A 72,089-nucleotide genomic window follows, 5' to 3' on the forward strand; every position below is an offset into this window, starting at 1 on the left:
GAGCAACTGGGCCCGTGAGCCATGGCCGCTGAGCCTGCATGTCCGGAGCCTGTGCTCCGCAACGGGAGAGACCACAACAGTGAGAGGCCCACATACCACCAAAAAAAAAAAAAAAAAAAAAAAAAAAATGCAGTCACGAAGTACAAGAAGTGCTTATACTTACTTGGTCATTTCTCCACAAAGCTCTAAGTGAATACAAATAAAATATAAATGTGGAATAAAACTTGTGCCATAATTGATTTTGTTAAGAAAATAGAAGCTTGAAAAAGAGATGGAAGAGGCATTTAGAATTAATCCCACTGGGAATATTCTGATTTTCCCTGTATTTCTAGTTCCCGGGCATCTGACACACTTCTTTCATTACAATAAACATATTTACTTTAAAACTAATCATCCTTCAACTCCAGTGGCCTCTTGTGTTTTCCCTTTCATGATTTATTTCCTTTCTCTGTGGGCAAGTAAATTATTATGGTCATAGGCGCTATTATGAAATAAGAAGTAACTTGAAGTCAAAACTCACACATAATGTGAAACGATGGATGTGCTCTTATTGACTTAAATCTAACAGATTCAATATTATACATTTTTAAATCATAAAAGACATTAGAAAATGATTGAATATAGTTATTTGGATGTGGAATTCTTCATCGTCATCAATATTCTTTTCTTAAAAGAGCAGAAGTTGTAATTATTAGTCACAATTATTTGTGATAACTCTAAGCCAACAATTTTGTGACAACAGAAGAAATCTCAATAATGCAATACAGAACACACCATAACCTGGAACTCTCTTGGACCTTATTAATTATCATAAATAGCAGGCAGGACTTATTATATCGTGGTTTCACTCACATCAGAATCCTTCTAGCATGGACCTCGAGAATGGAATTATAGTAAAGAGAGTAAACCACTGAAGTAGTCTTTGTTTCTAATTTCTAAAGTATTTTGCCAACATTATTATCTGTTACACTGGACAAACAGCTGGTGGATATTTCTAATCTTTTAACGGTTGCTTCATAATTTTCTCCTCCATTCTATTTCTTCCTCTCTATAGCAAACTAGTGCCTGCTCTAGGAAGACCTTTCCAGCAGCTGGAAAGAGAAGCATGACTTAAAATTGCAGAGCCAAACTGCCCTGTCCCTGATGGATAAAGCTTACTTTATATGCATGGTGACCTGGATTCAGAAAAACTGGATGACACCTCCCCACTGCCTACCTAAAGAAGGGGCACAGGATTGACATTGACCAGAGGCGGCTGTGACAGTGACAAGTTTGGTGACTTGAAGAGTGTATGAGATTTTCTGGGATCATTCCTGAAAACAGTACATCATTTCTCCCTTCCTAACTGATTACATCCCTTCTGAGTGATCCCAAAGGACTGAACCTTAGTAGTTGTACCTTTCAACTGCTAAGCAAATGTAGAGATGGTGCCCTTGCTGACAGGCTGTGAGCAGACAATGTGACATTTACTCCTCTTTATTCTCTCAAGACACATTCAAAGTCTGGAACGTGCTCCCTCCTCACCCCCCCATCTCTTCCATATCCTCTACCTCCCACCATGACACTTCCCTACTTTTCTGAATGAACTTCTCAATCTCTTCCATCTGACTTCACCTCTCACATTGCTGCCCTGTTTTTCTGGCCTGACTGATGCAAGCCTGAGGCGGATCTCTTCCTTTACTTCAGAGTCTGGGAATGACTCCTTCCTGTCTTTCCCTGGCTATACAACTCAGGCAGAGTTCCATGTCAGAGTTCTATGACTCCAATTCTCATGGAGCTCCTATACCATGGGATAGAATTTGGGCCCTTAGCCTTTGCCTCCCTGAGGTCTAGGGAGAGGGGTGACCATGGTGATATGGTGCCCAGGCTAGGTTCAGGTGAAAGAGGGGGTGTCTGGCCTTTGTGTGGCACCATAATGAAGGGCCAAAAAGTCATCACTTCCAAGAGATCTCTAGTAAATTCGCCTAAGCAAGGGACTCTTTCTTCACAGTTCAATGTAGGCCCATATCATTTCTCAGTTATGGGTCTTTTTTTTAAAATTTATTTGGCTGTGCTGGTCTTAGTTGTGGCATGCAGGATCTTCATTGCCGTGTGTGGGATCTTCGTTGAGGCATGTGGAATCTAGTTCCCTGACCAGGGAACCAACCTGGGCCCCTTGCATTCAGGTGCGGAGTCTTAACCACTGGACCACCAGGGAAGTCCCTCAGATATGGGTCTTTTTCAATTCTTGTTTCTACTCCCCTCCTACACACACACACACACACACACACACACGCACACGCACACGCACACACACACACACCCCTTAGCTGTCACCTCCCATCCTACTTCCAGACAGATACCTTTTTTGTTTTTTGGTAGGTTTTCATTCAATGTTAACTATGAATCTCTGCTCCACCGTTTCCCTTTTTAGAGTAAATGCAGGTCCACTATCCCTTATATGAAACCTCTGGGGCCAGCTGTATTGAGGAACTTTTTCAGATTGTTGAATGATGCTATGGTTCATATGTTGTAAATTAGACAACACCCAACAGGGTTTGTGGCTCCATATTTATTCACACTAAGTGGGATAAACCAAAACCATACATAGCCTCACATCAGTTTGTAATTGTTTTTTGTTTTTTTATTTGTTTGTTTTTACCAAATGAGTTTGCTACAAACTTATGAAAAGGAAAAAAAAAAAAACCCTTCTGTCTTGAGAGCTTTTTGTATTTTTAAAATGAGGATTAAGGATTGGTGATCTGTATTATGCTGTGCAAATTCTAGACATATTAAAAGAGGAATGGAGTATTTTAGGAGAATTTGGCTTTTTTGTTGTTAAAAATGCCTTATTTTTCTAATTTTTGAGACAGTACAGAGACAATTTTATAGGTGGTACAATGAAGGATGGAGTTGTTCAAGTAAGCAGTTTAGTACAAGCCGGAAAAACGAAGCAAGGGGAGGGTGGGGCCGGAGGAGGAAGGAAGCCCAAACTAGATGGAACGAAGATAAAGAAAATACTGGCAGACTGGGACTGGAACTTATTAAAGGGCAAGTGATAGAACTTGGAGAACAAAAAGATAACTTTGAGGGCATAGTCAAGAAATATTCTTAAAAATTATTTTCAAATGTACCTTATAAATCCACGAACATATATCCAGGTAAAAGAAAGATATTCCAAGCCTGGTCCTCCCTATTAATCGTCCTGGTTTATAACTTTGCAGTGTTCCATTAGGAACTGTTTTCAAGGATAAGCATGTAAGCTTCTTTCTCCTTGGAAGGTTGGGAGGCCAAGAATCCTGCTGGAAGTTAGAGGTTCCGGAGCTCAGAGTGCTCTAGCATTCTTTGTTAACTGCGGTAAATATCACGATGGAGAGGTAGGGGAACAAATGTAAGAAAACAATGGGTTTTTATTTCACATTGAGTTGGTTCTTATTCTCGTCATTTGACACTAACTCAACTGTTTCTTGCATTCAAAATGTTGCTTCGGTCAAAATGTAGTCAGCCCTATGGAAAGGTGATTAGAAGAAAAGAAACTGTTATCCGCAAAAAGTATGAACTCCCGCAGCGTTGAGGATGGTGTTTCATTAAAAGAGAGAAGGCATTTCTTCCATTCTTCAGATCTTAACCACTATTTTTGGGTTTCTTCCCAACTTTTTCAGACAGTGAAAGATCTGGGAACACCCCTACCCCCATGAACTATCAATAAGTTGTTTCTTTTATAGGAAAAAGGGCAAGTAGTCAGAGATACAGGAGACAGATAACCTACCAATCACAAGCTGAACTATAGTCAGTTACAAATTGCAAATTCAGTTTCAATGGGAGTTTATTCCTCATGTACAGGGGGAAAAAAATAGAGCGTCTCCTTAAAAACAGAGACAAGGTCGAACTGGGCTGAATCCTTAGCCCCAAGCACACAGTAAATATGCGTAGATTCATTACTTAAAGATATGCCACTTTTCCTATGCCAGGCCCTGGGCTAGGTCTTCGGGGCACAGGAAAAGGTTAATGCAATGGAGGGATTCAGATCCCACTTGGCATAATGTAAAGCCGAATGAATAAAGGTTTTAAATAACGTACAAAGAACACAGCAGCGGGGAAGCAAGTACGGTTTACATCACATTTGGTGGGAGCTCTCATTCCCATTTTAGCTCCTGCGTTCTTTCGTTTCACGCCGCCCTTCCTAGGGGGCGCGAAAGGAGGCGAGCCCAGAGAGTAGAAGCCGCAGTAGGCCGGCGGGGAAAGTTAGGAAATAGGGAAAACTGGCGGGAGGGGGCGGGGGGGGGGGGAAGAGATCGCGTCCAAGACTGCGTCCATCCTGAGTTTGAAAAGAGAACAAAATGCCTTTTGTCACTTTTCTCCACCTTCTTCCAAATCCCCCCGGGATGAGAAATTGGCGGGGCGGGAGGGGGTGTGTTACATCGCTGAGAGAGAACCTCTCTTTGCTCCAATGGCCACAGCCCAAGAAACCTAGGAATCTACAGCTGACGCCTTCTAGAAAAGGACCCACCCCAGCTCGCTAAGAAAAGGAAATCCACGTGACGGGAGGGGGTGGGGGCGGGAAGCCAGGCGACCCCGGAGCGAGCGCGGCCAGGGGCGGGGCCGGGGGCCGGGCAGCTTCGAGGAATTGCCCCGCGCAGCGGTTCTGGGGCGGAGGGCTCGCATGGGGCTATGTGGGCGCAGCACACTAGGGTAGAGGACTCAATGCGCGCGCACAGCGCACGGTGGGCAGAGAGAGAGCGGACCCATTCCGCGCGCACCGGGCAGGGGTGGGGCGGCCGCAAGCCTCTCGCGCCGGGAGCCTGGAGCCAGGAGCCGGAGCCTGACGTCGGCCCGGGTGCTGACCGCTGCCCCTCCCCGCTCGGCACCGCCTCCCGCAGCCGGGGAGGGGCCGGGGCGGAGCGAGCGAGCGGGGCAGCGCCGGGGCGGAGCGGGCGCGGGCAGAGCGCTGCGCGGGGCCGGCGGCGAAGGTCCACGGCGGGAACGGCGTCGCTGCGGCTACCTACGACCCGGTCCCCGGCTGGCCGCCCCTCAGATCCACCTTCGTGGCGCGGCGGAAAGCGCGCGGATCCCCGAGGGAGCGAGTCCACGCGCGCGGCGGCTCGGCTGCTTCCCTCCGTGGGAGGTCGGGCTCCCGGCTCTCCGGACCCGCCTGGCATCCTAGTCTCCGGCGGGGCGGGCCGGCTGCGGCGCCCGGGACATGGCTTCGGCGGGCAGCGGCATGGAGGAGGTGCGCGTGTCGGTGCTGACCCCGCTGAAGCTGGTCGGGCTGGTGTGCATCTTCCTGGCACTGTGTCTGGACCTGGGGGCCGTGCTGAGCCCGGCCTGGGTCACGGCCGACCACCAGTACTACCTGTCCCTGTGGGAGTCCTGCCGGAAACCCGCCAGCTTGGACATCTGGCACTGCGAGTCCACACTCAGCAGCGGTGAGGGCCCGGCGCGCCGCGACCCCTGCCTCCCGCCCCGGACCTCCCCGCGCCCCGCTGCCTGGACAGCTACCGCCTCTACCCGCCTCTCCTTGTGTGTCCCCCACCCTAGTCCGCCCCCTCCATCCTGGCCCTTCGCGGATCCTCGGGCTCCAGCCAACTCCCTGATCTCCACCCCTCACCTCTCCCCAATCCCGGTCGCCAAACCCAGTACAATGTCCCACGCCCTCTCCTCCCGTGGCCATTCCTCGGGCTCTGGAGTAACACGTATGCTATTTTGGGTAATTGTTATCATTTAAGGCGAGAACCATGTGGCTGTGTTGAAAATGCAACGCCTTCCACACCCGCGTTAAAAAAGACACAAGCAAAAGCGCCCCAACTCCCATCAGGATGCTGTGGGTTCTGTCTGCCTTCCCCACTTCTCTCTCAAGGAGGAATGTGCCTGAGTTTACCTCTGAGTGCCCCCGTTTCTGTCTGTTCTACTCCACTTTACCTGGGTTTTCCCGTGAGTTTCGGTTTGGATTTTAGTTCCTTAAATTTTTGAGCGATGTGAAGAGTTGGGAGAGGGACAGGCTTTAATTTCCTTGCCTTTTTTGGTGACGCCGTCCTTGGTTGAGAGTTGCTCTTCTTTCTTTCCCACTCCAGATGCCTCTTCAGTCCTCCAGATCTTTCTTGCTCTTCTGCATGAGGTACTCACAGATGCCTGGAAAGTTGTGGCTTATTCAGCCAGCCCTGGAAACAGCAAAGGGATGGGGTGGACGACGGAGAATTAGGTAGTCACGGAGGGCCTTTACAAACACTTTACTCTCTCCTTGAGCCCCGGTTGCCTTCCCCTGCCCTCCCAATGTTACGCCCTTAGCAGAAATCTGACAACTTCCGATTTCTTGCTGCAAACCCCTATTCCTCGCTAATCTTGATTCTTGAGCTGCTGGTGTCAGTGCAGAGAAAGGGGAATAAAAGGCAGAAGACCAGGCTGTGATTTTATACACTTACACGCGCACCCCTGAGAAACTCATTAAATTCCTTCGTGACAGTTCCCTGTCTTCTCTGGGACTATTTATAAAGCCTTACTGGAAACGTGTCAAGTTCCAGGCAAGTTGAAATAGGACAAAAAGCCACAAAAATCAGATTTGCTTTTGTCTTTGGTTTCTTGTTATAAAAGAAATTAGTGCACTTGGTTTAGTTTCTTCCATAAATTTGTCTGTTTACAAAAGGCTTTTTCTTTGATATTACCTCAAAATTTCTATTGAAGGATTTCGTCTTTGTTGCTTAATTTACTGTGGAGGGGACTGGTTGGCAGCGGGAGGTCAACATTTAGGTCTTTTAATTCTTTCAGGGTTGGTTGTTTACAACTAAAGATAAAATAAATTGGTAAAATGCCTTTCTTCAGTAACCAGGGGATCCAAATAAACTTTGGAGAAAATATGCTTTCTTTCCCCTCTCCAATAGAAATGGAAATTTATGTAGGAATGCCAGCTCCAGCACGTCTCCTTAGCAACGTGAATCTTTTGCCCCTTTCTCTCTGTCTCCTGAAATAATAGCCCCCTGATTGCATAAAGACTTTTCAGATAGGTAGGAGAAACAAGCTTCAACTCCCATTTTCTTTTCAGGCCCGTATCCTTTTCTCTCGGCCAGGAATGTGGGGAATGGGGAGAAGCCAGCTCGAGTTTGTGGCGCGTCTGCAGTGTTTGCTAATCTTTCCTTCATTGCCTCCATACCCATTTATCTTTGCTTTTTTCCTCTCTAAGCACAAGCTTAATGCAAATATAGTTGTAATAGGACTCTGCAAGGTAAAAATCGGAGGCTGGTACAGCTTCTGATTTTTTCTTCTAAATCCGTTATTCTACCCTCTTGCTGAAACTCATACTGCAGCATTTATTTCTTGTTGCGTTCCTGAAAATAAAATAGTTTTCCTCCTAGAAAAAGTACACTTCAGAAGCAAATTGGGCTGGTGGAAATGGTTTTGTTGGAGGCTATCTGGAACAAGTTATTGACTTTCTTTATGTAGTAGCAGTTCATTTTTCCTCCCCAAGGTGGTGGTGGACGGGGAGGATGCAGGAGGAAAGGAAACAAAATCTGGAAAATCGCTCATCTCCCCACTTTACAAAGTCTATTTTCTTACAGTGTTCGGTGCACTTGAAGCTTCTGTGCACCAGTATTCTGAAACAAGGGGGAAGCTTGAAGTGAAACGAACAATGTTTTCCTTGCCCGTTCCAAAGGGCAGGCAGCTTTTCTCAGTCTGTTTGCTGTGTTGAATAGCAGAAAGCAGGGAGGGAAATGTCTTCTCTGAAGATTTTAAGAGATCCACTTCTTTGTCTCGAAATGAATTACCTCAGGAGGAACCACCAAGGACAGTTTTACTGAAGGCCCTTTACCAGCATCTTCAGGGCTTAATTAAAAACCTTTGTCTTAATTAGAATTGAAACTGCCGTGAAGAGGCAAGCTTGTAAATACAGAAGGGAAATTTCAGGAATGTTTCTACCGATGACAATATGTCCTACTTAGGCCCAGTTCCTAGGGAAACTTTCCCCTCAGCCATTATTTTTAAAGCCGCATTTTAATTTTGGTACCAAATGTGCATCGTTTGCCGCTTATAACCTGTTTTATGGTTTTAAGCAAAAGCAGCAGAACCATTCCTTTTGTGTCCTGGTGTATTGTAGGTTGCGTCAGCACTTCTAGTACGAACCAGTAATCCGGGTGTCAGTCAACTGTAATGCTTTTCTCCGGTGTCCCAATTCAGTGTATGGGGGACTATCCAGGCATTCATCCTTAAGCTGTAAATTTCCCAAAAAGACAAATGAGAAAATGGCTAATAGACTGTCATTCGCGGTGGAAACAGGAAAAAAATAAATTAATTAAGTATGCTTGTTAGGAAGTTTAGAATAGGAAGTACTCACATGGCTGCTGGCCACAGAATTTCTAAGGATGATTTTGGCAGCCTTTTAATACATCTTAAATATTATTTTTAAATGATAGTAATGTTTTAGACTTTTGCTTAGTCGCATTTAGTTTTGATAACTTTTTTCCTAGAATATAATTACAGGGTTTCACAGCCATAGCAATTATAAGAGAATCCTTAGTACAAATAGGATTACTCAAGTGTATATAGAAAGCTGACACCCTAAACTTGACTTCAAATGTACTGTATAACCTCTAGGGTAATTTTATACTTCTTCTTTAAAATTTATAAATACGTAGCTATTTCATATAAATCAGATTGCTTTTTTGACGTCTGTGTTATTTACTGACTAAGCAAAATGTAAGGGTGTGCAGATGGCCAAATGAACACAATTTACTGAGAGTAATTTTGGGATATAACAAGTGGCATTTATCCAGCTTTCCATCCACAAAATACTTGATTAAATAGTTGGTTCCTTTTTCAAGGAATATTAACATTAGCGCACTGTCCTAAAAATAGCTGCATTTGTAACGAGTCACTGGCAGTTTTGAAATGGCAGTGTGCTGTAGGCTAATAACAGGTGAATATTATTATTTTCAGTTGACAAGGGGTTCTTTTAAGAGTGCTTTGTATGTAGCTCATTTTTTAAAAACTGTGATATAAAAATCCACTTTAAAAGGCATTATAAGAAAACCTGTCTTGGGTGGTAGTTTAAGATAAACGGAACTGCCTAAACACCTGCAAATCTTAGAAAATCTGAGATACAGTGATTCTGAGTTCAGATGTGTATCATCTGTGCATATTTTGAATCCATATCTTAATTGGGAAACGTAATTTCATTGGAAAACTTTGCAATGTGATTTACTCCACGGAAAATTCAGCTTGTTGCTTGAAATGAGTTGATATTGATGCATGTTTACAAATAACTCAGCAAGCCTGGAGGTCACAACAGTTATACTCTATTCTGGTTTCCTAAGAAAGAACAGAAGTAGAACAAATGGAATTTTTTTTAACCTATACAGCGTAGACTGGTGGAAAATTATTCAAAGAGCAGCACTTAGCACCAAAACTTTCTTGATTAATAATCCAGAGAAAACCCAGTATAACATTTAAAGATCTTGATGATGATTTCCTTTTAAGGTCTCCTAAGACTCTGAAGTTCCCCAGATTGATTTTTACAAAGGACATTTTAATCTGTGGGCAGATATAATTCCTCTTTTGTTCACATTTGTAGAATGATTGTAATCTCCAGGGAGCCATTTAGATCAATCTTTGTCAGCTAAGGGATTTGATGAATATGTGAGAAGCCTGGCCTTTCATAAAACCTTTCAAAACAAAACCAAAACAAACAAAAGCATATCTCAAGCAATAGATTTTGCCCGCTGTCAGGAATAAATTTGAAGAATCACTTTCAGGTTTCTGTTTAATACTAAGCCCACTTAGTGAGACCGCAAAGTACTACTGGATATATTAGTGAAAAGGATTTTAGGTGCTCCAAAATAAGTCCCTGGATTATATTACCTAAATATCACAGTAAACTTCTTTATGAACTCTGATAAATTATAACATAATCCTCTAGGAGGGCAGAGTAGTGTTGTGAAGAATATATGAGGCTTTGGATTCAAACTGCCCTGAACTTGACCACTTACCAATCATATGACCTCATACAGCTTACTGTCATCAGATGATTTGTCATGAAGATTAAATATGCAAACATACCTGCTCATTAGGGTTGCATTTCTTCCTTATATATTCAGAGAAGCAAACCCAAAGTGATAATTTTTTTCAATAATTGAGGACTTTTTCCTCCTTAAGTGGTAAACTTTTTTTGCATTGAATGATGAAGTGTGTTGTTAGTCTCAAATTTAAATTTTGATATGTACTTCCCAGCATTTAACAGTGCTCTTGGTAAATCATGATCACAAATTTATTGTCTAATAGCTACCTTTTATTCAGTACTACTCCAGGCCAGACATCTCTATTATTCCCAGTGTTGAATAAACTTGCAGTTTAGCTAATGTTATCTCCATATATTATTGAGGAGACCAGGTATTTTTGTAAGTTTACCAAGTTCTCAATCCGTGGTAGGGACAGGTTTTCTCCAAGAGTGTTCCAGTTATTAATGCTGGAAAACAAACCAGCCCCAAAGTTAGTGGTGTCAAATGACAGTTATTTTTTTATGCTCATGACTTTTGTGGGTCAGGAATTCAGATAGGGCATAATGAGGATGGCTTTTCTCTGCTCCAGGATGTGTGGAGCTGGAGCTGAGGGTGATTTGAATGGCTGGAAACTAGAACATCTGGAACTGCAGGATCTTCTTCCAAATGGTTTCATGGGGTTTGACTTATTGTTGGGAATGGCTGGGAGGCTGGACTCAGCTGGGACTGGCCTTTCTAGCATGATGGTCTCAGCATAGTTGGACTTCTTTTCTTACAGGATGAGTAGTTTTGCTGAGAGCAAGGGTTCAAAGAGAACCAGTCTCTGTCTAAAGCAGCCTGGGAAATCACAGAGGAGCCATATGTATAGTCCAGATTCCAGGGGAGGAGAATTGGGCTCTACTTCTTGATGGAGCAGTGGCAAGGTCACATTGTAGAAGAGCATGTAGGATAGGAAATGCTCTTGGGCCACATGTGCAAGTATAGTCTGACACTGGAGTCTAGCCGGAAATCTGCATTCTTTCTTTATTGCCTCTGAAGAACCAAGACAACTACATAGCTTCTTTCTTTAAGAACTTTGAATCAATTGTATAAATAACATTTGGCTGGGGCAAAAACTGCCCTCAACCAACACATGGCTTTAATGATTAGTCGCTTGTATGGGATTACTCTAGATTTGGAATCAAATGACCTCAAAAACTTAACCTGTCTACAAAATAGAGAACGTTTTTCTCTCTATATATTCAACCTTAGGTCATTTTTGGATTATAGTCTCAAATGATCAAGGATCAAACTGATTAAGAATCTGAACTCTTAATTTGCTACTTCATGATAAAATTTTAGCCTTTCTTAGAAGGTTTTGTATGAGTCTGACAAGATGGTTTGTACATGAACACTAAAATGTAACAATTCCATACAGGAGCCAAGTTTTGTAGTGCTAGAAAGGTATGAGAATTGCAGGGATGTTTTTTGTTTGCTTGTTTTTTCATTACTTTAATAACATGATTCTTCTCTTGATAATTGCCCATATGTTGAGTCACAGAATCACAGCACATTTGGAGTAGAAAAGATTTTAAAAAATAATCCTGCCCGATTAAATTTATTGCATGGACAAGAAAAATAAGGCAAGACAGAATATTAAAGACTCAATAGAGAGATTGTACTTAGCCATAGTATTTTTGCAGGGTGGGTTTTCAGAATTTCCAGTAATATTGCAGATAACTATCTCTTGGTATTTGAAGGATTGTTGAATACTATCATGTATGGAATTTTCGATGAAGAAGTTAAGGACTGCATGTGAAACAGCTGTCTACTTTTTAGAAGATTATTTATCATCCAAGATTTGATTTCCCATAGATTTGATTTCCCATAGATTTGATTTCCCATAGATTTTATTTCCCATAGATTTTTGATTTCCCATAGAATTTAAAGAGTCTTCAAATAGACTCACTGTTGACAAGTCCATTAAGTTTTAGATGTTTTTTATCATCAAATTTTACATTGTTACCGTGGCTAGTCCTTAAAAATCAATGAAAACTTCTTTTTCTTTAAGTTTCTCTATGATAGGGTTCTTTAAAACAACTGCTTGATTTTAAGTTGAAAAACACTTCCAAAAGTCTGTGGAAGCCAGCCATGTAAGTTTCTTAACTTGATTATATGCATATAAATTTCACTGGATCAACTTATTACTGCATTCTGACTTTATTTTTTTTTTAAAGATACATTTATTTATCAAGAGACTGATTTTTCCTATCAACTTATTACTGCATTCTGGGGGACTTCCCTGGTGACACAGTGGTTAAGAATCAGCCTGCCTATGCAGGGGACACAGGTTCGCTCCCTGGTCCGGGAAGATCCCACATGCTGCGGAGCAACTAAGCCCATGCGCCACAATTACTGAGCCTGTGCACCACAACTACTGAAGCCCATGCGCCCTAGAGCCCACATGCCACAACTACTGAGCCCGTGTGCTGCAACTACTGAAGCCTGCGCGCCTAGAGCCCATGCTTCACAACAAGAGAAGCCACCACAATGAGAAGCCCGCGCACTGCAATGAAGAGTAGCCCCCGCTCGCTGCAACTAGAGAAAGCCCACACGCAGCAGTGGATTCCCAACACAGCCAAAAAATAAATAAAGATTAAAACAAAAACAAAAAACAATTATTATTGCGTTCTGGCTTTATATATTTTTTTTAAGATACACTTATTTATGAGACAGATTTTTCCTTAAGCAGAATTTCATCCTCACATGTCAAAGGCATGGACAGTTAAATCTTACCAGTCTTTTTAAAGTATTGGATCATCTCCCTTGAAAATTAGACAAGGACACCTTCCTTACCCTTTTTTGCTCCTATATTTGTTTGGGATTTTGAGACATAAGTAGACCATCAATTTTCTGTTCTATTGTAGTCTTGCCTTTGGCACCAAAGACTCCTATTAATAAAACAAAACAAAACTAAACAAACAATAACCCCTACAAAAATGAAGCATCCATGGTTTCCAGAAAACCAGGAAAAGAATATCTAGATCATTTTTATCTCTACCAGCTTATTAACTGTTGTGAGATTTAAAATGATAGTTTTAATGAGCCATGTTTCAAGATAAGGTCACAAATATTGATCGTCTTTTCAAAATATATGCGTATTAGGCAAAAAGATGTTAAAAAAATAGAAGTTGGGACTCCGAGTCACATATTCTCTATGCATGAAAAGGCACATCCACAAAAGGACTCAAATTTCCATCAGAAGGAGTTTTATTTCTGTCATGTTTTATGGTCCTGAAACCAAATGTTCATCATAATGCATAGTGCTTTGTGAAGGCAACCTGGAGTCTTTTCCTAGCACTAGTAGGTGACTTAAAGAGAGATAGAAATGTCCCAGGAGGCCTTTTTCTATCTTCTCGTATGTATCCAAGTAGTTAACTTCATTGAAACATATTCATTGATTTCCTAGCAGGGAGTAAGCATTGTCCTGGTACAAAATCAGCTAGTCGTTCTGGTGGTGAGAGCAAGGTGATGAATGAAAGTTTCTTTTAAACAAATTAATGAAATAATACAAATGTACGAAGTACTATAAAGGAGGAAATAAATATAAATTCACCTTCTGCAGGGGGGTAGAAGAAGGGTTCTCATCTAAAGAAGCTTGCTAACAGGGAACTGGTGGGGGCACTAGCTTGCCAAATTTATCCCTCCATATTTACTGGGGGGTGTTTTAATACTGATCGTGGGTGACTGGCTGGCTGCCTTCCATCTGCTCTTTATTATTAGCTACACTAAACCCATCACAAAAGCTTTTTAGTTGCTTAGAGGCAGGTCACCCACTCCTAGTCTTGGCATGGGTTTTCTTCTCGTTTTTCCAAATAACCAAGTTTTCCAAATTGTAACCTTCTTAGGTTTTTTCCAAAGAGTAGAGAAGAACAATGTTTGATGTAACAAACACATCACAAGTTTATATATGTACTATGATTAGGAATTACTATTGAGAAATACCAGTACCCATTAGATAATACTAGTTACCATCAAATGCTAACGAAATCTTTAATATAATACTTGGTAAGAAACAGCAGCCATTAGCAGTGATGGTGTCTTTCTTTTTTGTCTAAATACTGAAACATACTTTAATAGCAGGGCTTTGGCTAAGCAGTGTATACAATGGTTTTATTTGGGGAAAAAAACACTATGTTATGGTGTTTAGATGATAAATTACATTTCCCCAAATTTTCTGTGATAGAATTCTGTGAAGCAGCTAAAGTGCCCCTTTATTTGTAAAGAAAAAAGTATGTGTGTTCTTCAAACATCAACACAAAACAACTCAGAAGTCTTGAATGAAATTGTCATGGACTGAAAATTAATAACCTGTTTGGCACTCTTGGACCCCCAGAATTTTCCAAAATTTTGGTAAAATTGACCTGCACTTTGGTCATTAAAATTGTTGCATTATGTATTTGGATGGTTACCTGGGGTAATTTATGTGCTTAAAATCAGGTTGGCGCTGTATTTCTGACACATTTTTTTATCCATAAATGGGCCTAAAGAGTGAGACTTAAATCATATTGTTGCCAACTTAACATGGGTTTTATAGTAGGTGCTTCTCTGACAGTCCACTGGACTGTGTGCAGCTCGGTGTACACAGTGTCTATACTGTTTGTCATTTTATGAAAGACGTAGTTGTTTGCCATAAATATTTGTTTGCATGTGAATGTTAGTTTTGATATTAGTTGTTTGAAAAAGGAGATGGTCATTTTAATTATTGAAATTAGAATCCGGATTCTTCTTTTGGCTGCCTTTGCTTGTGTCTGTATCCCATGGAACAGTGGAAAATTAACGCAATGCTGACGGATTTAGGTCAGGATGCAACTTAGCTAAGAAAACTAAGTTTAAACTCACTCACAAATGGTTCCGATTTTCCACTTCATCTGCCACATGCAGAGTAACTTTAAGGAGAACTTGTGGATGGCTTGTGAGATAGCGTCAAGATGACAGAAAAGATTACTCTTCTAGGTTGAGTAGTGAATGATTTTGATTGCAGTTATGGATATCATTTTGGTGAATATTCTTTTGGAGAATCCAAAGGTAAAAATATAAGTGCCTTTCTGGCACATTTCAGTGTGATTATAAAAGTTATGAAAATCAATATTTTACTTTCTGATGAGAATTATAGGAATAGTGAGAATTGTGCATTAAAATATTAGAATACACTCGGGGAAGTACCACCCACTCCTGCTGTGGGACTTGAATTTATAAGGTTAAAAATGTATTTCTTCATTGCTTTTTAATTATATCTAATTTCCTAGAAGAAGTGACAATTGTGTGCTCAAGGATTTACATACAGTAGAACTAATCTCAGCGTATAAACAATACCTGCAGAGGTAAATAAATTAGCCAGTGTCTGATGAGTTAAAGGTTTTGAAATGAGACGGGTGGAGGAAAGCTTTAGGCACTGGTGTGGTACACTGACCTTGGCTCAAAAGTGTGGAAAATGTATCATCATTTAGATTTTGCTTTTCCTGAAAATCGGAAGTAAATTTTGACCGTGAATTCCCCAAGGGAATGTGAATTCTCCAATTTGGCAGTTATAATGTGGCCCATAGAATTTTCATAATGCAGTAGCAATTTCAGGCCAGTCTCATGTATTAGATTGTAAAGTAAGTCAGCACAATTCTTCAGAATACTAAAGCATTTATAGACATTGGAAACTGTGGCACCCGCTAATAAAAATACTTAGAAAGAGGATTTGAATTTAGTTCCTGAGTTGCACATTAATGTTGGACTTGATGTTTTGACATATGGACTGCCCAGTTTTTGTTCTGTAGCTGCGGGGGAAAGTATAACATTGTGTGTTTGTCTTTTATCTATATATATTTATTTATTTTAATTATTTTTTTCCTTTTTTCTTTTATCTTTTTTCTGTTAGAGAAAGCTGTCATAGGGAAGCACATACTTATCTTTAGCCTTGGCTTTTGTAGGTACAGTTCCAATGCATCCGGTGTGTCACTGTGTCAGTTTTGCCAAAATACTCTTAAGTGGAACCTGACAGATACTATGCCAGCCTCATTTCAGGTTTCATTTCCGGATCCAAAACATCCCTCCCAGCCCACTTGAGACCTAACCAGTTTATGGACCAAGGTTGTACATTATTTCCTCCAAACCTATTATCGCTTGTTCTCTCAGGTCTTAGAAACCAAACTCAGATTTCAAATCAGGTGGCCCAACTTTGAACAATGAGCAGTTTTACTTGTGCAGAGCACTGCAGTGTGTAAAACAGAACCATGGCCACTGATGTTCTGCAGAGCTGGTTTACGTTCACTGCTCCACTACAGTATCAGTATATCATTTATAGAAATGTATAAAACTAATGCCGAGTAATAAATCTCTAAGGACTCTTAACACTTCATCTGATTAAATACTGTGAGGGCTATAAAATTGGGGGACTAAGATTGATATAGAAATTAACAAATTATGAGAACTTAAAATGATGTTTTTTTTGAAGAAATGGAGCTGAAAATTGAGAATTTTATGACATTTTGTTTTGCAAACACTGAATATGGGATAGCAAGTATTTGTGGCATGCAAACCTTCTAATGGAAAAAACGATTCATGTATAGTTTTCCAGTCATTTATTATAGTATTAATGTAAAATTGCCCGAGTCCTGTAGTATATAGCAAAATATTTTATATGTATATATTCTTGTTAAATCTACATTTGGTAGATAAGTAAATACATGTCTTTGTAAACATGAATCCCAGCCTATTATTTTAATGGCCATTAGTAGGTATCTATAAAAGTATTTTTGACTTGTTTTATTCCCCATCTCCTAGTCTTGTTCAGTAAGAAAGAGGAAAATGGTATCAGACCTATCTGCATAGTCCCTGGCTTTAACTCATCTGTGAGGCAGGTCCTAATATTTGGACAGTGGATTCTGTTGCTGTTTACTGAAAGAGACACAATGCCACGTGCACTGTTCTCAGCTCCAATGTGCCTAGTGCTGAACCTTGAAAACTACCCTGAGCCTCCTTGACTATGGTAGCCATTTCAAACTGCTTTTTCAGCTTACTGATTGATGTTCAACTGGTCAGCGAGTTAAAGCTTTGGTCCTGGGCAACCTGCCCAAGTGAATCATTCCAAATGGGTATAATGACAGCAATCCCGAAACTTGGCACCGTCCACCAGAGATATAGCCTCAATACTTCAGTCTAAGCCCCAGCTTCTGGCCAGGACAGTGGCAGACATATGTGGCCCAATTCTAGTCTCTGGGAAAATAAAATGGCTTTTCTGTTTGAGCAGGCATAGCTATGGTTGTGGACCAAAGGGAAGGGTAGCAATATCATAACTGTGGAGATGCTGGTGACTGGTGCTCCTTTTTGACTTTATGTCTAAAGTGACTTTCTCATTAGCCACAGCCTCAATACTTAAAATTAAATACAGGACATATAGAAGAAAATCAGAACTGGTTGTATTCATCTACTTTTTAGAACTATTTCCTTTGCTACAAGAGGTTCCCCTCCTAATTAGGTTCTAGTCCCTTTTAATACTTGTTATTCTTCTGTAGCTTCTATTGCATTTTATTGGCTTTCGGTATGAAATAAAGTATTACTATTTTAAGGAAATTCAACATGTGAAATTAGGATTTTTTTTTTGCAGTTTTCTATTGTTATGCTGGATATGCATCACTTTCCACTCCTGTATTACTCATTAATCAAATTGACTTCATTATGAAATTATTATTGTCTGAGAGGCCTTTACCTAAAAGAAAATTCAACATTTTAAAATGGTACATGAGGACTTCCTTGCGGGGCGCAGTAGTTAAGAATCCCCCTGCCAGTGCAGGGGACACGGGTTTGATCCCTGGTCTGGGAAGATCCCACATGCCGAGGAGCAACTAAGCCTGTGTGCCACAACTACTGAGCCTGTGCTCTAGAGCCCACGAGCCACAACTACTGAGCCCATGTGCCACAACTACTGAAGCCCGTGTGCCTAGAGCCCATGCTCTGCAAGAGAAGCCACTGCAATGAGAAGCCTGCGCACTGCAATGAAGAGTAGCCCCCCTGCTCACAGCAACGAAGACCCAATGCAGCCAAAAATAAATAAATAAATTAAAAAAAAACACATTCTATCAATCAATCAATAGATAGATGATAGACAGATAGATAGATAGATATAGATATAGATATAGATGAGGTATAGACCAGGGGTCAGCAAACTATTGCCTGACAGACCACCACTTGTTTTTGTAGATAAAGTTTTATTGGGACACAACCATGCTCCTTTTATTTACATACTGCCTAGGGCTGTTTTCACACAACACGGCAGACTTGAGTAGTTGCAACAGAGACCATGACTCACAAAGCCGAAAATATTTAATATCTGGCCCTTTAGAGGGAAAGTTTGCCAATTTTTTTCTTAGTCTTGTTCTTTACAAAATGCAAATAAATACATATATTTTAGCTATTCTTTGAGGATATTTAAAGTAGAGAAAATTGATCAAAATTCCTGTTTTATTTTGGATTGAAAAGTAGAAATAGTCAAATGTATGGCATTTTATGCCTTTTGGACTATGTGAAAGAGCTGATTGGAAAAAAGCAATCTTGTGCTTTTATATTTAAGATATTTTTAAAGTGAGTGAATAAGTTGTATCTTGATTTAAACAAAATTGATACTTTCAAAATTCTTATTCATTTAAAATAAATTGGAGTAAGTTGCTAAAAGCAATACTCATTTTATGAAAGTAATACTCCAACAAGAAAATGTTCAGCATTGGCTCTTAAAGCCTCCAGGAATTTGATTGATGTCTGGATGGATTGATTTTATTATTATTTTTTTTGTACCTCAAACATTTAGATATAATGAAAATTTGATTTATTATTCAGAAATTTCAACTTATAACTTTTCAGAAGGATTTTTATTATGTTAAAGTGCAATAAAATTGTGCTATGCATAAACTTTTTCAAAAAAATTTAGAGACTTCCAAATGTAAGGATTGTTCTTTTGTTTTTTTAATTCAAAGCTACATGCTTTTATGGAACAACAACAAAAAAACCCCACAGTATGGCTATCCTTTTAAACTCTAGTCGAAAGCCAGATATACTTTTGTTTGAAGTTATATTGCTTTGTTACAAATAGATGGCATAAAAAAATGCTCTCCACTTTCTTGTGATTCATCTTTATATTTTAAGGAGTATGGACTTGTTCTGTTTTCTCCCTTGTTTGTTTGTTTATTGAATGCTGTGCGAGTTCTAGTTCAGTGCCAGCTGTATTTCCAGAATTTATTAGGAGGAGAGGATGTGGAAGAGGATGCTTGAGGCAGGGTTATACAAGTGTGAATAAAAGAAGGAAATCTTAGGGCGTTGTAGGTTCCTCTACTTGTCCCTTATCCTGCAGTGGCAAAGAGTGCACTTTGGGGGCTGTCTGGAGGGATAATTTCAGAGTGCAGCATCAAAATATCATGAGTTCTTGACTTTGGATAGACTGCATTGCAATTTAACCATGGGTTAAAGTCTATTTTTATTTCTTGCACATACATTAAAGTGAGGACCAGAAGAGGCAGCCTGGGACTTTGAAACAAAACCCACGAAAGAATGTTCTCCACAGTGTCATTTTCTGTGATGCTTCCTAAGCTGGATAGTGCTTTTATATATTCACTTTACTTCTTAGAGAACATTCTACTCTTATAAAATGGAAAATGGGCCAGTTTTGTGTCATACTCTTTCTAAATCTTTATTTTATAAGAAATAACAAATACATTTCAGTGAGGTTTCGGTTTCATTCAGGGCATGGGAGACTCAAAGTATCTGTACAGAAGCCTGCACATAGTAAGTGGTTAGTATATGCTTACTGTTAACGCGTGTGAATGAAGAAAGGAGCCAAGGAGCCACTTAGAGTCCATTCTGGCACCCTGGGAATACTTACTTTCAGAAACCATCCCTATGGTGGTAAATACAACAGTAAGATTAGAATGAAAGGAAAGAGAAGAGGAAAAAACAAACAACAAATCTTCCTGATGCTGATTTGCTGGGGGAGTTGTTTTAGTTGGGGGCGGGGGAGGGAGAGAAAGGCAATTAAAAAGTTGGGTTTTTCGTGTGTGTGTGCAAAGGAAGGCTTTCTAAGAAAGCACAGCAATAAAAAAAAGAGTATGTACTACAGCCACATGCATCAACGTGGTTGAATATCAGAGACATAAAAGCCAGACAGAAAATAAATACAGACTTAAAAGCCAGACATCAAAGAATTGATACCATTTATATAAAGTTTAAGAAAAGGCAAATCTAATACGTAAATAATGTTGGTTCGTAGCCTGGGTAGAAGGGTGATAATTGACTCGGGAGGGGCATGAGGGAACTTTCTGGGTGATAGAAATGTTCTCTATCTTAATCTGGGTGGTGGTTACGTGGGTGTGTAAATATACATGAAATTCATCAAGTCCTCTACTTTCTATACTTATGATTTGTGAACTTTACAGTTCAATAGAAAATTAAATAATAATAATAATGACAATAGGTTGTGCAGGGGGCACCAATTTAGCATGAATGCTTAATAGAGTCCTTGGAAGAAAAGCATGGCAAACCTGTGGTCTAAAAACTGTGCTTAGTGAAGATTTCAAGGTGGATCTGGAAGGATAAGTGAGATTTGGGTACATGGATAAAAAAGATTTTAAAAAAAACCCAACTGTGTTTAGCTTAGTGTAGGAGACTTTTCTGAATAAGGACATTTGTAGTAATTTTTGTTGCAAAACATCTCAAATCCCAAAGGATGCTTGGTATGCAGTAAAATCACGTCTATTTAGCTGCAGCAAGGTGACTGCGGCTGAGCATAGTGTACTGCTTGAAAAAAGCAATGCCTTTCTTTTTTCTTTCCAGATTGGCAGATTGCTACTCTGGCTTTACTCTTGGGCGGTGCTGCCATCATTCTCATTGCATTCCTGGTGGGTTTGATTTCCATCTGCGTGGGATCTCGAAGGCGCTTCTACAGACCTGTTGCTGTCATGCTTTTTGCAGCAGGTAAATATATTCATTACTTTCAAACATTAAAGTTTCATGAACCTTTCTACCATCCTCCCTTCTCATGCAGAAACAGTAATGTGGCTGCTGTATTACCTACAGATCAAGAGGCATTTGTTATATTTTAAGGTAAATTGGCTACAGGTTTATCATAGTATCAGTTTTCAATGTGTTAAGCATTTCACAGAGCACAGTGGCAATTTCTAAACTTCGAACTAAAACACGAATAAATAATGGCTCTTGACAAGGGCTGTTGCCTTAGGAATTGCAGCAGATGTGTTTACCAACAGTCTTTCTTCACATCCAGTATTTTTTTCCTCCTTTTACTGCCCCCTTGGTGATCTTAAGGCAAAATTGTTTTTTTCTGACATAAAACTGAAAAAAAATTCCAATATGTGTACTCTTAAAGGTATAAATCTGTTTTGAAATAAACATGGTTATACTGAAAAATCATAATGTTTAACGTGACCCGTCAGACAACTCAATCGTTTGAGTTCAATGGCATATTCATTAATTTAGCAACCCATCTTTCTATGAAGCACAGCTTGGATTAAAGTATCAACCCAGGTAAAATGGAACTTTTACTAAAAGTCAGGGAGCTATTTAGAAAAGGGGCTTATAAGACTAAAAGCCCAGTACATTATTTGATATGAGTTTAAGTTTCATTTATAAGGATCTCCTTAAATATTCTTATAAATGACTGAAACTGAAATATTCTTGTTGGTGCCTTCAATTTATCCTGTCAGTCATATCTGATTTGAAGACTGCAAAATAAGCCCCTGTGACTGTCAACAATGAAGACACTGAGAGAACCATCTAGCCTGTTAGATGGATTTTTTAAAGCTGTTTAAAGATGGGAATAGATGAAATTTCTCAGGATTTGAAGGGTCATTTGGTCTAAAATTATAAAATCAGAAGTGTTCTGCTGCCCCCTGCTGTTTGTGTTCATCTTCTTATACCCATGAAGACTGGTCAGAATGCAAGGGTCATAAAAACAACGGTCCACAGGGCTGAAAGAATGTAGAAATAGATCTAATTAAAATCTCTTAAGTGATGTGCTCAAGATCACATAGTAGTTACTGGTGGACCTGGGGCTAGGAGCCTACTGAATCCTAAACGGGTGGTTCATTCACTACTGGATCCCTCATTCATTCATTCACTCTTTATTGGGTACCTATTATGGACTGGACATTATATTGAGACACCTATAAAACTGGCTAAATAGCATGACAGATACTTTCTAATAGAGTAGAAAACACTATTACAAAAAATATTTTGAAGTCTTAGGCGGTGGCCACAATATCATTATATTGTTGATCTCATGTAATAAAGGTCTCTATTGTGAATAATTTAGTATAACATGAAGATTCTCCTAAAGATTCCATCATTCTGCAGTTTATTTCTCAGTTCATGGATTTGCCACGGCTCTTTTCCTATTTTTACAATGAAATAACTTAGATATTTTAATTATAGTATAAGTTTATCTTTGCAGCTAGGATTTATTAACATAGTGATTAGAGTCAATTATAATAGAATTTCTTGATAAATTGTTCTGAAATGATATACAGTTCTTTAAAACTGGAATTATGTTTTGAATAATTTTTAGAATACTCATATTTCTGATTTATGAAGATATAGAGACAGTCTAGACATTCTCTTATAAATATCCAGTATTATTGTGCTACCTAGTTACTATCCCATTTAGCCTTTAACTTACTCTATAATGGCATATGCAGAATCTATAAAGAAATCTGTTGTTTAAAGCACCTATTATAAACATTCTTACAGAAATAACTGGAAGTTCCAGTTTTTTCTTAAAAAGTTCTATAGTTTTTCCCAAGTATAGCAAAATTTGTGAAAATGTGAAAATAAGCACTGGTTGTAACAGAAACATATTGTAAATGAGTATAAGTTAAAGGTAATGGATTTGGTCAAAAAAAGATTTTGATTTAACTCTCGCTGCCACAAATATTAGTAAATTATAAAATAACGAGACGAATCCCTAAAGCAACATTCATACAGTATTATTCTACCTGCCGAGACCGAAAATGAGCATTATACTGCTACATTTTAAAACTGTACATGTGCTGAGATTTAATTTTACTCATTCTCTTTTGAGACTGCTTATGGAAGCTTTTCTTGAAATAACCATTAGTTTAGCGTTCACTTTGCATATAAGCAAGGTAAAACTTACTGGTTATTTGAAACATGTCATGAAAAAATTTCTCTCTCCCATCTGCAAAAGCCATTAAAGAGTTGCCTGTAGCTGACTTCTGGAAAAGATATTTATTAAACATAATAATCCATTTATGATTTGGATGTAAGATTAACAAAGTTGGAAAATCTGCCTACTTGAAACAATGCTAGCTAAAAATCATGGTTGTTTATCTTGCTTGCTTCTTAGGAAACATACTTATTCGAGTGGTTGGCTTGTCTCACCAGTTTAGTGATTCTTTGTAAATGTGTATTTGGGACTATTTTCCCTTTTTACTCATCCTGGTCTGCTTGAAAATGGTCTGTATTTCTCCACTTTTCTCACAATATTTTCTTCTCCAAATAATATTAGGCTTTATCTTGGTATTCACACACATAGGGAATGATACTTATCTCAGCTAAGAAATATTCTTTTTTTTTTTGCTTCTGCTGAAACTTGCAGTACATAAAATCAAAACAGACATAGCACTACCACTTGGAAACATTTCTACGCAGAACTACATCATTAATTCAGTACCATATGCAGTGCCTGGTACTCTGGGGCACTCAGTAAATAGCTGAGTGAATGACGGAAAGAAGACTGAGGAATGTGGTTTATAATCTGATAGGGAAAAACAGGCATGAAAACAGCTAGCTAACTGTAATTTGTTTTTTCTTAAACCATTTCTCTGTTGGCAATTTATGAAGCAGCAAATTTCCTGTGACCACAAATCTAAGACCAAAACAGCTCAAAAAAGTAACAGTTGTAAAGATTATTTTTCATATATCCATATTTTCATTCATTTATTTAACAAATGTATGTTGGGTGCCTATAGTATGCAACTTCACTATCTTGGTGTTAGATAATATACTCTTAAAGGGTTTTTACTAAAAGCTGATGATTAAGTCTTATAAACACAGCCAGACAAATTTTAGAGGTTTTCTTGTCTTCTCTTTTTCTCTGAGTTCCTTGATTTAGGGTGGGTTTGCTACCTGCTTGAATAATTGCTAGAAGATCTAAGAGGCAGCCATCGCTGCAACCCATCTAAAACATTGTCCTATGTTCCACAACTCTTCTACCTTCGGTCCTACAAATTTAGACTTCAGAATAAGATGTTATCTATAATGATACTGTTGATGATAATAATAATTAACTGAGCACCTACCATGTGTCATACTGCTAGACCTGTAGCACACTGCTATCTCTGCTATAACAGTCTTAAGATTAGGTATTTATTTTCCTCATATTATCAGTGAAGAAGCAGCCTCAGAAAGGTTAAGTAATTGTCTGGTGTTGTCCAGCTAGTAAGTTGCAGAGCCAGGGTTTCAATTCAGGGCAGCTCTCTAATTTGAGAGCCCAAGTGAGGTTTCAGGAGTTATCTGTACTTGGGTACATATAACATATAGAAAAATAAAAGCTGAATCAGCCTTGAATTTTTTTTTTTTTTTTTTTTTTTTGCGGTACGCGGGCCTCTCACTGTTGTGGACTCTCCCGTTGCAGAGCATAGGCTCCGGGCGCTCAGGCCCAGCGGCCATGGCTCACGGGCTCAGCCGCTCCGCGGCATGTGGGATCTTCCTGGACTGGGGCACCAACCCGTGTCCCCTGCATCAGCAGGCGGACTCCCAAACACTGCGCCACCAGGGAAGCCCCAGCCTTGAATTTTTAATTCAGCTGCCAACTGTGTACTGCAGTTGGAGTCCATCCTGTAACTCCAGTTACTCCATCTCTTGGGAGCAACACCTGAAGGATGGCAGCAACTCAAGGTGTCACAAAGACCACAAACTGATCAGTACAGCATGACTGAAACATAGTACATCATGAAAACTGTGCACATGTCCAGTACAGTTGACTATAGCATGTTTTTTATTGTGTAACTGACAATGACAGATAATGCATGAGGAGATTCTGATACCTGACATCTAGTTCTCACTAAAGACTTGGTGAAATTAGAGGGGTTGCCTTTTTCTGGGTCCTTTTCTCTTATTGTATGGTTTTGCAGATCTTTTTATGCCCCACTGGGACTTAGGATGATTGTTTCCTTTTTCTCCCCCATGGCCTTTAAGACAAGTTGCAGAAAAATCTGAGTCTTTCATAATTCAGATTTTAAATGACAGAATCCCCACTAATTGTATTATTGAGGATGTTCCTTTCTGTTATATCTGCAGAAAGCCTCCTCTAAATGATTATTTATGCAGAATGGGGATATTTTGGGAGGGGGTCCTGCACCTGCTTTCCATCTCTGATTAGAGGCTTGTGTATTGCAGCCCTCCTCTCCATCCTGTCAGGCACAAGGAGATGGCTGGAGGTATTTCAAGTCTAGATTTTGACAGAAAAATCAGTGTCCAGCTTATATTTCAAACTAAAAAGGAGTTCTATTTACAGATCTTTATCCATATCAAACTACCCTTTGGTTAGAACAGTTTACAGTATCACCATCAAAATTCATTTCATATGTACTGCTTAATTTTAAGTAGTTATAGATTAAATTAAAAAGGAGAGAAATTGATAGCTTCATGTTAACCTTTCATGGGCAAATGTTTTTTATTCTACAAATATTGTTTCCTTTATGTAAATTTGATATTTAGGGGACTTGGCTGGATAGTCCTATCAATTCTGTCTTTAAATTATCTTCTAAGTCTGTAGTTTCTTTTTATACACCACCATTACTGAGTTAGTTGAGGATATAACTCTTCCTCAAGTGCAACATCTCAGTTCCCAAATTTGAACTTCCCCCTAATTTATTTTTCTGTGGTAACGTCTGAGTTAAACTGTCTATGTGACTCCTTCCTTTCCCTTTCCTGGAATCCAGTTACTCAGTTTTTCTTTTATAGTCTTTACTTTCCCTGACCTTTCCCACTGATGTTACCTTAGTCATCACTGTGCACAGGAATCCATGCACTGACTAACCTCCTAGGGGCCTGTCCTCCTCCAGTCTCCTCCCTTTTAGGCTGTCTTGCATACAAACACATGAGATGTAGTTCTGAAATACAAATCTGGTCTTGTCACTTGTTCCTTTGGTTTCCCCAGAGGCAGAATCTGAAGCAAGGAATCAAGTGCAAGTACTTAATCTGGGAGGTAAAAGAAGGGATATGGAAAGAAAGTGAGACAGGGAAGAGAAGGCAGCCAATAAAGAGTACATTATCAAACCAGTGGTCACTGTAAGCACCTGGAGCTTAATCTTCCTGGAAAAATTTTGGAAACCAGTGCAAAACACACCCCTCAGAGTTACCTCACTGGAAGGACTAGGGAATTGGAGTATTTATAAAGCAAATGCTGACAGTCATTGGTAAGGGCTGTTGGTGATGATGGGGAAACAGCAATGGTAATTTCCCAGAACACTGTACCTGCCTCGGAGTCAGGCAAAGTAGCTTTTGTGGCCAGAGGAAAAGTCAGGCAAAGAAGTGCAGGTGCTGACAATCGAAAGTCAGGCTGACATATACTGAAATTATGAGGATGAGAGTATATGGAAAGGGTACCAACAGCATCTACAATTCAAATAACCTCTGAAATGTCTCCCTATAGAAACCAGTCTGTATTTTTATGACATGCTAATAAGTCTTTTATAGTCTAAACCAAACATCTCCATGTGACTGTGCCCTTCATTCTACCCATGTGAGTTTTCTATGGGCACAGCCTTTTATATCTCCAAGCTTTATGGAAACTGCTTCTTCTTCCTAGAGGTATTTTCATGTTTCTCTTCTGACCAAGTACTGTCCATCCTTCAAGAACCAGTTCAAATAGTGCTTCGTCTCTGAAGCCCTCCCTTCTTTCTGCAGGCAGAAGTGGTACTTGGAATATCATTAGAGCTCAATAAACATGATGAACGGATTATAAGTGAACATGCCTCTACTACTACTGTTGAACACATTTGTTTGTATCTGTGTGTCTGTCTCCACGATAGAGTATGAAATATCAGAGGACAAGGGCCGTGTCCTATCTGTCTTACCTCTTTCACCTAGAATGCAGTGGGCATCCAATAAATGTTTGTTGAAATATTGAAATATCCCCATGTTAGAAAATATTGACTATTTGAATATTGAATATTTTGAATATTTCAATATTGAAAACATTGAAAAATATCCCCTTAAAGAAAACTAGAAATAACACAAGAACCTCTAAGTTCTTGTCATGTTTCTGTCTGCACAATTTCATGGCTGGTAGTTTTGTTGCCTCTTTTCCAAAAAGTAGGGAGGGGGAATAAAATGAACCTCAAATTCCCTTCAAATTCTAAAACGCTATACAACTTTACTTATGCCTCTGAGATAGAGCATAGAAAATACCACAGCCAATGCCTGTTATGTTTCATCGATTGGTGGTAAAGTAGAAACATAGTATGGTGTTATTTTCTTGAGTTCTGGACTCTAGGTGTGTTTGTTAGTTTCCTTTGCAGCATCTGTGAAAGGCAAGGAAACATTTTAACCTGCATCTATATATTATATTAAATGAAGAAAATTATTTACAAATGCAAGATTATATTTTTTTCTCAATTTTGCTATTACATGCATTTTTCTCAGTGATTCCAAAGGGATTAAAATAATTCAGAAGCATAAAGCATTTTAGGGTTATTTTCATCTGGCAAACAACACAATAAAGTTCCATCTCTAAGAAAGCTGCTCAAGAGAGAGAAGGAAGCCAATGGAGCCTAATGGAGTCGTGTTTCTACTTTTCCCACTAGAGGGAAACTATATCATTATATTATACCATGAAGACCAAATATTTGCTAAATAAAACACATTGAAATGAATATTAAAAGCAGGATAGGTGAACACCTCACTCCAGGAACTGGCTGATTCACAAAAGAAGCAGTATAATCCTTTTAGAATATAATTCAGATCAGTTTTTACTTCTCTGTTCACATTCCTCTTGCAGTTGCTCATCACCTTTAGAATGAAATCCAGACCCCTGACCATGGTTCACAAGGCCATTCCTGAATGAGCCTCTGGCTGTCTTTTCTATCTCATCTCATGCTGTTCCCTTCCTTGCTCTCTGTACCGCTGTACTGCATCCACAGCATCCTTACTGATGTTCCACTGTACCCAGTGTGCTCCTGCATCAGTTTTGCACTGCCTGTGCCCTCTACCCAAGATCGCTCACTTCCCACTACATTGACCTACACTCCTCACTTCATTCAGGTCTGTGCTTTAATGACTCCTCCCCAGAGAGGCCTTCTTCAGCTCTCATCTAAAAGAGCAGCCTGCATCCCTCTGTCTTGTTTTCTTGCTTTCTTGTATTTTCACGTCTCTTAGCAATACCTGCTGTATTCTATATTTATTTACTGATAATGGTGTGCCTAGCCATGAGGGTAGCAACTTGTGTTACCAGTGCCTTAAACTGTGTCACTTTAGAAACATTCAAGTATTTGTTGAATGAGTAAATGAATTTTACTGTTTCTAATTCACATTCATATTTCAATCATATCCTGGCAAGATCAGTCATGATTTGACTAGTGACCAGAGTATAGAAACCAAAGGAGAAAAATGCTTTTCTTTTTAATTTACTTAGTAACTTTGGATTTTTTTTTTCTGTAGTTCATGGTTGATAGTAATTGACTTCTTGTTAGTTTTAAGACATTTAAAACATGAAAGCACCCTTTCCATCACAAAGGCACAGAGCCAGCCAGTTTTTAAATTAATACACATTTAGCACTTACTGGCTGGAAATAGAAGTGTGGATTATATAATATGCTGTTAATTGTTCTAACAACGACTTAAAACTTTTTCTGAGATTTTTAAACTATAAACAACGTGTGATTTCTGTTTTGAATGTTGAGAGATTCTCCTGTTATATGGACCTACTTATCCATCCACTGTCAGTAGTAATGTGGAAGTATGGTAGGCTAGTGCTGGCCCAGAGCAGTGTTGAGCTACATGGCAAAAATGTTTGGAATTCTTATATCTGCTTCCAGAAAGGTCATTTCACCCCTAGTCTGAGCGTTATCGAAAGTAATAATTTTGAGGAATCATGCCCCCTCATGAGTTTTCTGTAGTTCATCAGTCTTATGCCAGAGATAGATGACTGTTAATGTAGACTTTCTAGGAACATTAGTCATATTGGTATTAATGATATTTTACAGGTACTGAGAATAGATGAGAGTAGATTTTAAAGCAGGAAATTCCAGTTTAATTAAACACACTATCCATCCTCTTGCTGTTTTCAAAAAATGTAATAAGCTGTATCATTTTTACTGTGTCAAAGTTTATTCTTGTCTCCTACACCTTAATCATTCACATTTTTGGAATTTATGGTATTTTTAAGATGAGTTAAATAATAATTATTTTAACCCAAAATTTACGTTATATATCAGGGGTTGGTAAACTTTTTTTTTTTTATAAAAGGCCAGATAGTAAATACTTCTGGCTTTGTGAGCCACATGGTTTCTGTTGCAGCTACTCAACTGTGCCATGGTAGTGTGAACAGTACATAAATGAATGAGCCTGGCTGTGTTCCAGTATAACTTTTTTTCAAAAACAAAAAGCAGGCCAGATTTGGTAGTTTGCCAATCCCTGTCACATATTACTATATCTCAGATTTTTCAGGGTGAAGATTGTCTCTTGAGGGTGGAAGCCATCATATAGTAGAGAATAAGGCAGATGCATCCCATAAATTCTCATTAAATTGATTTAAATAAAATAGAAGGGAATTCCCTGGTGGTCCAGTGGTTAGGACTCTGTGCTTCCACTGCAGGGGGCATGGGTTCAATCCCTGGTCGGGGATCCCACAAACCGTGCGGCGTGGCCAAAAAAAAAAAAAAAAAAAAAAGAAAAAGAAATTATATAATAGTTGATCCAATAGAAAGTTATGATTTTGAATGGAAGACATCACCTCATATATAATCCAGTGTCTCCCATATAAATATCCACTGGATAAATACCGACTGCATTTTAGATATTTTTTTAAAAAGCACCTCCCCCTTCCCGATTAACTGGTTTCTTTTATTTTATTAAGTATGACTCATCACATTTCCCCTTTAGCCCTGCCTAAGAACTAAGATTTAACTAAGAAGTAAGAGCTAAGTTTTGTGCCCTATTGTGGTAGACATCATTAACTTAGGTTTTCTAGTACAATTACCTCCCATGCCTTCATAGACTTAATTCTTTTTTGAAAGTAGGTGAGGAATAAATATATAATATATTTATACCTGTTATATCTAATAAGGGTGTAAGTTGGTGTGGCTTCTTGACAAAGATGACTTTTGAACCCATTTTAAAAGATGAGAGGTATGGACTGGATGAAAAGAAAAGAATAAAAATAGTTTTTGATCAGAGTAAGGACATCAAGGTAGGACTTGGAATATTGGGCTGAGTTAGATGATATTGAGAAGTGACAGCAACAAAAGCACATCTTGAATCACAGGTACACCAGTTTCATCAGTACAGATGAATTCAAAGTCCCCAATTTCTCAAGAGTATAAATAAATAACAAGGGTTTTTAGCTGCTATTTGGGGTCACTATTCTTGGGAAGCTATTTACAGGTGTTGTATAGTGAAACAGTTTAGCTAAACTAGTACTACTTGCCATAATAGTGATAATTATATATGTGTTTGTAAAGTGAGAACCATTATTTTGTATGCTCATATAAATTATATTACACTAATTATTTCATCAAATACTATTATAGTGATTTGCTAATTATTAATAGAGTAATTCTTACTGTACTGTGAAATAGTGTTAAACAGAAAAAGTTGTCAATATTTTAAAGTGTACCATCTAGAATAAGCAATGCTTCAAATTTTTTGGCTTTTTTGTTTATTTGATTAAAGTGTAATTCTCATACATATGTATATTTGTATATCATTTTATTACCTGTAAATAACATTTTCCTAATTTTGATTTGCTTTTTTTTTAGTTGTTTTACAGGTTTGCAGCCTGGTCCTTTACCCAATCAAGTTCATTGAAACTGTGAGCTTGAAAATTTACCATGAGTTCAATTGGGGTTATGGCTTGGCCTGGGGTGCAACTATATTTTCGTTTGGGGGTGCCATCCTTTATTGCCTGAACCCTAAGAACTACGAAGACTACTACTAGAACCAATAGTCTAAAATTTTAAAAAAAATCAACCATCCAACAAAAGGATTACATCTGCATCTTTTCTAAGTCACTATTTTCTAAAACACTTGTGGAGCATCAAGCAGTTTGCTCAGTTGATTTAATATCTTTTGCCTTTTGGCTGTCAACATCATAACCAGCTTTTACATCCATTTTAGGGACCTGCACAAATTAAGAGAGCTGATTAGACATAGGCAAATGCTGCAAACTTCCAATATGTTCATGTCACATTTCTTGACAAGTGAAGGGTCTATATGACAGCAACCATTGTGAGAAACTAGTTGGAATGAGAAATGCCTGAATCTTCTATTGCCTGCAGGGGAGCAGCTGGCATAAGCAACGTTTAGAAGCTCCATTGTGCTGACAAGGATTCCTCTGTTAGAGTCCTTATCGCCTGCTTATCCCACCCAGTGACTACATTGGCCGTTGGTTATTTGCTTGAGTGAACTCTTGAAAAGTGAACTTCCCTTCAGCATCTAATGGGGGTTCTGAATGTAACTGGTTAATGATACATATTCCACCTTCAAGAATACTTGTTTTAAAGGGAGGTTATGCTTTGGCAATCAGCATCTCCCTGGGAAGGAAGTCAAGACTTGGAGACATGTGCTTTTCATTATGTGGTTAGAAATTTTGCCTCAGCCATATCTAGAATGAGGAAAAATTGAGTCTCTACTTTCCTTGGGGCAACTAGAAAGAAATATGCATGAGTTGCTTTTGTCCTAAGTACCCTTTAAATCACTTACCAAACATTACAGCAAACAGTTGTGCATATGTAACAAGCTTAAATATTTTTATAGAAGGTGAACCATTAGTATAAATGGTAATAAGTTATTCCCTAGCCCTACACATGCATTTGCCTTTTGCACATAAAATAAATGTTTGCTCTAGTGAAGTGATTTGAACACTAACCTTGTACACATTTTTAAGAGGCTTAGATCGGTATTCACACTTATTTACCATACAAAAGTGCATATACCCTAAAGCTTTTGCTCTATGTTCTCTACTGTTTCACTGGAAAGTGTTAATAGAATTGTATAAGAAGAAAAACTGAAATGGTGTTAATCTGAAAATTAATGATTCTTCTGTAAGCCCTGTAGTTCAAAAGAGAGTAGCAATTAGGATGATAATTTTGTTTAAAATTCATTAAAATAGAAGGCTGCTTTTTTTCCAAGTATTTTAAATGTCTTCATTAAAAAATAAAGGAATAGTGATAGATTTATATAAATGTCTAAATGTCAATAGAGGAGTAGAATTCATCTGGTTATCACCTGGTCCTCTGAAGTTAACTAATGGGCTAACTGATTTGTGCACACAATTATGATGGATTTATAGTAAGGGAATCATTTATTGACTGGTCAAATGGAAGGAACTATCAATAATAGGGAATAAGCTTGCAACGAGTCTTACACTGCAAACTTGTGTTAATCCTGTTTAATATACAAATTTGGTTAGTTTAATTGTAAACATATTTTTATATCAAATATACAGTTCTAATATAAAAATTATAAATAATTATTTTTGTTAACAAAGACACTATTTGGCCCTCTTGCAGAAAGAAGCATTGGAGAAATCATTTAAAATGTACCTGTGTTCTGTTATATTGCAAAATCTGTTAAGAGCAGGACTACATCAATAGTATTTAATAATTTGCTTTACCTCCCAAAGCAGAGTTCTGCTTTCAGCTTGTCTTAAGAACTGTTGCCAAAACAACAGGAAAAAAACAAAACTATTTTATTATTCAAAGGCTTAAAAAAACCCTCTTATCTTGTGACTTTTCTATGGAATCACAAAGTAAATTTGAAAAACCAGGCTTATTCTTATTTTAGCGATGACAGACAAAAATGATTAAATGCATCCTAGAGAGAAACCTTTATAAAAGTATATAATTCTGTATAGAATCATAAGAAACTATGAGTGGAAATTTTCCAGAAAGATATTACTATTATAGAATCTTTTGAAGCAATTTTCTTGAGAAATAGTAAAATCTGGGCCAGACTATCTTGCTGTTAATTGCATATTATCAGAGCAGCATGAGAAATAACGGTATTTGTTGAAAAGGGATTTCAGCTACTAAACACTCTTTACTGGGAGAGAATCTCTTTATTCCTGAATAATGGACAAACAGTACTTTGGTGCTGACATCAATGAGGCACTTTTCTTAGTCCTAGTAGAGGATGCAGTGTGCTGTTAGAACAATATCATATCTTGAGTCTTACAAAGTTTTCATTCTCTGTCAATATGAAAAGCTGGAAAGTGACAGAATATAGTATAAGCTAAGGCACACATATTTGCTGTTTACTGAGAAGTAGATTTCTTATATAACTTTTTTCCCCTTCCCAGTGAAGAGCCCTATGCTATATTTCTACCATCACTAATATTTGAAAGTGTTTCATTACTAACAAGTTCAATATAACATGAAAGTTGTCATTGCTCATCCAAAATACTGTTTTGTCTATCAGAATCAACACAAGTGAATTTTTCACTCACAATAACATTATGTCTTTGCAGCTTTAGGTTTGTTTAATGTTTTCTTACAAGCCAAACTATTAACTACAATCCCATTGTTTATCTTAGAGAGAGAGAGAGAGATATACATACATACATATAGCATAAAGTACTCAGCAGGGCTAGTTATTTGGATTTCTTGCACAACAATTTAGCTTTTTGTAAGTTCAACATGTAAATTTTAAAAACATAAATATAGAGAGACCTATGTGTTTGAAATATAAATGATATATATGGATTAGCATGTACCTGTATATTATTAAACATGCAATGAACTGACTGGTAAGTGACGTCTAATTGTATGGCTAGCAATGTAATTTATTCAGACTGTATTTTTGTACAGAGCAGCACACACTAACCTATGCCTCTGTGTCCTCTTTAATGCCTAAAACTGTGCCTAGAAATTTCATCTGTCTTAAAAAATAAAATATACTCCATGCTGTTTATGCTATTAGTTTCTCTATTGCTGTTATATATTTATTATTTTAAAATATATGACATGTTTAATACTTAAATATGAATTCATGCTATTCTGGTTATTGTTTTTTTAACAGTCCTCTGGGGGGAACCTGTTTATCACTCCAGTGGTTTTGAGTTTGCAGTTTCACGATCAGTTCTTAATTTCATGATTTTTGTAGCTGACATGAAGTTATCTATGTGGAAAAAATAAAAATAAAAGTGGCTTCACTGATGTGGTTTGACTTTGTGTCTTCTCTACTGTGTGGACTCTTTAACAGGTTTCTAAATTACATGTCTTCAGTTCATTTTCTCTTTTATAAAGTATATGTTATTTAGAAAACATAGCTTGATATGACATGTTCATTTTGTGTAAAAAATTTTTTAACTATATTTTGTTTCAAATTATCTCCCAAATCCTTTCTATCTTCTGCAGCTGAGTTATATGAACAATAAAAGAAAGAATATTAAGTGTCTTTTTTAACTTTCTATCTTAAAAGGCACAGAGAGGAGATATAGTGTAGGCTCTCCTTTTTCCTATTGTCTAATCACACAAGTAGAAAGAGGAGTAGTGAAGGGTTTGATACTCTATTTTGGTTTTTGTTTAGTTTTCAGTAGTTGCAAGGTATGTTAAAACAGGCTTTCCTGCCTTATTTCTATTTTTTAATTAGACACTGAATTTTCAATGTGCATATGTGTATGTGTAGAAATTCATAAAGTCCAAATTTCCCATCACCCTTTGTGTATTAGATAAATGTTAAGTATACTTGGAAAGAAATATATATTAGAGCAAAAAATTCACTTGTATGATTGTCAGAAAATTTTCTGGAAGGTAGAAATACAGCCATATATAATTGAGCAAATTTTCTTGTGTTGATAAAATCAGTTTGAATATAAAATATATATTTTTTGTCATGCCTTTCATTTCTCATGAACGCTCAAATCTTGACAAGTTCACAGTATATTTTTCTGCTGAAAAAATATTGTAAATCATTCATAAATCTATGAGGTATTTAATATCAGATGTTCAAAAGTATGCACATTTAAGTTATGAATTCTAACATTTTCACAAATTTTCTATCGTAGAAATTTTCCTTTTCAATGACCTTATTCTAATTCGATGGATCAGCATCATTCATTTGATGTATTATATTTTCAGTATAAGGTACTTTCATTTTCATACAGAATTCTCACAGGCAAAACACCTTTACAGTCATGTCCTGCCTGGTAATTATCCATGACCCAGTTTCTCTGAATTTGGAAGACATGGAGAGATAACTTCACTAGGATTAGACAAGGGAAAATCCATTGCCTTCAGATATTTCATTGTGAACAGGAAACAGGAAAACAATTTTAATTTGCTTTGCCATAGTGGCCATATAGTCAGTTTGTGATTTGTTTTATTAAGTCAGGCCCATGCTTTGTCAACACAATGTTCCATTTTGGTGGTCTTTAAGTCATTTTGGTTAGAAAAATTAACTGATAGCGAAATTATTTTGTATTCTGTAGAATAATCCACTGAATACCTGGATTTTTAATTTATTGGTCAAATTTTCATGTTACGACCTTCTGTTAATAGCTTTTCAGAAGTGCAACCTTAAATGAGATAAGATTAAAGGAGCAAATAAAAATGAGAATTAAGCGCTTAGTATTTTCACAGGAAGCACTAATTTATTTGAATAATTTAACTTGAATAACTTCTGTGTCAAGTATTGGGAACACAATGTCATAGATACTTAATGTCAAAGTTAAAATCAGACTAAGTAACAAAACTCTATGAAATAAAATGCCAACAATTTTTCTGATATAAGGCAGGTTTGCAGACTGGGAAGTCCTCACATTTTTAATAACTACTAGATGTTGCCACGAGCAGACGGTCCATATATCCATACTTGGAAAATCTGTTTTCAAAGACTCACCAGCTAGGTGACTCACACATTTATATTCCAGCCGTAAGTCTAATGGTTCCAAAGTATAACTAAGAGAACAGGAGCTGAACTGTTCAAGTGGGAAGGATAATATGTGGTGTTTGTAAGCCAAGATTAACAGCATACAAAGAATGGTGTTCTTTGTAAAACTAAAGCTGTGTTGAGTGGTTCACCAGAGAAACTCAGTTTTGGCAAGCAATTATTTCCAAGTTGAATGACTTCATAGAAATAATGATTATAAAAGAAGCTTGGAACAAATACTGGAAAATCATGTCATCAAACCAGCAAAAACCTTGAATACTTCAATTTCTGCGTGTGACGTGGATTAATGAAGAAAATAGTATCTAAACTATGTATATAATTTATATACTAATTTTGGCATGGGTGAGGATGTTCTGTGTGACCGGAAGGCATTTCTTATACACAGAAGAGAGACAGGCATAGACTTTAACTTCAAACACTGCATATACATGATGGTACTGAAGATGGCCCCTTGGTTGCTTTGACTTTATCATCAGAAAGGTAAAATAAGAAATTAATATCTTACAACCTATTTAGTTTTTTGATAAAAATGTAGTTCACAAGAAAGAGTTCAAAGAAATTGTTTTAAAACTGAACAGAAGACATTTCTCTTAAGATTATTAAGGAAAGATAAGCTGGGACGAAGTGAGAGAGTGGCATCGACATATATACACTACCAAATGTAAAATAGATAGCTAGTGGGAAGCAGCCGCATAGCACAGGGAGATCAGCTCAGTGCTCTGTGACCACCTAGAGGGGTGGGATAGGGAGGGTGGGAGGGAGGGAGACGCAAGAGGGAGGGGATATGGGGATATATGTATACATATAGCTGATTCACTTTGTTATAAAGCAGAAACTAACACAACATTGTAAAGCAATTATAGTCCAACAAAGATGTTAAAAAGAAATCCAACAACAACAAAAGATGATTATGAATGGGGAATTAAATTATTAAGGGTTAAATGGAGGAGAAACACTGCTTCGCTGGCCTCTGATACTGTGTGTTAACTGAAAATACAGATAATGCTATCATGCTTGGCAGCCTCTCTCCGGGAAACTTGTGGATCAAAGCATTTTTGGAGAGTAAGTTCCCCTTTGTGGCCATTTCACTGCTCAGTGGTAATGTGGCAATTCCTGACATCAAGAACAAGTTTTACCATTTTTAACTTTTAGGTGATTCTTCTTAAACATTATCTAGCCATTATGGTTGTGTCATTTATTTGAGCCATGGTGTGTCTGAAAGAAGCAAAATGAGATATTGTAATAAAACATTTAACACTAATGATCATGTAAAGTATATTTTTTAAAAAATTTACTGAAGTATAGTTGATTTATAATGTGTTAATTTCTACTATACAGCAAAGTGATTCAGTTATACATATATACATTCTTTTTCATATTCTTTTCCATCATGGTTTATCACAGGATATTGAATATAGTTCCCTGTGCTATACAGTAGGAATGAAAAGTATGTTTCTCATTCAACTCCAAGCTATGGGTGCTGTTCACTGTTGGAACAAATTTGGCATAAATTTGATATAATACAGAAATCTATATGGAGGCATAATGTTTCATATAAAATTTCCAGTTATATTTTCTGAAGACCTTGATATTTTTAAATGCTTCTTAATGAAGCAGAGTTCTGGAAAATCCATTCTTGGAATATTTCTTTGCAAACCTCAATATTTAGCACATCCTTCCAGACAACTTTAAAGACATGGAATGCTCTGAGTTTCTTTCCTGCATTCTTTTCAGGCATGGATAAAATTATTTTTCCCCATTTGTATCAGAAAGTCAATAAATATTAGTACATATTTGGGCAGGTATTTGAACTTTAGGAAGTTCAAGTATGAGCCTAAACACATCAACATCCTCCTGCTGCTGCTAACTGCATGACATGTTTGAATCACAAATGCTCTAAAAGTTGAGGCAACAATTAAGACTTCTTATGCCCATTCAAATCAAAAGCACTGTTTGACTTCAGTTAGGCTTGTTGGACTACTATGCTCTCTGGACGGGGAAAACACATGTGACATGCTCTTTTCCTAAAGTTAGGCTCGTATTGATTTACGAGTATAAATATGTACAAATTTTGTGCATTTTTATATTTAGAATGGTTTGCATATATGTTTTTTATTTTGGAACCAGAGCATTTTTAGAATTATTTACAATCTATGTAATACAAAGTTAAAGTGAGCATAAAGATTGGAGAAAAATATATACAGGACAAGGAGATCTAACAGTTGGATCTTCCAAGTTTTATCATTTAGTCATAACTATGTGGTATAAGACCGTGCAGTTATGAGAGTAGAAACCTGACAGGTTGATGTAATTGATTAGCTTTGGAGTCTAGGCTTCACCCATAATGATTTTTCTGAGAACAGTAGAGGACTTGGCAGGCAGCCATATTTGCACCACATGACCCTGCACCCCTGGTCAGAGGTGATTACATACAGCAGAGATGGTTCCTGTCTTAAGCTAGTCCCCTCTGTTTCCCTTGCCTATTGATTTGGAATTGGTCTCTGCATGTAGCTAGTAATAAAATGCATAAACTATGGAGTTTGGGGGTACGTGCAGGGAGGCAAAGAAAAACTGCAGAGAATAAAGGAATGAAATAGATATGCAGAGAGAAGCAGTCAAGAGGGACCCTGTAAGACGCAGAGAGAATAACAGTGGGTGGTCCCAGTTCTTAGTAAGGTCAAGCTGCCTTGTGTTCCCTGAAATACTCCTGTGTCCTTCCAATAATTTCCTGTTTTGATTAAACTAGTTTTAGTTGGAGCCAATAGAACCTTTTGTTAGACAAAGCACCCTTTGTTAGAGGATTTAATATTCAGGTTGTGCTAAATCTCCAAAAAAGAATTGGGAAGTACATGAAGATTTCTTGACATACTTCCTATCCCACCCCAGCGTGCCTAACACTCCTATTTCCCCATCAGAATTGCTCCCAGTTCTCTCATTCACAGTAAAATATAACGAAGTGAAAATATTTTAGTGTAAACACTCCCTTCTGTGTGTATATTTTTCCCAGGATCAAAGTCATATGCTAAGGGGGAAAGATCAATAATTATTAGATGGCATGAAAACTGTCCTGGAATCTCTGAAGCCACTCATGGTAATTTCTCCCCCATCTTACATCACAAATGCACCGGCAATCTACCTTAGCCCATAAGAGCTGTCGTGCTGCACAACTCCAGACAACACCATTCACATGCATTCTCCAAGAATGCTGGTCCTGCTGATTTTGCCTGTTTCTTTGCACTTACGGCTTCTCTTGAGCATTTCAGAGTAATATCTCACACACACAATACTATCAACCAAGGTTTCTATTGCCTCCGCTCTGGTGCTTTTTTGGCTCAGGTGAATCAGGACCAATTAGAATCAAGCATGCTGGAGTGTACACATTAATTGTATTTGGTAGAAGAGTCTACTCATCCAACTCTTCTGGACACCTGATCTGTATGGCTGCTTAAGCAAGTCAACCTAACAGTTCCAGTTATTTTTGGATCATCCTTTGGCTAAAATGGTGGCTCCACACATGAAAAAGCAGTTATACACAAGCACAGACAACTGAATCCAAGGTCAAGGACTTAATCTCCTCAACATATGTGTTCCAACTCAACCTAGGATTAAACAAGAGGTGGGAAGAAACCCTCCCTCCTGCTTCTTGCTATTGTATCCTCCTAAAGGCAAATGTGTGTGTGTGTGTGTGTTTTAAGAAAAGATCATTACTTGTTCATGAAAATTCACTGATGTAATAAGTATTTCAATATCAGATGCACTGTGACAGATAAATACCTTCAAAAAGAGCATTATTCTTTCTTGTGATGAGACCAAAATATTTAGGTGTTTAAATAATATGCTAGCATGATTTTTTTTTAGTTCTTAGAGCAAAGTGTTATAGGCAGTCAAATTATCTGTCATCTCCACAGTTTTCATCCAGGGGCTAAGCCATCCACTTTCAGAGGTTTTTTTTTCCTATTTAATTTCAAAACAAAGTTCTATTGATTGATGTGGATTTTAGCTTTCACATTTTTCTGTGATTTTGTATGACAGCAGGTGGCCTCGAGCCCTTAAGACAAACTGATTCATCACCAGAAGCATCCACTGGTATAACACAGGATCCTTGCTTTTTGTGAACAATACCTTCAAATTGTCCAGAGAAGCCACATGCACACAGAACATAAAACAAAAGAGTGGTTCTGACAACTGGTACTACTGAAAGAAAGGTCACTTAAGACTTAATTGATAGAACACTCCAGAGATATGGTGTGACTTCTAGACCATTTGAGTTGTTTTAGTATTTGATATCACTAAATATTCTGCATCATTATTTTCTCACTTGTTTAATTTTCTCAGGCCTTTAAAGACCCTCAAACACATTTAACAAAAAGCCCAGTCCTTTAGCACATTCTTTTTTCCTGTGGCCTGAGCAGCAAAAGCCATTTGTTTGTGAAATACCAGGCAACTGTCACATATCCTGGGTCAAGGGAAAGTGCATGCCTTGTTATTTCCATTCTTATTTGGATCTAACAATGCAAGGCAAAATAATTTTGCATTCCTGACTCCTTCATCAGGAAAATGACATAAGAATCTGCAGAACAAACATAGCATGAGGCATTTAGGAGTGCTGTATTTTACACACTATATTTAAATGCTGCAGGAATAAGAATAGAGTCTTAAAAATACATCCGGTCAGGACTTGCTTCCTCCTTTCTCCATTCTTTAAATGCAAACGCATGCATATTGACAGCTCTCAGAAAAATAGCCCTAATGAGAATTTCTCCCTTTCCCAAGGGGTGCCCTCTGCCACGATCTATTTATGGAATAATAGCGGGCTCCCTACTTCATTCTCACATTGTACGTTTAAAAGAGCAATTTCCATTTTTGAAGTATTGCTAAAAGGAAAGAAGTCATCTTTTATCACAGTCAGGAAAGGTCGGCAAGTCAGTAATCCTCCATTCACTTACTGACAGAAATATCCTCTTTCCTTCCACAGCAGACCAGAAAAGTGATTTATTTGAGATTGGCATTAATACATAAAATGGCCAGTGCACCTAGCTATGCCTGGGCAATCCCTTACATGGTCCAGAGGCAAAGTTCTTTTATTACCTGCTAAGGCTGTGAATTGAATCTGTTGGAGCAAGTATTGTAGATAGGAGTCCCAATCCCCTCCCAAGCACTCTTCCATAATATCTAATCCTGACAAAGCTGAAATATTTTCATAATGAAGACCAACAAAGAAGCTTTCTTTGATTCTGTGCCCAGATGTTTACTTTTACTTTGCATTCAGGTGCACACAGACACACACACATACACACACAGACACATGGACACAGACACACACACACACCCTATTTATGGAAGTTTTGTTTGTTTCTTGCTAACCTCATGTTGTTTTTCAGCCCTCCAAACTAAGTTTTATTGCATCTTTAATATGGGCCCAAAACGTACAAGGCAATGGGACATTACTAAAGGTATGATTTGAGACTTCATGGGTCTTATAATTCAAGTAGGGAACACAAAGTGTGCACATAGAAACAATAATTCTGCCTCACATGGTGATATGATTTACAGTTCTCAAAGTAAGTTCATTAATTTTAATTGCAACCTAATATTTTACTAACAATATAGAGTATGTAGCAAGATTTTGACCAAAATTAAAATGTGGTTAAACAGAATGATACATGGAAGAATCAGTCTGGGTTTTTCTGTGCACTTGTAGACTAAATATTTTCTTTTGGGAAAAAAAGAAAATCTCTACCTGTATAATCTAAAATACCAGGGATTGTAAGAATTTATGTACTTTAATAAGAAACGAAAAAACACAACCAAGTTTGGGTGGAGGCATGGTCTAACAGGAGTCCTTTGAATAAAACTGGGTCACCAAAGGCTATATTAGTTTCAGTTTAAAACTAGGCTACTCAATACAGTGGCCACAGAGAAAAGAACAGCAAGGGAAGCTTAATATCTCAATCTTGGCACTGGGTGGAGAATTTGAACAACTAGTTGGTACTCATGCAAGTTTGAGGTCTGAATTCACAATTCCAGTGTGGTCCAAAGAACTTCAAGCAGAGAATTTAATTTAAAATGGTCTCAGGTGGGTAGTGCCGGAAGTTGGCTGGCAAAAGTAAGTGAAAATTCTCTCTGGAAGACCTTAACTTTGATCCAGGCTGACAAAGATTGAGGATGCAGTTGATTATAAGATGGACCTTGATTTCACAGGTGTGAAAAAATATGTTTTAGGATTAAGGAAATATGGTTATTACTTATTTGTGATTAAAAGACTTTCACTTCAGAATTAGCTCTTAGTTATGATTAAAATATCTGAGATTTAAGAAGAGTTACTTGTCATATGTCATAGTCATTATTTTTCAGTTTCTTTAATTTTTGGAGACTTATCTATATATCTTCTGAAATATGTTTCCAGCCTAGCAATTCCAGGCTAATATGTCACCTATTTACAAAATAATAATGGTGACAAATATTAGAGAAGACTTTAAGCAGTTTATTTGAAAGATTTGCTCTATAAAAAAGCACCCATTAAAAAAAGTATGATGCTTAATGGCAGCTTAGGCTAAAGGAATGGAGATGAACCAGAAGATGATCTTATAGGGGTGCTTCCAAACATGACATTCTAATTATAATTGCTTGTTTGTTTGCTTAATCTTTTTTATTGTCAAATAAAATACACACAAAAGTGTACAAATACATATGTAGAGCTCAGTAATTTATCACGGAGAGAACAACCATATAATCATAACCAAGATCAAAAAACAGAGTTGCCAGCATTTCAGAGATCTTTCATGCTCCTCTCATCACTGTCCCCCGAGTTCCTCCACCCTAGAGACAATCATTTCTTGTGCCCTTTTTTTTTAAAGTAGCTTGACCACCTAACGACTCATTCCTATATAGTTTTATTTAGTCTGATTTCTGAACTCAGGAAAGTGAACTTATGCAGTATTTGCTTTGTTTCTGTCTTATTTTGCTCAACACTGTGTTCTTAATATTTGTTCAAATTGTTGCATGTAAGCTGTACTTTGTTCAACTCATTTCTGTATAATATTCCATTATATGAAGATGCCACAATTTATTTATCCATTATACATAAATGGATATATAGCTGGACATATAGTTTGCTCTCAGTTTGGACTATTACAAATATTTTGGTATGATTATTCTTGTACAGGCCTCTTGATAAAACTGTGCACATAATTCTGTTGTGTATTTATAACTTGGAACATAATTGATGGGTTATAGGGAATTCACATGTTCAACTTAATAAGTATTTCCAAGCAGTTTTCCAAAGCAGTGGTATCAATTTCCATGCCCAGCTGCCACATAATAGAGTGCCAATTTTTTTTTCAGATTTTTTTTTTAGTCATCTGGCCTGTAGAAAACTTCTTCAATGACTTTTAAGAATACATAAAAATTTGCAAATAGCACTGTAGGATTATGGTGTCAGGATTCAAAACTATTGACAGGCTAGGACAATGAAGCAGTGACAATAAGGTAAAATTAAGCAGGAACTATACAAAGCTACATCTTCTGAGCAAGCACAATATAAAGAGACTAAGTATTACAGAATTTTACATGAAAAAGATGGTGGGATCTTATGAAGGTGTAGTTGTCAGGAAAAAATAAGTGCTATCCAAATCTACATCAAGCGCAATCAGTTTTCTCTTAGCAGAATTGTGTATGTCCTAACAAGGAGTCATAATTTTTCTCCCTAGATGTTTGTTAGTTAATGAATAAGTGAATAAATGAATGACTGAATGGTTTGTTTTCAAAGCTGAATACTAGAGAAAGTAAAGACACTCAAGAGCAAAACTCTTCTGAGTGTTCTTTCTCTTTTCCCTCTAAATTTCCTTTTTATTCAAAGAAGGACCAAGAAAATTAGATGATAATCATCAAAGGAGAAGAAAATGATTAAAATAAGAGCCAGTTAAATCAAACCTAGGATTTTGGGGAGATATTTATGAAACAACAGGTTTTGTATAAATCATTTAAGTCTTAGTTATGCTTTCCAAAGCAGAACTCTTTTCCTATAGTTTAATCCATTTCTTTGGGGTTTCTTTTTATTTTTCTTCTCTTTTCTTCTATTAAGTTCATTTTCTTCTTTCTCTTCTTTTAAAAGTGTCATCTCTGTGTTTTATAAAAAGAGGAATACTGCAGACAAAAGCCTTCCAAATAAAGAAGTCCCTCTTCGGGTCATGCCTTACTCAGCTTAGGTGCACACTTCTATGCAGAGTCCTGTTTCCCTTCAGTTCTCCCCATTATTCATTTCACCCAGTGCAGCATCTAGTTTTATTTTATTTTTGAAGAAAATAATAACTTTGGGGGGTACAATATATGTAAAAATGAAAAATTAATCGAATTTTTAAAATTCATGCCCATAGAAAATATTCCATGTAAATAAAATCACACCTCATGAACTTAATGCCTATTAACATCTCCAGACTTTTCTTTTTTATGTTTATTCCAATTTCTAGGCATAATCATCTTCTTGTTTTGCACCATTTATACTTGCATGCATCCTCGAAGCTGAGGAATAAATGCCCTGTTTCATTGCTATTTCCCTAGGTTTTTTGGTTCAGTGGTCTGATGTGTATAACGCTTCATAAAATTAAGAAATATCTTATTAATGCCTTCATTTCCCCTTTAGGTTTTTTGTCTGTGTGATCTATGCTACAGATTACATTTACTGTAAACTTAATCTATTATTAATGACACTTGCCACGAAAACAGTGGCTTTATTTTTCTGTTTACTTGGTAGTTGCCTAGCAAATAGCAGCAGTCTATCACTGATTCAGAAAGAAGGTGGCATGTTAAATTTCACCATTTATCAGTTTTTCCTATGTAACTGGCATATCAAAGAACAGTGCATTTTAAATTAGCTAGTACTTGCCTGGGGTTTTTAAAAATTTTTTATGAGACAAAGGAAAACTTAGCTGGAATTTTACAGCATCTTCTGCAGTTTCATAATAATGACTTATATTTTTAGTGTGCTTTAACACTGACAAAGCACTTTCAAAAAATAATCTCATTTCATCTTTACAAGAACAAAGCTGTTCTGTGTACTGGTTGGAATATGTCCTCTGGAGTGAGGCTCCCTAATTTCAAACCCTTCTTCTGTCATTTACTGTCTGTTAATATGACCCAAGACAGTTTACTGAACTTTTCTCTGGGTCACAGTGTCTTCTTTTGTTCAGTGAGATTAATAGTGCCGATAGTCTAGACTAGAATAACTGGGTGACCTTGACTCTGTTCTAGATATGTCTCATTCTCCAGGAGTCTGTCCTGGACACGTTCTCAAGTCAAAAGAGGGAAGCCCTGTTGCTAAAGTTAATTGCAAGCCTCTGTTTGCTCACCCATGCTGACATCCCACTGGCAAAATAAGTAAAGTTGTTGGACCCAGACTCAAGAGACAGGAAAGGTCAGCCCACTTGTGATGGGAGGACACTAAAGATGTATATTACAAAAGGCACAAATACAGGGAAGGGTAAAAAATTGAAGCCATCATTATAATCTACTATAACATGTAAAACATAGCAAAGAGCATATAAGACAGAGGATTCAATAAATGTGAAGCTATTACTATTAAGTTGATCTAAATGCAATTATCATTTTTGTAGATAACAATGATCAATATCAGCAATTTTATATGATTCAACCTCAAATTACTATGACAAGATCCTGTAAAAGGGAATTATCATCTATAATTTTCAGTGGAAGAAACTGAAGCCTAATTAATTTTCAAAGTTAATCAGCTAGTAAATTTTAGCTTTTTATTTCAATGTAGTCTTCTGAATTTAGTTGTCTTCTTTTATATTACAGCTGCATTTTGAGATGCTTGGTGATAGATGAATAATTCTGTGACATGACTTTATATATAACACAGAGACATAATTTCCCAACTCTTTATCCTCATAAACCTCACGCACTGCCAGTGAGTACTGATATCTGAAACACCTGGTCTTCTGCCAACACTAACCCCGGAGCATTCCATCTCCTGGTTACTAGCTCCTAGAAATAGAAATGAAGCTGGTAGTAGCTAAATGCTATATTAGTACTCTCAGAAAAGCCATCTCAAAAGCACTTTAGAATTTCTGAGTTATAGCAAAATACATTATTTCATGCTCATCTTGCTTGTATTTTCCTAAACACAGTGGCCATGGTATTTTTTCACATATATTTTGTATTCATATATCATTATATTTGAGCCAGTTAAACAGACATATTATGTACAAATATACATTTGGGTTATTTTTACATATGTGCCTATTACATATTTAACACTAAACTGTGCATCACAATGTTTCTAGAGATGTTCCATGTATTGTCTTTCAGATGGCCTCTACTCAATCTATTGACTAGATTAGTAAATAGCCATATGGTTACAATACAACTGATTTCCCTATGTGTGTTCAGATGAGTCAGTTAAATGAACATCAAAATGAAATTATTTCTCCAATTACAAATAATGTTTCATATAGCTCAGAAGGTGAGAATATTTACAAAGAGCAATAAACTATTGAAGCTACTCATTATCATATATTGCTGCTAAATTCAGTCTCCTTACCTGTTAGCTAGTATCTTATTTACAGTAGACCCAATTTCATCCCCCCTACCTATTTCCACTAAGGTCAGGAGTATCAAAGGACTCTTTGTTCTCTGAAAAACTGATCATTTTGAGACTGCAGAACTCTGTTACTTAATGCTTTTGAAATTGAATGATTGCATTTTGTTGGTGCTGTCAAATCAGGAAGGACATACGTTTATTAGTAACGCAAAAAGCCATAGCACCTTATCAACACCAGCAACACCCTAAGGACTAGCATTTCTTAAGCATCCTGTTTCTGCTCTGAACCTGAAAGCTGTGTGTACATGGAACACTTGCTGTATGTCATCTAAAGGAAGTGTGAGGAGAAGGGGACGTGACACCACAGAGTCCAGAGTTGATTCCTATTTCTGTCATGTACTAGTTGGATGACTTTGGGAAAGATATTTAAGTTCAGTGTCCTTGTCTTTAATATTTGTATAAGCCCTAACACACTATTACTTGTCATCAAATGAGATCTGTGTACACTGAAACTCCGCAGAGTTGTTGCTCAAGCTCTGATTTGCAGAAAGAATCCAGAGAACCATCTGAGAGATATCTGCTTATATATCTAGTGAAACAAAAAATGAAAAATAGCCCACACAGCCTCTAAAGCTGAGGAAGTTACCAATCACATCTCCCAATTATAGTACTTTATTTTAGGGTTTTCCTTTTTTTGCATATTATAACTGCCACAGATTATTTTGAGTCGAGAGTATAGACCTCAATAGTTTTCAAACTTTTTTTTGCTGTGATAAAGAAATTCATTTTAATTTTAGCTTATTATACACATGCTGCACACACACCTGAAAGAAAAGTTTCGTGAACTGTTGTTACCTCTTTTGCTGTCTAATATTTTCTACTCTGCTTTGTTCTATTGTAATTTATTTTATTTTTAAAAAAGTTTGATCAGTATCCCAGCAATAATGTGTCACAACATACGTTTTAAAATACTTTGAAGTAAAACAGATCTGAATTTAAATCTCAAATCATCCACTTACTAGCATAGTGACTGTGAACAAATTAAAATCTCAGTTTCCTCATAAGTAAAATGGGAATTATAATAGAAGTAAACCTTATTTCATAGAGACATAGTGAGGATTCTATCAGATAATTAATAATAAAGCACAAAGTACAGTAGATGCTCATTACTGGGGGGTTTCAAATCACTATCTTTAGTTGCATTAGAGAGAAAGTTTGAAAAACATATTGACTGTATTCTATCAAATTCAGAAAAGTTAGATAACAATATGGACAATCCAGATTCTTAAATTTATTTCTCCCTTGACTATTTCATGTAGAGAGGAATAAAAGATTATTTTAGGATGTTTAATATCTATGAAAAAACAAAGTTAATGTCCAAACACCACTGACCTAGTTTTGTGAGAAAGGCCATGAACGCTTTGGAAGCACCATTCTGGAACTTGACAAGTGCCTGATTGCACAAAGCCATTCAGGGCACTGGCCTGGTACAACTTAACTCTGTTCCCGAAAGCTCTAAATCCAGGTCAACATTTGTAAACACCAATGCACAATTGATTGCAAAGTCACCTTGTTTGTTCTCTTTTTTCCCTACTCACCCTACTTCATTTCCCTATCATGACTCAAAGTTTAAATTTATCTGAACCTTCCAAGTATGTCTAAGAAAATTGTATCATTGTTAGTCCCTTACTGCCCTTTGGGCTTAGGATACTTGGCCAAAATCAAATCTCATATTTCAAACCAGACCTCCTTTTGTTTACTACTAGTGTGAGGAGCAGAAATTTAGCTTAATTTAATTTGTATTTTCTCCCTAATTTAGTAATGCAAATTATTATCTTTTGTACTGTAGAGGCTACAATGCACAATGCAACTGGGACCCTGTTGGCTAGCAACCCAGATAAGTGAATCGTGGAGATGTTTACAGGGAGGAAAATAACATGCTTACTTATAATTTATTTCCTTTTGATGTTAAGAAAATTTCTTTTCAAACTGCAATCTACAGGTGTTTGCTAAAAGACCTTTTCAGTCATTACTGCTTTTCTTCTCCTCCATCCTATTTTGCCATGCCTAGTTAATATTGTTGACAATGGGTTTCAAAACATTCTGCTGGTATGTTATATTTCTATGTCCTGTGGCTTGCTTATCATGTCCTCTTAATATCATCTGAAACATAGTGTGTTTTTATGAGGAAACTTGATGATTACCTAATTGCAGTGTTTCTGTTTTCACGGGATATGCTGCTGAATAGAAATGAGAGGAATATGGTCTCCTAAATAAAACTCCCCAGCTAAGGTAGAAATCTGGTTTTCATATCTCACTCATCAGGTGAATCTAAGCCCCCCCAAATCCTCCTTCTGAATGGAAATATTTCATGTCTAGTCTCTGATGGAAGGTGAAGTTTATTTGATCTAACCTATTTCGGTCACTTTTCCACTAAGGAATCTTTAAAAAAATATTTTTGTGACCTATAAATGTTCAGGCAGTCTTAAAAATGGAATAACCTTAAATTAGCAGGAAATCTCATTAATAAAATCACTTACATGCTCTGTGTTTAATTGCAAGCCCTTTGAAAAAAAATGTCGCTGTAGAATGAGACACACTCAGAGATTTTAATGATATAGACTTTAGGCTTTGATATCTTTATAAATTTAAACTCAGAAATAACCAGGAAAGTTTAATCATCCATAGTGTCTTCATTATGCACAGGCAATGTGTATTTTTTATTATTTTATTACATCTTTATACCTTTATAAAACGTATCTAGTTCCAGGGTCTCTGAGTCAATGGTAATGACTTGCCTTTGCTTAGGTCTACGGCATATTTTATCAGGTAAACTTTGGGGTCTGTCATTTCAATGAGACTGCATATGTGCTATTGGTATGTATGTGTAATCTTAGGATACGGCCAGTTTGTCCAAATACAAGAACAGTCACATTGGGAATAAGGACTAGAATTTAGACCAAAGGATCTAACAACAACAAAAAAGCCCTAAATGAATGAAAGGGATAAGACCAGAGTCATGGATTCTAGGCTTATTTAAGACTGTGGGTTCAATATTTCTAGGTTTTCCCATTTTCTATAAAAAGTCAGAAACACAGATTTCTAAATTGAAAATGTTGGCTGCTATTTTAAAAAATCACTTAAACATTAATTTATAATAACTTTTAGTTTTTACCTTAGAGTCCTCATTCCTCCAAATTTTTAAGGTATAATTTACATAAGTTATACATATTTAAAGTATATAATTTAATAAATTTTGATAAATGTATATACTCATGTAACCTTTACCCCAAACAAGTTATAGAATGTTTCCATTACCCCCAAAAAATTCCCTTTTTCTCCGTTTCAGTCAATTCCCCTGCCCCAGAGGGAACGACTGATTTCACTCACCAGAACTTAATTTGGTCTTTTCAAGAATTTAATAAAAATGGAATGACACAGCCAATTTGGATTTTGCTCCTTTTGCTCAGTATAATATTTTTGAGATTCATCCATGTTGTTACATTCATCAGTAGTTTGCTACTTTGAATTGCTTAGTAGTATTGATATTATATTCAATTCATTTTAAAGCATGATGTGGACTAATTTTGGCCTGCAGGAAAACAGTTGGTTGTTTCTGGATTGAAGAGAAGATAGTGGGTGAAGGCATAGAATCTTAAATGCAGAAAAGATGGGAGAATGATCATTGTGCTCTGGAGAGTGTTAAAACAATGTAAAATAGTGCAAATAGAAGAACTGGAAGGCAGAAGAAAGCAAAGGAATTTTTCAGTAGGACTTTCAAGGGTTTTAAGAATTTGGGTGTAAGAGGGACATAAATGTGACTAAAGGTGTGAAGAAAACAGCTAATGAATGAATCCATGATTTGAAGGTTGAATTAAAAAACAAGTAATGTGGCTTTTGATACATAAAGTTATTTAAACACAAATGTTTGAAATGTTTTTAAAATAAAAGGGCACAGCACACTTTTTGTTGTACTTAAATGACTTATTTCTCCCCTGTCCTATTTTCTTTTCATTTATTTCTCCTATATCTTATTTCTTTCTCTCTTTTTTCTACTACCCCACTGATTTTTAATAAATTTTTTATTTTAGAATAGGTTTAGATTTATAAAAATCATTGCAGAGATAGCAGTTTCCATGCATCACATACTGTCTCCCCTATTATTAAAATCTTACATTAGTATAGAACATTTATTATAATTAATGAGCTAAGATTGATACATTATTATTAACTAACATCCGTACTTTATTAATATTTCCTCAGACTTTTGCTAATGTCCTTTTTCTGTTCCAGGAGCTCATTCACGATACCATGTTACATTTAGTCATCATGTTTCCTTAGGCTCCTCATGTCTGTTACAATTTCTCATATTTTCCTTGTTTTCAATGATCTTGACTGTGTGAGGAGTACTGATCAGGTACTTTGTAGAATTTCCCTCATTTGGGGTTTATCTTATGTTTTTCTCATAACAGGGCTAGGGCTATGTATTTTTGGAAGGATGGCCACAGAGGTAAAGTGTCACTCTCATCACATTATATCCAGGGTACATACTATCAACATGACTTGTCACTGTTGAGGTTAATCTTGCACACCTGGCTGAGCTAGTGTTTGTCAGGTTTTTCCATTGTAAAGTCCAAGGAGAAACTGGGAGATAGGCTTTTTTGCCTACTCCCTCTGTACTAGGCCCAGGTGTATAGCTGTGGGAAGGGGTGCTCCTGCACCCATTAATTTTTTCGTCTGCTACAGTTCCGCACGAGTCATGAATGCAAGCCCCATTGGCTATCAGAGATAGGTGATCCAGGGGCCTGTCTCTTGAGCAGAAGCCACAAAAGCTGCTGTACCAGATGTGTGTACAAGCTCCTTTCAGGGGGATATTGGTGATTTGTTGTCAGCACAAGTGATAAGGCAAAGGTGGTGTCTCTGGCCTTCCTGTTCAACAGGGAGGATTGTAGTCAGCCCCTAGGTGTGCTAAATTATAAGCCTGATCCTCAGGGGGCAATTTTTAAAGTATGCAAATAGGTCTCTTTCAGGGAAAGACTGGGAAATGTGATTTTTTTTTTTGCCTGCTCCCTCTGTGCTGAGCCCTGGGAAACAGCAATGGCAAGTTCACAGAAGCCTGTCAAGAAATGTTTCTTTTTGACTATAGTCTTCCGGGTCTCACGGATGCAAGCCCTACACGTTTTCAGGGTTAGGTGTTTTGGGGGCCTGTCCCACATGCGGGAGTCTTAAAAGTGGGGGCATTAGGTGTGGGATCCAAACCCTTCACTCCCCAGGGAGAAGCTGGGAGTTGGAAGATCCCTCCAGACTGTATGGTTCTGTGCCAGGGGTGGGGTTTATTGTGCGAGAGTGTCTCAGCCTTTCCTATACACTTCAATGTGGGTGATGTGGGTATTTTCTCATTTACCCAGTGTGTAGCAGTTGTTCAGCTAGTTTCCAGATCTCTTGCAGAGAGAATTGCTCCGTGTGTAGCTATAGATTTGTATGTCCGATGTCCATGGGAGGAGGTGAGTTCAGGAGCCTCCTACGTCACCATCTTGTACTGTACTGGAACGCTTCTTATGGCTTTAATAATAGTCTTGATATTCTGCTACATGGATCATAAAGATTGTGCTTTTTTTCTTCAGGATTTTGTTTCTTTCCCATCTTTTATTCTTCTGTACATCTCACAGTAGTCTAAATCCTTTCCTATTTAGCATTGACTGATTTTCATTTTCCTGACTTGGAAGGTTAAGTTCACATTGTAAAATTATCTCTGTATTGATGATACTTTAAGCACAGGTTATATTTTCCTACTTCTCACATTTAAGAGAAAAAAATCTCCATTCTGTTTTTGGTGTTTTTTTTGCGGTACGCGGGCCTCTCACTGTTGTGGCTCCTCCCTTTGCGGAGCACAGGCTCCGGACGCGCAGGCTCAGCATCCATGGCTCATGGGCGCAGCCGCTCCACGGCATGTAGGATCCTCCTGGACCGGGGCACGAACGCGTGTCCCCTGCATTGGCAGGCAGACTCTCAACCACTGCGCCACCAGTGAAGCCCTCCATTCTGTTTTTCATCAATATCTCATGCTCTGCAGTGAAACTGAATCATAATTCCCCAACAGTACAGAAAACTTCAATAAGGCCATTGCCATCTATGACCATTCAAAAATCAGAGAGCAGATATAATAGAAATTAATTCTTGAATCTCAACATTCTAAAATTGCTATACTTCAGTCCAACCCTCTTCAATCCACAGTTGTGTTTCTTGTGCGAAATTTTAATATTTGCGGCTTTTTCTTTGTCTTGAAGTTTTCCATAATTTAGAGGATTTTAGAGTCCCTCAGCTACCAAAAATGCTATCTTCCGATATTCCTGGAGATGGTTTGGTAAACCACTTCAGAATTAGATTACAGCATATGAAACAAAACATATCCACTTATTTTCTGTTGCTTGTGATGTAGACAAGAACCATGAACTATGCATATCCTATTTTAGCCTGAAACTCAGTGTAATGACAACGTATTTTACTGTGAATCAAGGCCTAAGTACAGATAATGAGATGCTTCCATGTTGCTTAGAAAAAAAAATTTTTTTGGTAAAAAAACTAAATTAAACTTTCCTAAACAATAAGGAAATGTATATCCTCACATACCAGGAAGACTAGAGGTTAGTGCAGGGTCAAGTACAGAAACAACAGTGATTTAATGATTCAATAAAATATCCATCTCTCTAGTTTGTTCTCCTTAACAACAGCTTCTTTTCAAGAGAATGCCAATGGCAACCAGGGGTACTTATTGTTCACCAAAACAAAAGAAAGTAACTTCTCCTCAAAACATGGAATAAAATTTATTCTGATAAGTCCAACTTAGGTCACATGGCCTATATGGAGCAAGAAGAATAACCAAGAGAAATTCTTTGCTCTTATTCCATTGGCAAAAAGGAACTCCTTCTGGAGCTAGAAATGGAGTAGGTACCTAAACAAAACTGAGATTCTGTTAGGAAAGAGAAAGTGTGGCTTCAGCTGTTTTCCATTCTGTTTTATTTTCTATTCTAATATCTTCAAGGGAGTTCCCTGGTGGTCCATTGGTTATGACTTGGTGCTTTCACTGCTGTGGCCCGGGTTCAATCCCTGGTCAGGGAACTGAGATCCCAGAAGCTGCGTGGTGCAGCCAAAATAAAAAATATAATAAGAATAAAAAATAATATCTTCAAGATTTTATTTACAACACATGGGCATTTAATAGTAGTTCATGCCATTCAACATGTGAAAAGGCAAGTACTAAAAATGCATTGGAGTCCAAGTACAAAGTGGTTCATAAAATGCAGACACTGAATTTTTATACTGAAGAAATTATTCATAACTTTCAGAAATAAAAATCTTTCCAAATTGTTTATTTTAATTGGATTTGTTTCCTGGCTGCAGAAATAAAAACTCCTTTTAAATTTGTGCAATGTGCCTTCAAACACTAGAGATGTGCTGAGTCACTGATAAATAATTCACTTAGCCTGGAAACAGATGAACCAATTTCTGAAAGCTGCAGACATCTAAGTTTCCCCATACCTTTCCTTGTTGAGATTAGCTAGAACAGATGAATGATGGCATTCTAATCAGGACAAAAAATGGTATCCCCTTTAAATTTTCAGCAACCTGCCGTGCTGAATTACTGATGTCATGCCTAGTCATATTATTTGTGTCAAAATCCTCTGATCTGCTGTATCTAAGTACTGCAAATCGTTGTGAGTACTTGGTATTTCCTCCAGAAACAGCCACATTTGCAAATTATCACATCTTCTTCAGGACATGTTAAATGGAGAGGCGTGGGATAATTCTCCAAGCAATTTTTCTTACGTCCCTGACCAGGGATTGAACCTGGGCCATAGCAGTGAGAGTGCCCTGTCCTAACCACTGGAATGCCAAGGAATTCCCTCTGCAAGTAATTTAAATATAAGTTTGAATTCATTTTACCCAAACCACTAACATAGTTCAAGGATTTTTCTCTGATTTTTATCCAGCACTGCAGATTACAAGGTATCTTAGGGAGCATTTATTCAATAACCTACATGGTCTATTCTCCAATATCCCTGATTAAAATAAATTGAAGAATCTTCCCCCCCCCCACCGCAAAAGCAATAACTTAGATTCACAGGAATAATAGTAGTTATATGGTTTATGTATAATTATTTAAAAGCTAACGTTGACTGTGGAATCAATAAATGTTCTTTGGTGACCCTGGATAACTTTTAACAATAGAGCAACAGAACAGAAGGTTGTTTTCACTGAGATTTCACAAGTACAAGTCATAAAATATTTGTGGTTCAAACAAACTAATCAGAGAAGGAAAAACAATGTTGCATGCTGAGCAAACTTCCCCTTGTATTATTCAATTTATATATTTTTTCTCAAAGAATTAACTTGTAACTTTTTTAACTACTGAAGTTAAATTTACATACAGTGAAATAAACATTATTCTAAGTGTACAATTCAATGATATTTGATTGTATACGTGCACATTCACATGTAATATAAGCACGTGTAATCTATAGCCACTCAAGATAAAATCAAAAGATGCTGGTGTTTCCTTATTCCAATCATATCTCACCCCCAGATAAGCAATCACTGTTCTGATTTCTGTCACCATGGGTTAAATCTAGAACTTCATCTAAATGGAATCATAAAATAGGTAGTGTTTTGTGTCTGTCATCTTTTAGTCAACATTATGTCTATGAGATTCATACATGTTGGTGTGTGTTTTAACAGTTCATTTTCTATTGGTAAATAGTATTTCATTACATGAATATGCCACAGTTTACTATCTTGTTGGTAGACTTTTTGGTTATTTCCAGATTTTTCTCATTACAAATAAAACTACTACAAACATTCTCATACAAGTCTTTGGACAAAACTTTTTATTTAAGTAAATACCAAAGAGTGAAATCACTGGATCATAATGGTGGTGTATATTTAACTGTTGAGGAAATTGCCAACCAGTTTTCCAAAGTGGTGGTATCACTGTGGTTTTAATTTTCATTTCCCTGATCCCTAATGACATTGACAATCTTTACATGTACTTATTGACTATTCACTTATCTTCTTTCATGTAGTATGTGTTCAAGTATTTTGTCCATTTTTTATTAGTTATTCTTTTTTTAATTTTTATTTTATATTGGCATATAGTTGATTAACAATGTTGTGTTATTTTCAGGTGTACAGCAAACTGATTCACTTATATACATATATGTATCTATTCTTTTTCAAATTCTTTTCCCATTTAGGTTATTACAGAATATTGAGCAGAGTTCTCTGTGCTATACAGTATGTCCTTGTTGGTTATCTATTTTAAATATAGCAGTGTGTACATGTCATTCTTGAGAAATCTTTATATATTCTGGACACAAGTCCTTTGTCAGGTATGTGTGTTGTTAATATTTTCAACCTCTTTGTGGAATGAATTTTTATTTTCATAAAGACAATTATTGAAAAACAGAATTTTTAAAAATTTTGAAGTCTACTATATCGTTTTTCTTTAAGTTCAATGTTTTCTTTTGTGGCTGCTCTAAGAAATATTTGCTGACTCCATGTTTACAAGGATTCTGTAATGCTTCCTTTTAAAAACTTTTATAGTTTTAACTTTAACATTTAGATCTTAATCCATCTCAAATTAATTCTTGTGTACCATGTAAGGAAGGAGTCAGGTTATTTTTTTCCATGTTTATTAAGTTTATCCAGCCCACTTTGTTGAATATATTTTCCTTTCTCCTTTGAATTGCATTGAGTTCTTTCCTGAAAATCAATTGGTTGTATGTGTGAGTCTTTTTCCGGATGATGTATTCTGTTCATTTGAGGTATTTGTCTATTTATAATACCATAATATCTCAATTACTGTAGCATAGAAAACCTTGAAATTAGGTACTCTAAGGCATTTAAATGGAAAGTTAGTCACTGATTTTAAATCTTACTTATTTATAAAATAAGCATGCAAAGGTATAAATTTCCCTCTAAGTATTGCTTTAGTAGCATCCCACAAACTTTGACATGTTATGTTTTCATTAGAATTCAGTGTGGTATATTTTCTAATTTCCTTTGTGATGTATTCTTTGACCGATGGGTTATTTCAAAGAGTGCTGATTAATTTCCAAAGTTTGGGGCATCTTCTAAATATTTTACTATTATTAATTTCTAATTTAATTGTTATGTTCAAAGAATATTCCCTGTGAGTGTTTGTTTAGTCTTTTCAGATTTATTGGTACATATTTAGTGCCCAGCATATGGTCTATCCTGATGGAAATTTCACGTGCATGTGAACAGTGTGTTCAGTAGTTATTAAGGTGATATAGAAACGTCAATAAGGTTGAGTTGGTTGATAATGTTGATTAAATATTCTGCAGCCTTATGATTTTTTGGTTCACTTGTTTTATCAATTACTGAGAGAGCGGTAATGAAATCACCAACTATGACTGTGGCTTTTTGTGTTTCTTATCTTAGTTCTGTTAGTTTTTACTTCACCTATTTTGTAGCTCTGTTACTTGGTGCGTTCACTTTTAGGACTGTGAGGTCTTCCTAATGAAATGACAGTTTTTTTGGGTTTTTTTTTTTTAACATCTTTATTGGAGTATAATTGCTTTACAATGGTGTGTTAGTTTCTGCTTTATAACAAAGTGAATCAGTTATACATATACATATGTTCCCATATCTCTTCCCTCTTGCGTCTCCCTCCCTCCCACCCTCCCTATCCCACTCCTCTAGGTGGTCACAAAGCACCGAGCTGATCTCCCTGTGTTATGCAGCTGCTTCGCACTAGCTATCTATTTTACATTTGGTAGTATATATATGTCCATGCTACTCTCTCACTTTGTCACAGCTTACTAACCTTCCCCCTCCCCATATCCTCAAGTCTCCATTCTCTAGTAGGTCTGTGGAAATGACAGTTTTTGCTGTGGTTTAACTTGAGTCTACCTTCTAAGCTATTTGTTTTCTATATAATTTCTTTTTGTGTATGTGATTTTTATTTTTTTAATTTAATTTTTATTTTATATTGGAATATAGTTGATTTATAAGCTATTTGTTTTCTATTTGTCTCATACATTGTTTCTTTTGTCCTCATTTACTGCTTTTTTGTGTGTTACCTGAATATTTTCAGTCTTTTATTTTATAATCTCTATTGGATTTTAATTGATACCTGTTTGTCCTACTTTTTCTTGGGATAATAATATGTATCCCTAATTTACCACAGTCTTCTTAGAATTAATATTATACCACTGACTGTAAAATTCAAAACATTTAAAAGAGTATAATTCTATTTTCCCTCCCATACCTTGTGCTATTTTGTCAAACAGTTAGCTTCCACCGTTATGTTAAACATCCCACAGTAAAATATTATTTATACTATAAAATTTTTTCTCTTAAAGAAATATAGAAACAAAAAGAAAGAAAATGACCACCTTTATATTCACCCACATATTTACAATTTCCATTACTTTTCATTTTTTTGCTGTAGATCTGAGTTTTTCTCTAATATCATTTCTCTTTAGCCAAAAGAACTTTCTTTATCATCTTTGAGAAGTTAGGTGTGCCGGCAACAAATTCCCTAAGTTTTTGTTTATCTCAACATGGCTATTATACCCTATTATTTTTCATTTTTTAATAAATTTTAAATTACATACAGTAAAGTTTATCTTTTTTAATGTAAACTTCTGCTAGATTTGACAAACTCATACAGTCAAATATCTCCTTAGCCAAGCTATAGAACACTGCCATTACCCAAACATATTTTCATGTAACCCTTTAAAGTTAACCCAGCCTCCTATTACCAGCCACTAGCAACCACTGATCTATATTCTGTCGTTATAGTTTTGCCTTTTCCAGAAGACCAAGAAATAAAATCATGCTCTATGTAGCCCTTTGAGTCTAGCTTCTTTCACATAGCATAATACTTTTGAGATATATCCAAATCACTGTATACATTAATAATTCATTCTTAAGAAAAGAATTGAGGACAGTCTCAGAGACCTCTGGGACAACATTAAATGCACCAACATTCGAATTATAGGGATCCCAGAAGAAGAAGAGAAAAAAAAGGGTCTGAGAAAATATTTGAAGAAATTATTATTGAAAACTTTCCTAATATGGGAAAGGAAGTAGCCAATCAAGTCCAGGAAGTGCAGAGAGTCCCATACAGGATAAATCCAAGGAGAAACACGCCAAGACACATACTAATCAAACTATCAAAAATTAAATACAAAAAAATATTAAAAGCAGCAAGGGAAAAACAACGAATAACATACAAGGGAATCCTCATAAGGTTAACAGCTGATCTTTCAGCAGAAACTCTGCAAGCCAGAAAAGAGTGGCAGGACATATTTAAAGTGATGAAAGGGAAAAACCTACAAACAAGATTATTTCACCCAGCAAGGATCTCATTCAGAGGGGTGGGATAGGGAGGGTGGGAGGGAGATGCAAGAGGGAGGAGATATGGGGATATATATATATGTATAGCTGATTCACTTTCTTATAAAGCAGAAACTAACACACCATGGTAAAGCAATTATACCCTAATAAAGATTAAAAAAAAACCTAAAAATAGAAGTACCATATGATCCAGCAATCCCACTCCTGGCATATATCCAGAGAAAACCATACTTCAAAAAGATACATGCACCCCAATGTTCATTGCAGCACTATTTACAATAGCCAAGACATGGAAGCAACCTAAATGTCCATTTACAGAGGAATGGATAAAGAGATGTGGTACATATATATAATGGAATATTACTCAGCCATAAAAAGAATGAAATAATGCCATTTGCAGCAACATGGATGGACCTAGAGATTATCATACAAAGTGAAGTAAGTCAAACAGAGAATGACAAATATCATATGATATCACTTATATGTGGAATCTAAAACAAAAATGATGCCAATAAACTTATTTACAAAATAGAGCCAGATTCAAGAGAATGAACTTAGGGTTACCAGGGGGGAAGGGTGGGGGAAAGGGATAGTTAGGGAGTATGGGATTGACATGTACCTACTGCTATATATAAAATAGATAATCATCTTCTTTATCCATTCATCCGATGATGGACACTTAGGTTGTTTCCATCTCTGGGCTATTGTAAATAGAGCTGCAATGAACATTTTGGTACATGACTCTTTTTGAATTATGGTTTTCTCAGGGTATATGTCCAGTAGTGGGATTGCTGGGTCATATGGTAGTTCTATTTGTACTTTTTTAAGGAACCTCCATACTTTTCTCCATAGTGGCTGTACCAATTCATATTCCCACCAGCAGTGCAAGAGTGTTCCCTTTACATATATACAATGGAATATTACTCAGCCATAAAAATAAACAAAATTGAGCTATTTGTAATGAGGTGGAGAGACCTAGAGTCTGTCATACAGAGTGAAGTAAGTCAGAAAGAGAAAGACAAATACCGTATGCTAACACATATATATGGAATTTAAGAAAAAAAATGTCATGAAGAACCTAGGGGTAAGACAGGAATAAAGACACAGACCTACTAGAGAATGGACTTGAGGATATGGGGAGGGGGAAGGGTAAGCTGTGACAAAGCAAGAGAGTGGCATGGACATATATACACTACCAAACGTAAAATAGATAGCTAGTGCGAAGCAGTCGCATAGCACAGGGAGATCAGCTCGGTGCTTTGTGACCACCTAGAGGAGTGGGATAGGGAGGGTGGGAGGGAGGGAGACGCAAGAGGGAAGAGATATGGGAACATATGTATATGTATAACTGATTCACTTTGTTATAAAGCAGAAACTAACACACCATTGTAAAGCAATTATACTCCAATAAAGAGGTAAAATAAATAAAAATTTAAAAAATAAAATAGATAATCAACAAGGACCTACTGTATAACAGAGGGAACTGTACTCAATATTCTTTAATAACCTATATGGGGAAAGAATCTGAAAAAGAATGGATATATGTATATGTGTAACTGAGTCTCTTTGCCATACACCCGAAACTAAAACAACACGGTAATAAATCAACTATACTCCAATATAAAATAAAAATTAAATTAAAAGAATGATTCATTCTTTTTTATGCTAAATAGTATTTATTTATGCTGTGGATATACCACGATTTGTTTATCCATTTCACATTTGAGAAATATTTGTGTTGTTTCAAATTTTGTTGATTATGCATAAAGCCACCATAGACAAACATGAACAGATTTGTGTGTGAGCATACAGTTTCATTTCACTTGTGTAAATTTGTACATTTAACTTTATGAGAAACCATTGCACTATTTTCCAAGGTGGCTGTACCATTTAACATTTACTCTAGCAATGTATTTCCAGTTGCTTCACATCGTTGCTAGAACTTAGAATTTTTTTTGCCATTCTAATAGGTCATCATCATTTTAATTTGGATTAATCCCTAATGATTAAATATATTGTGTATCTTTTTTATATACTAATTTGCCATCTGTGTATCTTCTTTGGTGACGTATTTGTTCAAAGCTTTTTTTCATCTTATTTATTTGATTAATATATTTTAGATATAAGTTCTTTCTCAGATATGTGACTTGCATTTATTTTTCCTAGTCTTTGGTTTGTCATTTCATTGTCTTAACAATGTCTTTTAAGAGCAAACATGCCTAATTTTAATGAAGTTCAATTTATCATTTTTCTCTTTTTTATATCATGCTTTTGGTGTTGTATCTGAGAAATCTTTGCCTAATCCAGGATCACAAATATTTTTCTTATGTTTTATCACCCTCTTTTTTGAAGGATATTTTCAATGGATCTAGAATTCTGAATTGAAAGGGTCTTTTCCTTCTCTTTTTCTTCCGGTATTTTAAAGATGCTGTTCTATAATGTTATGACAACCATTGTTTCTGGTAAGAGATCAATCACTATTTGTATTGTTTCTCCCCCCTTAGTCCACTTGGGCTCCACCTCCCTGTCCTGTATCTTGAAAATGCCCCCAGACAGAAAGTCAGATTGAAAAGTGGCTCACCCTAAGTGTTTCCCTTCTCTTAAGTATCAAAGTTTTGAGCTACCTTGTTCAATGCAGGGACACATGCCTCAAATAACTTGTCAAGTGTTACAGTACTTCATGATAAGAAGGTAAGTCTGATACCAGCTACTCCATCATGGAAATATGAAGAGTTCTAGGGAATTCTCTGGTGGTCCAGTGGTTAGGACTCTGTGCTTTCACTGCCTTCACTGCCAAGGGCCTGGGTTCAACCCCTGGTCAGGGAACTAAGATCTCTATCATGCTTAATCTTTTTACTCTTATTTCTCCAACCCACATATGAAACAATCAATAATATAGTTTTTTGGATACATACTATGAGAGTGTGTTTTTTATTAAAGATTCAAAGACATGGTCCCAACCCTTAACTTTTTGTAGGCTTATATTGAAGGAGAAAATAGAAGGACAGAAAGTATTCAAGAGTTTTTACAAATTGTTGTTGCAGCTCAAATATATCAAGATTTCCATAGTCATGGGCTGATGAACTCCATAATTAATGTATGATTTCAAACCTCATTGTTGCTCAGCGTTACCTTCTAATATTATACGCAATTGAAACCCTCATCTATTTCCCACAGTAATAACTCCAAGGTTTATCTCTCTAATTCTAGAACAATTAAATGCATGAGTTCTTAATATAGATCCACTAAAAAATATGATTGAACACCTTCACAGCTATCTTCTCTTGAGCAAATTCAACTCAAATGTGTATATTCAGACCTGTGTGAAACTGACCAATTGGGACCATTCTCTAGTTCATAAACATTACAAGAAGGGATGTCGTTATTTGCTATTAGGTTGAAGCCCTGCTGATAGGAGCTCCAGGATTTGCTGATACTTGTCTTCCTCCTGCTTCACTCTTTGAAAAACTCTTCAAGCTTGGAAATAATTCTTGAACACCTGTTTGACCTTGGTGACAAAAATTTCACAGGAATTAACACCTGTATTTGTGGCTTTAATCATTCAAAGAGAGTAATTAGGAAACTACTTTATTCCAGGTTATGTGCTAGACCCAAGGGCACAAGCATGCATAAGACTCATTTTTCATCCACGAGGAGTTCACAGTTTAGCCTGGGAGAAGCACACATTAACAAATTATGTGAATGTAATTAAATTATAGTGCAACTGTATGTGTTTGTGTGCCTGTGACTGAGGGGGATGGTTGAGGATCTGGGGAGGTAGGAATATATTCTCTAACTTGGTGGTAAAGGCACACTAACTGGCCCTTTGGTTTAAAAATATGTGGCCTGGGCACCAAACCTTGTCAAAACCTCTTCAGGTCAACATTTGAGCCTATAATATTGATTGGGACAGCTGCTCTGAGGTTCTAGAGCCAGAGGTTATGAATCTCTTTGCCAGCTGGATGCAGTCTGCAGTTTGACATGTGAGCTCCTCTATCTCATGGCAGTGAGCAATTGGTATAAATTGCCTGATCTAGGCCCAGACATGGCCAAATGTAAACATTTCAGTTGCTTGATGTGGATAGTAACATATACCAAGGAATATGCAACTTGGAGTGAGATTGGTGAAGCAGCCTGAACTGAAGTTGGCAGGTGCTTTGTCAAACAAACCTGGGCTTACGACCAGAAAAATCCCGGGCAAAGGTGATAGGTAGCCAGGCAGCAGTGCAAGGTTTGAGGCAGAAACACCAGCAGGTTTTAAATGCGGGCTGCCTTATTAAGCATGACACTAAGGGAGGCTGGAGGCCTGATGTGTCAGCAGCAAAGGGATGGGCAGTCATGTCGTTAAACAGGAACGACACAATATTTTCAGCGTAAATGCCAGTATTTTGTAGCTTATAAGATGATTGTGTCCACAGGGAAAACCTCCCATCGCCACAGCTATGTTGCAGTTTTAATGGAAGTAGGCATTCCACTCTCAAAGCCTGCTGTTTCTAGAGAAAATGCAAATTCTATAGAAAATTCAACTTGCTTCTCAGAAGAGTGACCCATGCTAAGATAGGAAGGCAATACAAGGCCACACATTTTCAATGCAGATTGTATCGTAACTTTGGGTGCTTAAAGGAAGGCACTTAGTTTCTCAAATTACTGCACAAAGTAATCTGTGAAATGAAAATCCTTGCAAACACTAAGTGCACTCGGAGAGCACTTGAAGTACTTGGCAATCATTCTGAAGCTCTTTATTAAAACCCTAAAGCTCACTAAACCCAGCACTTTCAGATGAAAAAAAAGAAGACATTTTGAATTATTTGTGGAGGGCACAGGGATTGCTTCAGTTGATTCTTTTAAAGTTTTCCACTCTTCAACACTGCATTAATGACTATACTTGACAAAGACTTTACTGCCCATAGATTTGTGTAAATGGTTTAGTTTTACCTAAATATTTCTGCTAAAGTTGTCTCATAGAATGCATGAACTTCTCAAACGTGTGAGTAAAGCTTTTTGCTCTCTGTCCAAGCTTCAATGTCCTTCATGTCACAAAATGAGGATACTGAGTGAAAAATAAGAAATCTCTTCTAGTGATATAGTCTTACACACACAGATGATTATACACTAAAAATGTTCATTGTCACTTAATGTAAAATATTAATATTTAGAAACAATCTAAATGTCCCCAAATGAATAAATTAACTATGGTATAGTAGTTGTTCAATGGACTATAATGCAACTGTATACAATCATATTTACAAAGAGCTTTAATGACATGTAAAAGGGCCTGTGATAGAGTATGATTTTTGAAAACTAGAAACTAATGTTATGTGAACAGCATCATCTTAACTTTCATATAAATTTCATGAAGAGACTGGGGGAAATAGATTGCTGGTGACAATGCAAAATGATAGAACATCAAATGGAGGAGAATTTGGTGATGTCTAAAAAAACCACATAGGCATTTTTACCCTTCAACTTAGCAGTTCCACTTCTCAGAATTTACCCTGAAGACATGGCTCCAACAATGTGAAAATACATATGATCAAAGTTATTTATTGGAGTACTATGTGTAATTGTAAAATATTGGAAGCTACCCTCAGTGACCAATCTGAGAGGGAGGTTGAATTAACTATGTTACATATGCATAAGTGAGTACTATGCAAATGTAAAACAGAATGAGGAAAATCTCTGTGAACTGACATGGAGTGATTTCCAGGGGGAAGACATTAAGTAAAAAAAGGCAAAGTACAAAATAGTATAAACATATGCTATCATTTGTGTGTATGAAAGATGGAGAAATAAGAAAACATACATATGTCTGCTTATCTTTCCGAAAAGAAACACAGAAAACAATGAGTTGGTTACACCTAATGGAGGAAAAGAGTGGAAAGGATATAGAAGGGAATGACACGTCTTTGAGTGTATCTTTCTGAATATTTTTTACTTTTGAATGTATGTTAATATTTTACATAGTCAAAAATAAAATCAAATCACCAAGAATAAGGAAGAAAAAAAATCTAAAAGTAAAAGCAAATGGAAATAAATGAACTTAATTTTATTTCAAATGAATATCATATCCACATTGAAGAGAAAGGAAGGAAGGAAGGAAGGAAGGGAGGAAAGGGGAATCAAATTAGCTTAGGGACAAGGCATTTGACTATATGTTCTCAGTCTTGGGCAGGGTTGTGAGGAGAGAAGGAGATTTGCAAACAAATGTTGATTTCTTTTTAAAAGATGTATTAATTGTAGTGGGGTATGGAGGAAGCAATTTTTAAACTATTTTACATGTATTATAGAATTGCACCTATGAGTAATCTGATGACATTGTTGGGAGCCCGTGTTCTCACTATGGAAGAAGGGACATAAGAATATGGAACGTGTAGAAGGCAACAGAGAACCCTGTGGAAATGGATGAAAATTGGAGGTGCCACTGCAGATCCATGATTTCTAAAATATGCATATGTGTGCATACTTCTTTATATGCATATGTATATGCAGGTGCATATGTATGTTTGGATGTATATTTAGATATGAGTATATATAGGGATATTTTCCTAGTTCTATGCAGTAAGAGGGTCAAAGAGCAATCATCCCAGGAACAATGATCACACATAGCACCTGGATCTAGATCTCCAATACCATTTCTCATGAAAGAGTCAGGACTCCTTGGAGAAATGGTTGATTCCAGGTATGAGGTACAAAATGAGGTACATTAATTTTACGTTAATAGTTACGAAATGAGCCTGGAGCACCTTGTTATGTCTGAAATAAGAAAGAATAAAGAAAAAAATTGATGGGACAGTTCATAGAGTATAGGAACTAACTTGACATGGCTCCTACTGGCCAAATCTAGGACAATTTGAGCATCAAAATAAATAAGAGCCATAATGAACCATTGACAAAAATAGAAATGTATGAGTCCACACTCATAATAAATAAAAAAATGAATGGATATATGGTGGGGTAGGAGAGCCCTTGCTTACAGTAGAATTCTGAGGACTGACTGGTAAATGTGAAGGGAACACTGGAGTTGGAAAATCATTATTTTGCAATGGTAATGATAAAAATTGTGTGAGTCAAGAATCATTAATAGATGTTAAATCTAGGGGGAAGTATTGATGAGGAGCAGGATATCTTCATGCCCTTAAAGTGCCTCCTCATAGATTGCGTGTGAGTTTCAAGGGAAGAAAAAATAGTAATTGTACATTGGAGAAAATGGAAAACATTTGACAGAGTGATCAAAATTAACATTATCGGTATAGGACAGATGGGTAAGATGTGATATCCTACGAAGGCTGCAAATTGGAATCTAATCATGAGGAAATACCAGACAAACCCCAGATGAGGAACAGTTCATACAAAAAGATGCATGCATATGAATGCTTATAATCTTGCTTATAATAGCCTTTAACTGGATATAACTGAAATGTTCATCAACCGAAATGTTCATCAACAGTGAATGCATAGAGTGTGGTATACTCATACAATGGAATACTACTCAGCGATTAAAAGGAACAATCTTCTGACATATTCAAACAACATGGATGAATCTCAAAAGCATTTTGTTGAGTGAAAGAAGCCAGACATAAAAGAGTTCACATTGGATGACTTCATTTAAATGAAATTTGAGAATAGGTGAAACTAGTGTATGGAGATAGGAAGCAGATGAGTGTTGCCTGGGGCAGAAATAGTGGGAATTGACTGGAAAGTGCATAAAGGAACTGTTCTGGTATGATGGAAATACTCTATATCTTGAATGAGTGGTGCTTACATGCATATATATATTTTTTACAAACGTATGCCATTGTTTACATAAAATTAGTGTATTCTATTATGTCTAAAATTTACCACAATAAAGTTTATTTAAAAAGGTGAAGGGAAGGTGTACTCAAGGAAAAAATTTTGAAAGGGAATACAATAAAGTCACAGTGGTGATTAGGTGGTCCTTATTTTCACTTTTATACTTTCCCGCATTGAATATATTTTGTCTGATGAGAAAAATCTCAGTATTTAAAATAAGTTTACGTTTATGTTTAAAGGCACAGTATTTTATTTCGTAGATGACAATAATGTGTGACATTTCATATTCTTTTCTGTGAGGTGTGCTGTAGTGGGAAACACATCAGTCAACTGAGAGACCTGGGTTCTCATTTGGATTATTCTGCTGACAGTTGTACGTTTTGTGAAGGTCGTCTGATCTCTCTGAGTTGAGTTTCGTTATGTAAAATGAGGAGAGTTGATCTACCCGAACTCAAAAGTTTCATGATACCTTTGGTACCAATTTAATAACATAATATGTAAATCTTCTTAATTGGATATCTTAACAGTATTCATAATGCCTTTGCATATTCAAAATCCTTTGTACTTTTCGAGCATTACATGTTTTTCCTATAACCAATAACAACATAAATACTTGAAGGTCAATTTAGAGGGCCTTCTAAATCCTTGACAGAAAGTGTAACTTATAATCATCTTCAGTTTATTGCTTTATTTAAAGTGTTACTGACTCTGTTTATTAAAGAAAGAATTAGTCTTTTCTGTTAGTTTTCTCTGAACACTGAAAATGTTGCAAGCTTGTATTAGAGACAATAGTAACCTTCACATGTATAATCACATTAACAACCTCTTCTCCAGTGAATGAATCACAGGCTATAAAAGTTACATATCGACTTTTTCTTTATTGAGTGAAATTGGCTTTTGACTCTTCTGATTACATGATAATTGAATCAGAAGTCTGGTTCTAAGTGAAATGTTTCCTTTGCTTTTCCATTTGTTTATTGTTGTTTGCATTGCTGCAAATGCATTAAAACTGAATGCTGATGAAAAGAGCTGAATTCTGACTGTTGGATGGGAAGAACAAGCTTGCTGGCTGAAGATGCCATTTGAGTCTTTTAAGTGTAGATTTTTCCATTTGTCTGTAGTTCTTTTTCCAAGATGTGTTTTTCTTTTCAAATCAGATAACGCCTTTCAGAAGGTAGAAAAGGATGAGGGAAGGCTTTTTTTTCCATCATCACTTAGATGGCTGCATTGATGTCCCAAAATAATAGGGAAAAGTTCTAAATTGGATCCAGTAGCACTTAATATTACATAAAGAAGGGTTTTAGCTGGGTCTTTTATGATTTCATCAACAACTAAATAAACTTAGCCAATATTCTAGATATTGGTGCTATAAAAGTCTACATTTTATTTACATTTCACAATTTGGGATAAAGGCTTGTTCTGCCAATTACTGAAGGATACTTTTGATAAGCATTACTAATCTTTTGATAAGTATTACTAATCAAAAGCAGGTAAATTAGTTTTAGAGAAACTGCTGGTGTTTATTTTATTTTCATAACATTTTGTTATGTTATAATTTCACAACACTCATATATAAGACCCAGGAATCTCATTGATGTAGCAGGAAGTGACTTAATAAGCCTAAATCCTAATGACAATACATTCTGGGAAATGTACACTCAACTGTGATCTTTGCCTTCAACAATTTACAAATGACTTTAATATGCCCGAGAGCGCTGTTCTCTATTGGCACTATGTGAAGACATTGTTCAGTGTAAGAAAACGGAAGCAGCTGGTACTATTGTGTATGTTTCAGATCATAAGAAAATGAGAGTATATCCTGTTTCCACCTTATCCAGAAAATCTCTGTTGAATCTCACAAAATTAGGAATCAGATTATTTTGAAAGCTTTTAGTTTCTTCTTATTGTAATGAGGTATAACACTTAAGACTCTGAAATTTATTTCACTTCTGAAGATTCCTGCAATTTGGGAAAGCTATGAGAAAGCATTATTAAGACAAAAACAAAACAACATGGCAATGATCTGAGCTATAAACAGTCATGGTTCTCCTACCTTCTTTTTTAGTGAAACACAGATGTTACATTTACAACAGACCTTCTGTGGTAATGTGTTTGAAAATAAACACCAGCAGTTTCTCTAAAACTAATTTACCTGCTTTTGATTAGTAATACTTAGCATTTTAAAAGCCTGGGAGAAACATGGGAGGAAGCAATCATTCAATCACTGTTACTTCATAGACATAGCAAGGAAAATAAATTAAGGTCTATGCCCAAGTCCATTTCTCACACCTACCAATAGATTTCTTACTGAGGCCCTTCAACCGAGCTAAGGAAGTAAAGTACTGTTTTGTTAAGCATTGACTCTTAAAAAGCTAGACTATCCACAGGAGATGCTTGATGGCTGCTGAATTATTGAAAGAAGATGTAGAAAGGAAAAAATAAGGTTGATATTTTAGCATCAGTTCTTTACAGAGACTAACATGTAGCTGCATTTTGACTTTCTATACACTGAATCCAAACAGGATAACAGCAGCTGGCTGATTATTCCTAGATTAGAAAGCTGGCAGAGAAGGTTAAAGAAAAATAGGTAGTGGGAACAAAGTTAAACTCTGAGTAGCACCACATAAAATGGAATTACTCAATCCTAACTCCTCATTTAGAATCACCTGGAGAGTTGTTAATAATGCCTGAACCTTGATACAAATAAACTCATATATTCAGGGATGGTCATGGGCATGTACAGCCATGGTTGTGAATCACTGATTTAAATAATCATAACTTTTTTTAGTATGTACCTGTGTTAGGGAAATTTTAAATTGATAATATTTAATTAATTATTTTAAAATATTTTTCTCTACCCAAAGAGGATTTGCACAGTTCAAGGGTATTTATTTAATAGAACAACACTATGCTAAAACATATTTAAAGTACGATCATTTTGTCTGGCACATGATGTAAACTCAATAAATGTTAGTTTTTTTTTGTTTTTTCCAATAAGTCTATGTATTTATAGACACACACACACACACACACACACACACATAAATGGTAGTTATATGACAATAAATGACTTTTTTCCATGAAAATATGAAATCAATCTCACTTTCTATTATTATTTGAATGACAACCAATTGTTTCCCACAAAGAAAAATTCCTAATTTGAGTTTTAGCAGTCTTTTCTAAGACTTTCTTATTTGCAGTTGCAAAAAGAGTAAGACATCTGTATCAGAATATTTTTGGTTGCAAGTAACAAAAAACTGTAACAAAGATGACACTTATTTGCTCAATTTTCTGAAAACTCCAAAGGTGTTTATGTTATAGGTTGGTGTGGATCACCTCTTGTGTGTTTACGAGTGTATGCTGGGGGTAGGAGGGTGATGGTAAGCAGATAGATTCCAGGGAAAGCAATCATCAATGTCTACTGCACTGATCAAAATGACATATTTCAAACAGCTGACCAAACAATTATTAATAAACCAGAATTTATGAACAGGTATGAATAATTTTGTTGTCCAACACGTATGGTTATATTATTAGATGGGATTAATATGCAACAAATATTTTCCCTTTTAGATTCATAGAGGATGTAAGGTATCCAGCACAACACTATTCTATATAAATTTATAAATCCACATCATCTGTAATTCTGAGTAAATTGAAAACAATTTTGCCACTGTAACATCTCTTGTCTTATTCAAATATTACACTGGAGATAATACGTATAGTTCAGAGGTTCCTAAACTTTCTCCCACCAACATGCTCTTAGTGTTTCAGTAATATCTTAGGTGGGATCCTAGGCCAAAATAAATATGTAAGAGTCATATTTATTGAGTTGTTAGGTCCAAACAACTTAATAGGTATTTTTGTGCTAATTTAGTAGCCATTTGGAAAAAATAATACATATAAATTTAAAGAAAAAAATAGAACTTTTATTTCATTCTTAAATAACCACAGGATGTATTTGCCTGCTGGGCTCTGCACACCTCAAACCTTGGAATCATTTTGGATACCATCACCCTCATTTCATGTCCCACAGTGATATTTGTACAGTACTTGCTTTTTATCATAGCCACTGCCAAAATCCAGCTTAACAGAGATATGATATAATCGAAGGGAATTTCATGTGATCTAATGATGAAACTGTGAACAACTTTGGGCTAGTAGTTTGAACCGCATCTGACAGATGTTGCTGTACTTCTTTTGAAAATTAATACATCTTTTAGTGTCTTAGCGTGCCTTGGTGCACAGTTTGGGAACTGAGGTTACAGTTATAACAGAAGAAAATGAAAAATACCAGGAGATGACAGCTAGTACTTAAAAAAGGAAATTACCATATACATCTCTCAAATATCTTCTTAATAAGTTAAATATTTGATTTGTATAACAAAGTTCTTATTTGTACCCTTTTTCACCAAAAATACGTTAAAAGAAAAAGATACATTATATAAATTAATCTTTGGAATTTTTAAAATCCTCTACTACTTCAATAAATTAGCATTCTATATTCAAGATTACTAAGGAATTACAAATTTCATTACATTCTAATGCAAAATGAGGACAGGCTAGTCTAGGAAGAGATACAGCTTCACATTACTGTAGATTTGAAATTTTAGTACATTTCTAACTAAAATAGTACCAGTACCAATGATAATTGGTGATGATAATTGCTGGAACCAGTCACTGTTCTGAACTAACCCATTGACTTTATCAACTTATCTCACATTTATGATTAGGGAGATAGTAGAACATAAAAAATTCATCCTCTCTAGGCTTCCTTTTAGAAAGGCTGATTGTCACAGAATTAGGACAGAGTGTTTGTTTGTTTTTTTCCTCCTAAAAAAAGAGCAGTAAAAACTCATAGGCTAACGTATCACAGTAAGATTTTAGGAGAAAAATCAATTGTCAGTAAGATACTTTGTAATAGATCTTATAATAAGATCCTGTTTGGCTGCTATATACTGCAAAAAGAAGAAAAGCCAATCAAAATGGCATGAATGATTAATGCATTTCATACAAAGCCCACGATATCCTCAGAATGTATTTGCTAAGGTGCTGCAGTGATAAGAAGGCAAACAAATGATAGAGCCCAAGTAAGGAGTTTCAGGAGTTCTTAACAAAGACACATGCAGTTAATTTCTTAGTTTTTGTTGACTATACAAACTGAAGTACTAATATCAAAATACCTGTTGTAAGGGAAAAAATGACATTCAGATTCTAGGTTGAAGGTGTGAAAC

At 36.5% G+C, this 72,089-nt stretch overlaps 1 protein-coding gene across 1 annotated transcript; it reads left to right on the forward strand.

Moving 5' to 3' along the window:
- The first annotated feature begins 5,179 nt into the window (after positions 1-5,179).
- LOC101317734 (transmembrane protein 47) lies at positions 5,180-34,387 on the forward strand. The gene is made up of 3 exons (XM_019943011.3): positions 5,180-5,405; positions 20,811-20,951; positions 30,992-34,387. Exons 1-3 carry the CDS (start codon positions 5,180-5,182, stop codon positions 31,168-31,170), a joined length of 546 nt encoding a protein of 181 aa, XP_019798570.1. The 3' UTR covers positions 31,171-34,387.
- The last annotated feature ends 37,702 nt before the right edge of the window (positions 34,388-72,089 follow it).

This window comes from Tursiops truncatus, chromosome X, assembly GCF_011762595.2.
Source record: "Tursiops truncatus isolate mTurTru1 chromosome X, mTurTru1.mat.Y, whole genome shotgun sequence".
Taxonomy (NCBI): domain Eukaryota; kingdom Metazoa; phylum Chordata; class Mammalia; order Artiodactyla; family Delphinidae; genus Tursiops; species Tursiops truncatus.

What these genes read in the sequence shown, in the direction of transcription:
- LOC101317734 (XM_019943011.3), top strand. Translation starts at nt 5,180, where the DNA reads ATGGCTTCGGCGGGCAGCGGCATGGAGGAGGTGCGCGTGTCGGTGCTG. An exon ending in CGAGTCCACACTCAGCAGCG is followed by an intron (nt 5,406 to 20,810) that starts GTGAGGGCCCGG and finishes TTTTCTTTCCAG; the next exon opens with ATTGGCAGATTGCTACTCTG. An exon ending in TGTCATGCTTTTTGCAGCAG is followed by an intron (nt 20,952 to 30,991) that starts GTAAATATATTC and finishes CTTTTTTTTTAG; the next exon opens with TTGTTTTACAGGTTTGCAGC.